The 72,089-nt window shown below is 42.2% G+C and overlaps 4 protein-coding genes across 6 annotated transcripts in view; all 4 read right to left on the reverse strand.

Annotated features, from left to right (window-relative positions):
* Nucleotides 1-2,445: 2,445 nt before the first annotated feature.
* LOC133552924 (gastrula zinc finger protein XlCGF57.1-like) lies at nt 2,446-33,075 on the reverse strand. 2 transcript variants are annotated; one of them, XM_061900648.1, is made up of 2 exons: nt 32,699-33,075; nt 2,446-4,714 (listed from the first exon to the last, which is right to left on the reverse strand). In XM_061900648.1, the coding sequence occupies exons 1-2, from the start codon at nt 32,787-32,789 to the stop codon at nt 3,438-3,440; spliced, it is 1,368 nt and encodes a 455-aa protein (XP_061756632.1). In that variant the 5' UTR covers nt 32,790-33,075; the 3' UTR covers nt 2,446-3,437. The 2 variants fall into 2 exon arrangements, with proteins under 2 accessions (XP_061756632.1, XP_061756552.1); XM_061900568.1 differs by lacking the exon at nt 32,699-33,075 and adding an exon at nt 9,582-9,857.
* LOC133555940 (oocyte zinc finger protein XlCOF6.1-like) lies at nt 12,616-48,689 on the reverse strand. 2 transcript variants are annotated; one of them, XR_009807433.1, is made up of 3 exons: nt 48,490-48,689; nt 37,847-39,441; nt 12,616-13,405 (listed from the first exon to the last, which is right to left on the reverse strand). XR_009807433.1 is itself a non-coding variant. In XM_061905470.1 (2 exons), exons 1-2 carry the CDS (start codon nt 48,596-48,598, stop codon nt 38,459-38,461), a joined length of 1,092 nt encoding a protein of 363 aa, XP_061761454.1. In that variant the 5' UTR covers nt 48,599-48,689; the 3' UTR covers nt 37,354-38,458. The 2 variants fall into 2 exon arrangements, 1 of the variants encoding a protein (XP_061761454.1); XM_061905470.1 differs by lacking the exon at nt 12,616-13,405 and having other exon boundaries at nt 37,354-39,441.
* LOC133554552 (zinc finger protein OZF-like) lies at nt 13,404-14,912 on the reverse strand. Its single transcript, XM_061903499.1, has one exon. It carries the CDS (start codon nt 14,893-14,895, stop codon nt 13,693-13,695), a length of 1,203 nt encoding a protein of 400 aa, XP_061759483.1. The 5' UTR covers nt 14,896-14,912; the 3' UTR covers nt 13,404-13,692.
* Nucleotides 48,690-70,393: 21,704 nt separating the features above from the next.
* LOC133552856 (zinc finger protein 501-like) overlaps nt 70,394-72,089 on the reverse strand; it is an 8,797-nt gene continuing 7,101 nt past the window's right edge. Inside the window, exon 2 of the mRNA XM_061900442.1 lies at nt 70,394-72,089. This exon is cut by the window's right edge and continues 67 nt beyond it. Within this exon, the coding sequence (XP_061756426.1) occupies nt 70,880-72,089 (1,210 nt within the window). The 3' untranslated portion in view covers nt 70,394-70,879.

Here is a 72,089-nt window from a genome sequence, read left to right on the forward strand (position 1 = left end):
GCCTTGCTTGTTGAATATTTAATGCAAAACTTGTTTGGGTCCCTATTAAAAGGTTCATTTGTTCAATCTTGGCCCGTGGCTTTGTTCAGTTTTAAATGTTGGCCCACTCTGTATTTGAGTTTGACACCCATGCTCTATATGAATGATTGGAAGACCCAAGAACAGGACAGCAATACGACATTTTCTGCTCAAATTCTACACTCATTGTCACTTGTTTTAATTCTACAGCCAAGCTGCTCACCGATGTGCCGTCACCTGCAACTCTCCCATACTTTGACTTACAGTACTGTCAGCACTGTACATTTATTGTGAAGGCTGGATGTGGACGTGTGTTGTTTGAGTTTGAACTCTCACTTGACCGCTGTAATGTGTGACGGTGAATTTATGGTTTTCTTCCTTATGGTTTTCTTGCCTTCATCCACAATCCTTAAGTGAGAGAAGCACACACCTCTTTCCATTTTCTGTGCAACCTAAATAGTGAAAAACTGCTATTTCAACTGTACAAAGTATTTCAATGCACTTTTGGATGATACACCAGTTACTATGGTCATCTAATTAGTTACCGTGGTAATCTACGTCACAGCAGCTCAGACGAGACACCAAGCAGCGTGGGTGGGAAGCGTTTCCACAGACGCGGAAGGAGATTTTCACAATAAATGCACAAAGCACAAAGGCACTACAGACAAACCAACGGAACTAGCATGTGAGCTGGAAAGAGCGAAAGACGCTAGCATGTGAGCTAGGGAAATAAACAAATGAATAGCATGGGAGGTAACAAGTATCAAAATAGTCTTTACCACAATGTGTCAGGCTTGGGCTGTGGATGTTTGTGCTTCCTCGATGCAAGGATGATGTGGGACGAGTCAGGCATGAATTCAGGTACATGATTTATTAAATAAACAAACTCTATAATCAAAAATAATCAAACTAAGGGCGCTCACAAGGAGGTATAAAACTTGGCTACAAAATATAAACAGGAAACAAAAACACTTGCTCGATTGGCATGAATGAACTATGAACATCCATCCATCCATTTTCTACCGCTTATTCCCTTTTGGGGTCGCGGGGGGCGCTGGCGCCTATCTCAGCTACAATCGGGCGGAAGGCGGGGTACACCCTGGACAAGTCGCCACCTCATCGCAGGGCCAACACAGATAGACAGACAACATTCACACACTAGGGACCATTTAGTGTTGCCAATCAACCTATCCCCAGGTGCATGTCTTTGGAGGTGGGAGGGGCCTATCCCCAGGTGCATGTCTTTGGAGGTGGGAGGGGCCTATCCCCAGGTGCATGTCTTTGGAGGTGGGAGGAAGCCGGAGTACCCGGAGGGAACCCACGCATTCACGGGGAGAACATGCAAACTCCACACAGAAAGATCCCGAGCCTGGATTTGAACCCAGGACTGCAGGACCTTCGTATTGTGAGGCAGACGCACTAACCCCTCTGCCACCGTGAAGCCCAACTATGAACATAGAGAACAAAAATAACACTGTGGCATAAGTACATAAACTTACTCGGCATGAAACTGTGGGCGAGGACGTGAAGGTTTGAACAGCATGGGTAGGGTGCGTGCGAGTGTGAAGATCCCAGAACGAAGACAAGAAAAAGAGTGACTTAAATAGCTGTGATGATTAGTGAAAACAGGTGAGGCTGCAGGTGAAAACTAATGAGGTTGGCATGGAAACAAACAAAACCAGGAAGTGCAAAACGTGACTTGATTGTCCAAAATCAAAAACATAAGATGACAAAACAAAACGTGATCCATAGGTGTGACACAATGAGGGATAGCGACGTCACCTGTTGCATCGAAAGCAAGTTGGGAATCCGAGACCGAATGAAAAACAAGGGCAGGTTCAAATAGCAGGGATAATCAAAAAGCGGGTGCGTGTGAAAAACCAAAGGCAGGTGACACAAATGGGTTACTATGACAATGGACTTTGCAGAGGGGTTAGTGCGTCTGCCTCACAATACGAAGGTCCTGCAGTCCTGGGTTCAAATCCAGGCTCGGGATCTTTCTGTGCGGAGTTTGCATGTTCTCCCCGTGAATGTTTGGGTTCCCTCCGGGTACTCAGGCTTCCTCCCACCTCCAAAGACATGCACCTGGGGATAGGCCCCTCCCACCTCCAAATACATGCACCTGGGGATAGGCCCCTCCCACCTCCAAAGACATGCACCTCGGGATAGGCCCCTCCCACCTCCAAAGACATGCACCTGGGGATAGGCCCCTCCCACCTCCAAAGACATGCACCTGGGGATAGGCCCCTCCCACCTCCAAAGACATGCACCTGGGGATAGGTTGATTGGCAACACTAAATGGTCCCTAGTGTGTGAATGTGAGTGTGAATGTTGTCTGTCTATCTGTGTTGGCCCTGCGATGAGGTGGCGACTTGTCCAGGGTGTACCCCGCCTTCCGCCCGATTGTGGCCGAGATGGGCGCCAGCGACCCCGAAAGGGAATAAGCGGTAGAAAATGGATGGATGGAGGTGACACAAATGGGTTACTGTGACAATGGAAACAAAACAGGAAGTGCCACCAGGATCTATGGAGTCAAATACTACAAGGATGTGATACAAAACAGAACAAAACCAGAATACGCCATGATCCAAGTAGCGGATCATGACAATATCAGATATATCAGATTGTAGTTGGGGGTATTTTGTACCCATCGTGTTCATATTTTACTTTGTTGCGTATTTGTTGCGTTTCACTTGTAAAATATGTCGATCGATGTTCATATTTTGTCAATATTCAGTGTTTTATCCTTCATAGAAAAATGTAAAATTCCATTACATTTTTTAAGGCGGTTTGTCATAACATTTATAGCATTCATTCAGACATTATTGTGAGGTTTCGTATTAGTGTTCCTAAAAACAGATGTACCGGCCCCAGTCACATTTTTTTCTCTAAATGTGAAGTGAATTATATTTATATAGCGCTTTTCTCTAGCGACTCAAGGCGCTTGACATAGTAAAACCCAATATCCAAGTTACATTTAAACCAGTGTGGGTGGCACTGGGAGCAGGTGGGTAAAGTGTCTTGCCAAAGGACTAAGATGGCGGAAGCGGGGATCGAACCTGGAACCCTCAAGTTGCTGGCACGGCCATTCTGTCAACCGAGCTAGTCAAAATAATTGCCCAGGCCTGTGCTAACTCCTGGGTGAATATATTACAACAAACTAAGCAACTAAACATTTTTTTGTACTGTGTGGTTTCATGTATCAGGTATGTCTTTGTCTGCCAATACAACGACTGAGAAAGTTTTCTGTAGGGTGTTTATGTGTTGAGTCAAATTTTGTCCACAGAAAAGCTTTTACTTTAAATTAGGTAACTGTTTTTTCCTCCCGTGTGTGTTCGCATGTGATTAGAAATGAGACTGTGTGGATGACGTTGACCGCAAACAGAACACTAAAATGTTTCTATCTTTTAAAATCTTTTCTACTTACGATGTGTTCTTAGGTGACCGGACAAACGGCTCCTTCGAGTATAGCGTTTGCCACAAAATGAACAGCTGAACGGTTTCGCTGCCGTGTGTTTCATTTGGTGTCGAGTCAAACCCTGTTTGTAAGAAAAACTTTGACTGCAAACTGAGCAACGAAATGGTCTTTCTCCGGTGTGAGTTCTCATATGGTAAGTCAAACTGCCCTTTTGAGAAAAGGTTTTACAACAAACTGAACAATTAAATAGTTTTACTCCGGTGTGTGTTCTCATGTGTTGAGTCAAATTGCCATTAGTAGAAAAGCTTTTACTGCAAACTGAACATTTAAATTGTCTTTCTCCTTTGTGCATTTTCATGTGTTCAGTCAAATCACCCTTTTCAGAAAAGCTTTTGCAACAAACTAAGCAATTGAAGATTTTTTCCACCGCATGTGTTCTCATGTGTTTGGTCAGATTCCACCTGTGAGAAAAGCTTTTGCAGCAAGCTGAACATTTAAATGGCCTCTCTCCTGTGTGTGTTCTCATGTGTAGAATCAGTTGTCTTCTTCGAGAAAAGCTTTTCCCACAAACTGAACAAAGAAAGGTTTTCTCTCCTGTGTGTGTTCTCAAGTGTTCAGTCAAACTGCTGTTGTGCGAGAAGTTTTTACCGCAAACGGAGCAATTGAATGGTCTTTCCCCTGTATGCGTTCTCATGTGTACAATCAACGGATTCTTTACAGAAAAGCTTTTGCCGCAAACGGTGCAATTACATGGTTTTTCTCCTGTGTGTGTTCTCATGTGTAGAGTCAAACCGCTATTTTGAGAAAAGCTTTTCCTGCAAACTGAACAATTGAATGGTTTTTCTCCTGTGTGTGTTCTCATGTGTAGAGTCAAACGGCTCTTTTTTGTACATCTTGTACCACAAACCGTGCAGCTCAACGTTTTTTTACGCGTCTTCTTTTTCGAGCAGTCGGCGTGTTTTTTGTCAGTGTGAGTCCTCGTGTCACCTTCACAGTCTGTATCGCTGCTCAAAGTTACTTCAACCTCGTCTTCAACCTCACTATCTGATAGTGGAGCTAAGAGGTCGTCTACGTGTGGTTTCTCTTCATCGTCCTCAGTCTTCACAGAGACAACAGTCAGTGGCAGCTTGGTAAGATCAGCTTCCTCCTGAGTGATCCAGAGTTCCTCCTCTTCCATTTTAATGTGAGGTGGCTGCGGAGCCTCCTGCTTCAAAGTGGAGCTGACCCCCTGCGGCTCAGACCGAAGTTCTTCAGGGTGACTAATCAGTTGCTGGATGTCTGAGGAACACAAACACGTTGAATGAGTTACGTTACGATGCATAATCTTTGTGTTGTCCATAGGTCCGGTCGATTGTATGATCGTGATCGACGATAGTGATTCATTTCCGGTCGATCAGCTGTTAGCATACACAAACTCGATCAAACAGCTGAAATATCTTTGACAAGTTATCTAGTCTTCAGTTAACTTAACATGAATATTTTGGGACTGCGGGAGAAAGCCGGAGTACTTGGAAAAAACCCATACGGGTGTCCAAACAGAGATTCGAAAACCCACGCGGCGTAAGGTTAGACGTTACTGTCAGGTTCAAACACTGATGACATCTATTAAACAGACAAAGAAGCAAGGAATCAAACAGAGGCAGAATTAAATTTGGCTCAATGAGGAGAGCGCGTACACCTATAGAATTAAACTGAGAGAGAATTAAATTTAGCTCAATTGAGGAGAAACATCTGGGCTGTACTCTTTGTACAGTCTTCCACCACAGATTCGAAGACCCACGCGGCGTAAAGTTAGACGTTACTGTCAGGTTCAAACACTGATGACATCTTTTAAACAGACAAAGAAGCAAGGAATCAAACAGAGGCAGAATAAATTTGGCTCAATGAGGAGAGCGCGTACACCTATAGAATTAAACTGAGAGAGAATTAAATTTAGCTCAATTGAGGAGAAACATCTGGGCTGTACTCTTTGTACAGTCTTCCACCACGCCTTGACGAAAGATTGTCCGCCTCCTCTTTTATTTGGACTTTCCCTGATTACATGGCAACAGCTGTTTTAAAAGGGATGGGGGTCGTAAACAGCCGCTACTTTTGGTTACAAAACAGTCCAAAGAAAAGGTCGGTTCAAAAAAAAGGTTGTAAAAAGCCGTTGCCCTCGGTCACAAAACAGTTCGTAGCAAAGGTCCCTGGAAGGGGGTCAGGCCCCGCCTCATCTCCGCTTTGTAGATCTCGGGTCAAGACAAAATCTTCCTGTGGTTTACAATACATCAAGGAAACCGACACTTTCATGTCACTCACTATCCTAAACAGTGGAGTTTTACCAGCCTTTTGTCTGCTCGCCGGGAACTCGTTGAAACACAAAGTTGTGTGATAACTTAGATACAATTATTCTGACGGATTCTTCATTCATCGCTCCAAGCAACGTTTGTACGTTTTACAATAGAACTAAAACAATTCATACTTACTAAAAAGTCCCATGTGTGATGTTTGTAGGAGTCTTTTCCTGCATGTGTACGTGCTATCGTATGAAATGAAACACATACGCATGTCTGTGTTAGTGTTATTAAAGAGGGCACCATTTTTTCTAATATTTTACACAATATATCCCGCCCCTTCACAGTTTCTCGTACGTAATGTCGTAATTACGTAGATATGTAACACATGCATGCGCGTTAGCTTTGGGTGCTGTTAGCTAATAATAGCAATTTGGATAGCTAGCATTAGTGATCGTTGAATGCGGATTCTATCATAACAACATGACTGAAAATGTGTTCTTTGCTTCTCTTGGGATTAATTTTGTATGTCTGCATGTACGTGTTGACGAAACCTTCTTTTGGTATTGTTTCAGTTTTGTAAATCCACCAAAACGTCACCGTAGAGTCATTGAATCTATTCAGCTGATTGGAGAGCGAGTTTCTGCAGCAAGTGGGTCCATGAAGTTGACTTATGTTTTGTTAGACCAGCCGTTTTACTGCCGTGTTACAGGCACCGTTTGGAAATAACTTGTTTGAAAATGTCCATAGTTTGTAGTCCTTGTTCAGCACTTAGCAAAATGCTACTTGCTGGATCTGCTTATCACCCAGCTTCTAAAACGTCCGTAGATTCAGGCTAAAAATACAAGGTTCTGGATCATAATTTGTCCCAAAGGAGTCGTTATTGGCAATCATGAAGTTTGTCATGATTGTTGTTGATGGAAATAGTAGGGCTGGGTGATATATGCAATACATCACGATATATCGCGGGTTTGTCTCTGTGCGATATCGAAAATGACTATATGGGGATATAGGAGTATACGTTCTCACGCAGTTGCTTTTAGCTGCGGGCATTAAACTACAGGCTCTTCCCACTCCTTCTTGTCTCTCTTTCTCACAGAGACATAAAACAAGCGCACCTTCTTACATACGTCACATACCGTCGCGCCTGCAACGTCTTACGCCCTCGCCGAGCAGGGAGGTAGCGGAATGGGTAACGTTAGCTGTGATGCTAGCGGTGCGAGTGGTGATACAAGAGAAAGGAGGTGCCAATCTGGTAACAAATGAAGGAAGAACTAATTCCCAAGAAAAACAGCATGTGGTCCATGGTCTGGCGGTGGTTTGACTTCAAGCGGGAAGATGTCGAACAGACAGCCGTAATATGTCAGGTATGCAGCGAAAGCGTTGCTACAAAAAGTAGCACCACTGCTAGTTTGTAGCATTATTTGAAAAGTCACCCGCTAGAGAATGAAGAGTGCTTGAAACTCCGCATGTCAACATCTCTGTTCGGTGCCACACCCACAAAATGCCCAAGCAACCATTTTTACATCAACACCGTATGAAAAAAATAGTTTATTTCGCTAACTGCTTCTTTGCCATAACTTTTAGCATCATATTTGTACATATCATATTTGCTGATGTTGCTCTATTGTTGTTGTTGTTGTCTCTCTGTCTTATCCCCCTCTTATGCCACAATTTCCCCATCAGTCTTCTTTTTTCCTCTCTTTCTATTCCCTCCTGCTCCGGCCCGGCTGCACCGAATGATAATGTAAATACATTTAATAAAGTCAAGTACCAATAAGGCAACAAGAGAAGTAGCCTACACTTCTCTTTTGTAAAGTAAATGTGAACAGCCGATACGGACATCTACATCAACTATATGATTTGCCTGAGAAGCTGGACAGGACAAAAAAAAAAAAAGCTCAACAACAGAAGGAGATAACGTCGGCAGGAACCTACCACAAAGCGGAGGACATACACTATTTGATTTCCTGTTACGCAGCTCATTTTTATTTGACCCTTATTGAAATATCTTGTGTGACATCATGCACAAAAGTGCACTTTGTTTGGTTATTAAACTATTGTAGTGGCGTTCTGTACAAAAAGTGCACTTTAATTTAGTGTTGTTTTGATATGTCCAAACTTTTTACACTGAGGGCCGCATATGGAAAAATTAAAGCATGCGGGGGCCATTTTTATGTTTTTCATTTTCAAACCATAGAAAAATATATGTCTTTTTAAAATGTATTTTACCTTCAGGGGTCCCGGGGACCATGAAGGGTCTCAGTTAATAAAATGTGGAAAATAAGTCAAATTTGTATTATTATTTTTTATTTAACGCTTACAGTAAATCTCTATATCATGGGTGTCAAACTCTGGCCCGCGGGCCTAATTTGTGTAATTTAATTTGGCCCTTGAGGTAATATCAAATTAACATTAGAGCTGGCCCGCCGCTGTAACACCGCATTCATCGCTAATACTCATACTCGTCAACCCTCCCAATTTTCCCGGGAGACTCCCGAAGTTCAGTGCCCCTCCCGAATTTCCCCCTATTTCCACCCGGACAATAATATTGGGGGTGGGCCGTAAAACACTGCCTTTGGCGTTCTCTACATGTCGCCTTGTCCGCCTTTCCTCCATACAAACAGCGTGCCGGCCCACTCACATAATATATGGGGCTCATACACACACACACAAGTGTATGCAAGGCATACTTGGTCAACAGCCATACAGGTCACACTGAGGGTGGCCGTATAAACAAGCTTAACACTGTTACAAATATGCGCCACACTGTGAACCCACAGCAAACAAGAATGACAAACACATTTTGGGAGAACATCCGCACCGTAACACAACTTAAACACAACATAAACACAACCGAACAAATACCCAGAACCCCTTGCATCACTAACTCTTCCGGGAAGCTACAATATACACCCCCGCTACCACCAAACCCCGCCCCAACTCAAACCCGCCGCCGAAAAGAGGCATTTTTATTTTATTTGATATGCGATTGATATTTTTTTTATTATTATTATTTGAAACTCATGTCACTATAAAGTTATATAAGCCTTGCTTGTTCAATATTCAATGCAAAACTTGTTTGGGTCCCTATTAAAAGGTTCATTTGTTCAACCTCGGCCCTCGGCTTTGTTCGGTTTTAAATGTTGGCCCACTCTGTATTTGAGTTTGACGTCCCTGCTCTATATCAACTTAAAAAACAACAATTTTGTTTTTCATAATAAAACGGAAATATGCAGTATTTAGTAATTAGAGCCCTAAAAGAGCAATAATGCAGGACACCATTGATTTTAATTATTTTATATTTTTGAGGAATCCCAGTGAAAAGATCAATAAAATACCACATTTGGGATCCAAAAGGTGCCCCACTCAGAAAGTGATGCATTTTTATTGGTTTTAAAAAAAAAAAACTTTCAACACTTAAGTTACGAGATCAACTTCAATATTACGTTCAAACTATTATCTTGTTTGTTTTATGCTCTTTTGTCAAAGAAAACTTAGTTTTTATATGTCAACTGCACAATATATGCTTTTTTTTTACCACATAAAACATTTTAAAGTGAAATATTTGAACTAATTGGAGCTTTGAAAATAATTCATAACATGGATTTTTTTGTCATTATTTTTGGTTTATTGTGATGAGTTAGCGACTTGTCCAGGGTGTACGCCGCCTTCCGCCCAAATACAGGCTCCAGCGACCTCCGCGATCCCAAACGGGACAAGCGGTAGGTATAAATGGATGGATGGATGCCTTCTTCAAGCTAACAATCATGGCGGCTCTTTGTTTACATTGTTGAAAAGTCGGCTATTTTCCCATGAATGCTTTCTTTAGGCCTTAAATTGACTTCGAAACAAAACGTCAAGTCACTCACCTTCATCTTCCGTCTTTATCTCCGTTGGTGATTTGCTGGAATGTTCTCTTTGACATGACGTCACCATCTTAGCATAGCAGTAGTCGTCCATCTTCTATCACGTCTTCAATCTTCACTTCAGATATCGCTCCAAACTCAATGCACGTTTCGTGGCTTTGGGAAACACGACTTGAGATAAGTGTTGCTATATTTGCTGTGAATCATAAGACTTTAAGATCGTCAATTCCAAAATTCTCCAAACAACCATAGCATGCGGTCTTCGTCTTTTTGCCTCGCTTCAAGTACATTTGCGCATGCGCTGAAACAAGCACTTTCCGTTTCCTACTCCACAAAAATTGTTTTTCAAAATAAAGACATTTTAATCCTGTTTCAAAACAATGATTAGCAAATGTATCTATTATCAAATAATACACAACTACTCTTTGAAAATAAAACATGTATATATATAAAAATACAAACACGTGCACAGACTATTTTTGTTGGCTGTTGTTTAAACCAGAAAAAATCACACATTTTAATTACTACAAGAAACACAGAACTATGTTTCAACCCACTTAATTGGTTTAGTTAAAATCCTTTAGAACATAGGTGTCAAACTCTGGCCCGCCATGTAATTTCATTTTTCCCTTGAGGCAATATCAAATTAACATTAGAGCTGGCCCGCCGCTGTAACACCGCATTCACCGATTTCCCGGGAGACTCATGAATTTCAGTGCCCGTCCCGAAAATCTCCCGTCGCAACCATTCTCCCGAATCCCACCCGGACAACAATAATAGGGGTGTGCCTTAAAGGCACTGCCTTTAGCGTCCCCTACAACCTGTCAAGTCTGTTTTTCCTCCTCACAAACAGCGTGCCTGCCAGGTCACATAATATATGTGTCTTCTACACACATGTAAGTAAATGCAAGGCATACTTGACCAACAGCCATACAGGTCACACTGAGGGTGGCCATATAAAGAACTTTAACACTGTTACAAATATGCGCCACACTGTGAACCCACACCAAACAAGAATGACCAACACATTTCGGTAGAACATCCGCACCGCAACACAACATAACAAATACCCAGAACCCCTTGCAGCACTAACTCTTCCGGACCGCTACAATATACATCCCCTCCTTGCTACCAACAAACCCCGCCCACCTGAGCCCCGACATTAAATGAGCAGTAAAAAGGCCTGAATGGTTGATTTATTCATTATTTTATTTTTAAATGTATTAGCCTCTGGAAAAAGTTAATGTTAATATTTACCTCAGAAGGCTGCAAACACAAAAGAGGCATTCAATTTTTATTTAAATTTGATTTGATATGCCATTGATATTTTTTAATTATTATCATTTTAATCTCAATTTTGCATGTCACCATAAAGTTATATAAGCCTTGCTTGTTCAATATTCAATGAAAAACTTTTTGGGGTCCCTATTAAAAGATGAATTTGTTCAACCTCGGCCCGCGGCTTTGTTCAGTTTTAAATGTTGGCCCACTCTGTGTTTGACTTTGACACCCCTGCTTTAGAAGGTCAAATCATTTCTCTGAATAAAGAAGAAAAGCACTAAGAGTGTAGATCTCCACCAGGACCAATCCTATAGTTCACCTGCTACTAAATTGTGTGCCATCTCATGTGTATCGTCAATAAACTTCCATGAATCCTGTAAAACAGCAGACAGTTAGTAATATGGTTTCACATCAAAATGTTGGTGAAACTGCTCATTTCTACCTGGCGATAGGTGGCTCTAACTGTAGTGCTAATCACTCAGCAGCAGAAAGCCCTCATCGCACTGCTAATCAATAACTACCATCTTAGGCACTTAACACCACTAATCACCAGTTAACAAATGTCAACTATCTTAAATGCAAACATGAAAACAAGACACATTAACGTCTTTCCCCATTACAAACATCATAACACAATCCAAACTTATATAAACACATTACTGTCTGAGCATATAAGATATTTAATTGTGTTACATCAAATTTTATTATATTGAAATTAGCCATGTGATTAAGATCGGCACGGTCTGACCAATCACAAGTCAGTAGGAGCTGCTTTGTTCTCGTGTTTGGAGGAAGCGGAAGAGCGATTGTCAGCCTGACATTGATGAACACATTTTTATAACTTATAACAAAATGTGTTTATACAGTAACCTGCTCACATGAGTCAGATTACAGCAGGGCTGTCAAACTCATTTCAGCTCAGGGGCCGCATGGAGGAAAATCTATTTCCACGTGGGCGGGGCGGGTAAAATCATGGCATGATAACTTAAAAATACGACAACTTTAATTTATTTTTTTTATTTTACTTTGGCCAAAAATAAAACAAGCACACTCTGAAAATGTGCAAATCACAAATAATCCTCTTGACAAAACACTTCAAGTTAGTTTAAAATTCTGAGGGGGAAAAATGGTGCATTTTCAAAAACACCTTAAAGGGGAACATTGTCACAATTTCAAAAGGGCTTAAAACAATAAAAATCAGTTCCCAGTGGCTTGTTATATTTTTTTTCAAAATTTTACTGGTCTCGGAATATCCCTAAAAAAAGCTTTAAAGTGCTTGATTTTTGCTATTTGCGATGCGATTGTCCATTTCCCTGTGACGTCACACAGTGCTGCCAATGTAAACAAACAACCACAGCAAGATATAGCGACATTAGCTCGGATTCAGACACGGATTTCAGCGGCTTAAGCGATTCAACAGATTACGCATGTATTGAAACAGATGGTTGGAGTATGAAAATATTGAAGGAGAAACTGAAGCTATTGAGTGAATAGCTATTGACGCTATTCATAGCCATAGCATGGCCGAATAGCTGCGTTAGCATCGCCGGTAAAATGTGCGGACCAAACGATCAGGACTTTCGCATCTTTTGACACTGGAGCAACTTAAATCCGTCGATTGGTAAGTGTTTTTTTCGCATTAAATGTGGGTGGAAGGAAACGTAATATAGTTGCAAATGCATCTGCAAGTTATCCATACATCTCTGTGTCATGTCTGCTTTAGCACCGCCGGTAAATAGCATGTTAGCATCGATTAGCGTAGCATGTTAGCATCGATTAGCTGGCAGTCAACATCAACAAAACTCACCTTTGTGATTTCGTTGACTATCGTTGCAAATGCATCTGCAGGTTATCCATACATCTCTGTGCCATGTCTGTCTTAGCATCGCCGGTCAAATGTGGAGACACTCTGGCACATTCAATGGGGGTCTGGCGGCAGACACTTTGGGATCTTCGGGCCAGTGGTGCAACTTGAATCCCTCCCTGTTAGTGTTGTTACACCCTCCGACAACACACCAACGAGGCATGATGTCTCCAAGGTTCCAAAAAATAGTCGAAAAAACGTAAAATAACAGAGAAGAGACCCAATGTTTACAATGTGTTGAAAATGAAAATGGCAGCTGTGTTACCTCGGCGACGTCACATTCTGACGTCATCGCTTCCAGAGTGATAAACAGAAAGGCGATTAATTCGCCAAAATTCACCCATTTAGAGTTCGGAAATCGGTAAAAAAAAAATATGGTCTTTTTTCTGCATCATCAAGGTATATATTGATGCCTGCATAGGTCTGCTGATAATGTTCCCCTTTAAAGAACGCAATGAACTTAGATAAACAATTTCAACAGAGCACAAACAAAAAGTTGAAAGACTGACAGTATTGCAGTAAATCACACACTGTTCACTTTCTTTACATTTGCACAGAAGACAATCATTTTCACAGAACTATATCAGGGTGCAGTGTCTCATGCTGCATTTGAAGTGGGGTTACTGATTGATTATTTTACTCCTCTTTTACGTTGGGTGGAGGGGGAGGAGTCACAGCCCCGCTTTACTGTGTACCTCTTGCTTGGTATCCTTGCTCACCCCGGAACAAACTACAAGCTTGCCTAAGAGAATTGCAATAGTGACATCCAGTGGACACAACTAAAACAGCAGTTTTACTTTTACTCTTTGCAAATTCATCTCACGGGCCGGATCAAATCTGTTTTGCCCGAATGTCAAGGGAGGTGGGGGTTAGATTGTTTGTGTTGGGGGTTAATTGTTCATATGTCTCTGATTTGCATTTCAATCAGTCTGAGGAGTAAAAGTTGGCACTTTTTTATGGGATTGATGTTTATTTTCCCTTGTGTGTTCTTACGTGTTTTACTGCGTCTGCATTATGTGTGAACCTTTTACAGCACACTGAACAACTAAATGGTTTTTCTCCACCGTGTGTTCTATTGTGTTGACACAAAGAGCTTTTCTGAGAAAAGCTTGCACAACAAACTGAACAGCTAAATGGTTTTTCACCTGTGTGCGTTCTCATGTGTTTAGTCAAAATGCTATTTCGAGAAAATCTTTTGCCACAAATGGAACACTTAAATGTTTTTTCTCCTGTGTGTGTTCTCATGTGTTTAGTCAAAATGCTACTTCGAGAAAATCTTTTGCCACAAACGGAACACTTAAATGATTTTTCTCCTGTGTGTGTTCTCATGTGTTCAGTCAAATGGCTTTTTTGAGAAAAGCGTTTGCCACAAATTGAACAATTACATGGTTTTTCTCTTGTGTGTGTTCGTGAGTGTTTAGTCAAAGAGCTGTTTCGAGAAAAGCTTTTGCCACAAACGGAACACGTAAATGTTTTTTCTCCTGTGTGTGTTCTCATGTGTTGAGTCAAAGAGCTATTTTGATAAAAGCTGTTGCCACAAACTGAACAATTAAAGTTTTTTTCACCTGTGTGTGTTCTCATGTGTTGACTCAAATTGCCATTTCGAGAAAAGCTTTTGCCACAAACGGAACACTTAAATGTTTTTTCCCCTGTGTGTGTTCTCATGTGTTGGGTCAAATTGCCATTTCGAGCAAAGCGTTTGCCACAAACTGAACAATTAAATGGTTTTGCACCTGTGTGTGTTCTCATGTGTCGAGTCAAATGGCTCTTTTTAGTAAAACTTTTAGCACAAATCGAGCAGCTCAAACATGTTTCACCTCTCTTCTTTGTAGAGCATTCAGAGTGTTTGTTGTCAGTGTGAGTCCTCATATCACCTTCACAGTCTGTATCGCTGCCCAAAGGTTCTTCAACCTCGTCTTCAGCCTCACTATCTGATAGTGGAGCTAAGAGGTTGTCTACTTGTGGTTTCTCTTCATCATCTTCAGTCTTCACAGAGACAATAGTCAGTGGAAACTTGGTGTAATCAGCTTCCTCTCGTCCTAGAAGACACTCTCCCTCCTGAGTGATGCAGAGTTCCTCCTCTTCCTTTTTAATGCAGGGTGGTTGTGGAGTCTCCTGCTTCAAAGTGGAGCTCCCCCCTGACTGAGGGGAAACTTCTTCTGGATTACCCATCAGCTGCTGGACGTCTGCAAGACACAAACAACAAAAACACACTTACTTCTATGTACTGTATGTGTGTGTAGTAGTGTTGTACAGTATACTGCTACTAATAAAGTATTGTGGTATTAACGAAATTAAACAATGGATGTCCGCCAACTTTTTGCAACTCAACGCCAAAAAAACGGAAATGCTGATTATCGGTCCTGCTAGACACCGACCTCTATTTAATAATACAACTCTAACATTTGACAACCAAACAATTAAACAAGGCGACTCGGTAAAGAATCTGGGTATTATCTTCGACCCAACTCTCTCCTTTGAGTCACACATTAAAAGCGTTACTAAAACGGCCTTCTTTCATCTCCGTAATATCGCTAAAATTCGCTGCATTTTGGCCACTAAAGACGCTGAAATCATTATCCATGCGTTTGTTACGCCTCGTCTCGATTACTGTAACGTATTATTTTCGGGTCTCCCCATGTCTAGCATTAAAAGATTACAGTTGGTACAAAATGCGGCTGCTAGACTTTTGACAAGAACAAGAAAGTTTGATCACATTACGCCTGTACTGTATATACCTTTATATACATATATACATACATATATACCTATACTGTATATACCTTTATATACATATATACATACATATATACCTATACTGTATATACCTTTATATACATATATACATACATATATACCTATACTGGCTCACCTGCACTGGCTTCCTGTGCACTTAAGATGTGACTTTAAGGTTTTACTACTTACGTATAAAATACTACACGGTCTAGCTCCATCCTATCTTGCCGATTGTATTGTACCATATGTCCCGGCAAGAAATCTGCGTTCAAAGGACTCCGGCTTATTAGTGATTCCCAAAGCCCAAAAAAAGCCTGCGGGCTATAGAGCGTTTTTCATTTCGGGCTCCAGTACTCTGGAATGCCCTCCCGGTAACAGTTCGAGATGCTACCTCAGTAGAAGCATTTAAGTATCATCTTAAAACTTATTAGTACACTCTAGCCTTTAAATAGACCCTCTTTCTAGACCAGTTGATCTGATGTTTCTTTTCTTTTTCTCCTATGTCCCCCCATCCCTTGTGGAGGGGGTCCGGTCCGGTGGCCATGGATGAAGTACTGGTTTTCCAAAATCGGGACCCAGGATGGACCGCTCGCCTGTGTATCGGTTGCGGACATCTCTGCGCTGCTGATCCGCCTCCGCTTGGGATGGTTTCCTGCTGGCTCCACTTTGGATGGGACTCTCGCTACTATATTGGATCCACTTTGGACTTGATTCTCACGGTTACGTTAGATCCACTATGGATTGGACTTTCATAATATCATGTTAGGTCCAAGGTTTCTCATAGTCATCATGGTCGACGTCCCACTGGGGTGAGTTTTTCCTTGCCCTTATGTGGGCCCTACCGAGGATACCGTTGTGGTTTGTGCAGCCCTTTGAGGCACTTGTTTAAACTGATAAACATTTTTTTGTGAGCAAATAATCATTAACTTTAGAATTTGATGCCAGCAACACGTGGCAAAGAAGTTGGGAAAAGTGTCAATACATACTGATAAAGTTGAGGAATGCTTATCAAACACTTATTTGGAACATCCCACAGGTGTGCAGGCAAATTGGGAACAGCTTCCCAAAAAATGCTGAGTCTTTCACAAGAAAGGATGGGGCGAGGTACACCCCTTTGTCCACAACTGCGTGAGCAAAAAGTCAATCAGTTTAAGAACAACGTTTCTCAAAGTGCAATTGCAAGAAATTTAGGGATTTCAACATCTACGGTCCATAATATCATCAAAAGGTTCAGAGAATCTGCAGAAATCACTCCACGTAAGCGGCATGGCCAGAAACCAACATTGAATGACCGTGACCTTCGATCCCTCAGATGAAACTGTATCAAAAACCAACATCGATCTCTAAAGGATATCACCACATGGGCTTAGGAACACTTCAGAAAACCACTGTAACTAAATACGGTTGGTCACTACATCTGTAAGTGCAAGTTAAAGCTCTACTATGCAAAGCGAAAGCCATTTACCAACAACATCCAGAAACGCCGCCGGCTTCTCTGGGCCCGAGATCATCTAAGATGGACTGATGCAAAGTGGAAAAGTGTTCTGTGGTCTGACGAGTCCACATTGCAAATTGTTTTTGTAAATATTCGAGATTGTGTCATCCGGACCAAAGGGGAAGCGAACCATCCAGACTGTTATCGATGCAAAGTTGAAAAGCTAGCATCTGTGATCGTATGGGGGTGCATTAGTGCCCAAGGCATGGGTAACTTACACATCTGTGAAGGCACCATTAATGCTGAAAGGTACATACAGGTTTTGGAACAACATATGCTGCCATCTAAGCGCCGTCTTTTTCATGGACGCCCCTGCTTATTTCAGCAAGACAATGCCAAGCCACATTCAGCACGTGTTTACAACAGCGTACCTTTTTAAAAAAAAGCGTGAGTACTTTCCTGGCCCGCCTGCAGTCCAGACCTGTTTCCCATCGAAAATGTGTGGTGCATTATGAAGCGTAAAATACAACAGCAGAGACCCCAGACTGTTGAACGACTGAAGCTCTAAATAAAACAAGAATGGGAAATAATTCCACTTTCAAAGCGTCAACAATTATTTTACTTAGTTTCCAAACGTTTATTGAGTGTTGTTAAAGGGGAACATTATCAGCAGACCTATGTAAGCGTCAATATATACCTTGATGTTGCAGAAAACAGGCCATCTATTTTTTTAACCGATTTCCGAACTCTAAATGGGTGAATTTTGGCGAATTAAACGCCTTTCTGTTTATCGGTCTTTTAGCGATGACGTCAGAACGTGACGTCGCCGAGGTAACACACCCACCATTTTCATTTTCAACACATTACAAACACCGGGTCTCAGCTCTGTTATTTTCCGTTTTTTTGACTATTTTTTGGAACCTTGGAGACATCATGCCTCGTCGGTGTGTTGTCGGAGGGTGTAACAACACTAACAGGGAGGGATTCAAGTTGCACCACTGGCCCCAAGATGCCAAAGTGTCTGCCGCCAGACCCCCATTGAATGTGCCAGAGTGTCTCCACATTTGACCGGCGATGCTAAGACAGACATGGCACAGAGATGTATGGATAACCTGCAGATGCATTTGCAACGATAGTCAACGAAATCACAAAGGTGAGTTTTGTTGATGTTGACTGCCAGCTAATCGATGCTAACATGCTACGCTAATCGATGCTAACATGCTATTTACCGGCGGTGCTAAAGCAGACATGGCACAGAGATGTATGGATAACCTGTAGATGCATTTGCAACTATATTACGTTTCCTTCCACCCACATTTAATGCGAAACAAACACTTACCAATCGACGGATTTAAGTTGCTCCAGTGTCAAAAGATGCGAAAGTCCTGATCGTTTGGTCCGCACATTTTACCGGCGATGCTAACGCAGCTATTCGGCCATGCTATGGCTATGAATAGCGTCAATAGCTATTCGCTCAATAGCTTCAGTTTCTTCTTCAATACTTTCATACTCCAACCATCTGTTTCAATACATGCGTAATCTGTTGAATCGCTTAAGTCGCTGAAATCCGAGTTTGAATCCGAGCTAATGTCACTATATCTTGCTGTGGTTGTTTGTTTACATTGGCAGCACTGTGTGACGTCACAGGGAAATGGATAGTAGTTTCGAAGATAGCGAAAATAAGGCACTTTAAAGCTTTATTTAGGGATATTCCGAGACCGGTAAAATTTTGAAGAAAACTTCAAAAAATATAACAAGCCACTGGGAACTGATTTTTATTGTTTTTAACCCTTTTGAAATTGTGATAATGTCCCCCTTTAAAGGTGCGGTGTCTTCAGTAATGTAGACGTGTTGAAGAAGGAGCTGAGCCGGAAGGCAAAGCTCTCCATTTACCGGCCGATCTACATTCCCATCCTCACCTATGGTCATGAGCTTTGGGTTGCGACCAAAGGGACAAGATCACGGGTAGAAGTGGTCAAAATGAGTTTCCTCCCCCAGGTGGCGGGTCTCTCCCTTAGAGATAGGCTGAGAAGCTCTGTCATCCGTGAGGAGCTCAAAGTAAAGCCACATGGAGAGGAGCCAGATGAGATGGTTCGGGCATCTGGTCAGGATGCCACCCAAATGCCTCTCTGGGGAGGTGTTTGGGGCACGTCTGACCGGTAGGAGGCCACGGGGAAGACCCAGGACACGTTGGGAAGACTATGTCTCCCGGCTGGCCTGGGAACGCCTCGGGATCCCCCGGGAAGAGCTGGACGAAGTGACTGGGGAATAGGGAAGTCTGGGCTTCTCTGCTTAGGCTGCTGTCCCCGCGACCCGACCATGGATAAGCAGAAGAAGATTGAAGGACGACGTGGCTCGGTTGGTAGGGAGGCAGAGCCAGCAACTTGAGGATTCCCGGTTCGATCCCCAGCTTCCGCCATCCGAGTCCCGTGGGTTGTGTCCCTGAGCAAGACCTTGGTCCTGATGGGTCATGGTTAGGGCCTAGCATGGCAGCTCCAGCCATCAGTGTGTGAATGTGTGTGTGAATGTGGAAATAGTGTCAAAGCACTTTGAGTACCTTGAAGGTAGAAAAGCACTATACAAGTAGAAGCCATTTAATATATATACACATATATTATATTTATATATAATGGCCGGCGACAGCCTGACGCCAGATGAAGTCAACAAAAATAGTACTTCATCAATTAGTTGGGGTTTAAAACTACAGGATGTATTAAGTGTTTACTTTCTACAATATTCTAACAAGGCGCATAACAAGAATGCAAATGATTTACATTTTCTTTAATAGCTTTGAACTTCCCAATCATGAAAAGTTGCCAGTAATGAAATGATTCTTGTTGTTTATGAGCTGCAGTCCTCTGCAGGTTGATGTAGACATGTGGTCCAGTCTTCTCTTCACACACTGCACATCTCTTACTCTTCCACAACATCTCTTCTTTCACTTAATTTTATATTTTGCCCTTCCACTTTCTTCATTTGACTTCTGCATTCTTTCATCTCCTCTGATGTGAACTCCACTGATGAGATGGCGACTTGTCCAGAGTTTGCCCCGCCTTCCGCCCAAATGCAGCTGAGATAGGCTCCAGCACCCCCTGCGACTCCGAAAGGGACAAGCGGTAGGAAATGGATGGATGCCGGCGTCAAGCTAACAATCATGGCGGCTCTTTGTTTACATTGTTGAAAAGTCGGCTCATTTCTATTTTAAGGGCTTGAAACTCAAATATCTTTCAAATGACAAAACGTCAAGTCACTCACCTTCATCTTCCGTCTTTATCTCCGTTGGTGATTTGCTGGAATGTTCTCTTTGACATGACGTCGCCATCTTAGCATAGCAGTAGTCGTCCATCTTCTATCACGTCTTCAATCTTCAATTCAGATATCGCTCCAAACTCAATGCACGTTTCGTGGCTTTGGGAAACGCGACTTGAGATAAGTGTTGCTATATTTGCTGTGAATCATAAGACTTTAAGATCGCAAATTCGAAGAATGTCCGACCAACCATAGCATGCGGTCCTCGTCTTTAGCTTGGCTTCAAGTACATTTGCGCATGCGCTAAAAACCAGCACTTTCCGTTTCCTACCCCAAATCAGCTGTTTTTCAAAATAAAGGCATTTTACTCATGTTTTAAAACAACCGTGAGCAAATGTATCTATCATCATCTACCAACCGGTATAGCTCGGTTGGTAGAGTGGCCGTGCCAGCAACTTGAGGGTTGCAGGTTCGATTCCCGCTTCCGCCATCCTAGTCACTGCCGTTGTGTCCTTGGGCAAGACACTTTACCCACCTGCTCCCAGTGCCACCCACACTGGTTTAAATGTAACTTATATATTGGGTTTCACTATGTAAAGCGCTTTGAGTCACTAGAGAAAAGCGCTATATAAATATAATTAACTTCACATCACATAATCGATAACAACTCTTTGGGAAACAAATAAAATAAAATGTATATATATATACTGGCTTCCTGTGCACTTAAGATGTGACTTTAAGGTTTTACTACTTACGTATAAAATACTACACGGTCTAGCTCCATCCTATCTTGCCGATTGTATTGTACCATATGTCCCGGCAAGAAATCTGCCTTCAAAGGACTCCGGCTTGTTAGTGATTCCCAAAGCCCAAAAAAAGTCTGCGGGCTATAGAGCGTTTTCCGTTCGGGCTCCAGTACTCTGGAATGCCCTCCCGGTAACAGTTCGAGATGCTACCTCAGTAGAAGCATTTAAGTCTCACCTTAAAACTCATTTGTATACTCTAGCCTTTAAATAGACTCCCTTTTTAGACCAGTTGATCTGCCGTTTCTTTTCTTTTTCTTCTATGTCCCACTCTCCCTTGTGGAGGGGGTCCGGTCCGATCCGGTGGCCATGTACTGCTTGCCTGTGTATCGGCTGGGGACATCTCTGCGCTGCTGATCCGCCTCCGCTTGGGATGGTTTCCTGATGGCTCCGCTGTCAACGGAACTCTCGCTGCTGTGTTGGATCCGCTTTGGACTGGACTCTCGCGACTGTGTTGGATCCATTATGGATTGAACTTTCACAGTATCATGTTAGACCCGCTCGACATCCATTGCTTTCCTCCTCTCCAAGGTTCTCATAGTCATCATTGTCACCGACGTCCCACTGGGTGTGAGTTTTCCTTGCCCTTATGTGGGCCTACCGAGGATGTCGTAGTGGTTTGTGCAGCCCTTTGAGACACTAGTGATTTAGGGCTATATAAGTAAACATTGATTGATTGATTGATTGATATATACACACACACGCGCGCACACGCACACACACACACACACACACTCACACACACGCGCGCGCGCACACACACACACACACTCACACACACACGCGCACACACACACACACAAGCACATGCTGTTGTTCAAACCAGAAAAAAGGCAAACATTGAAGAAAAAGAATCCTACATTTTAAACACTACAAGAAACACAGAAACATTTTTCAACCCATTTAATTGTTTTACTTAAACACCTTTAGAAAGTCAAATCAAGACTCTGAATAAAGAAGAAAAGCACGAAGAGTGTAGATCTCCACCAGGACCAATCCTATTGTTCACCTGCTACTACAATTGTGTGCCATCTCAGGGGCCGCATGGAGGAAAATCAATTTCCACGTGGGCGGGACGGGTGTAATCATGGCATGATAACCTAAAAATACAATAACGACAACTTCAGATTATTTTCTTGATATTACTTTGCCCAAAAAAAAAAACAAGCACATTCTGAAAATGAACACATCACAAATAATCATCTTGACAAAACACTTCAAGTTAGTTAAAAATTCTGAGGGAAAAAAAAATGGTGCATTTTCAAAAACACCTTAAAGAACGCAATGAACTTAGATGAACAATTTCAACAAAGCACAAATAAAAAGTTGAAAGAGTGACAGTATTGCAGTAAATCACACACTGTTCACTTTCTTTACATTTGCACAGAAGACAATCATTTTCACAGAACTATATCAGTGTGCAGTGTCTCATGCTGCATTTGAAGTGGGGTTACTGATTGATTATTTTACTCCTCTTTTACGTTGGGTGGAGGGGGAGGAGTCACAGCCCCCCTTTACCGTGTACCTCTTGCTCGGTATACTTGCTATGCTATTTGCTTGCCTAACAGAATTGCTATTGCGACATCCAGTGGACACAAGTAGAGCAGCAGTTTCTTTCACTGAAAAATGCAGCTGAATTTTACACTTTGCAAACTCTTCTCGCGGGCCGGATTTAGACTTGTTATGGGGAGGTGGGGGTTGGGGGTTAATTGTTCATATGTCTCTGATTTACAATTCAATCAGTCTGAGGAGTAAAAGTTGGCACTTGGTTATGCAAACTGTTACCTACCATCACTTATGCGTCAACGTCGGTTTTGATACATCTCAACTTTGCAGTGAAAAGGGTGTAGTGCAGGTTTTTAAGCGTGCACAAACTTGACACATGAGGCCCCAGGTCCCTGGACTGAAGAAGGAGTAACCAAGCACTTGAAGCATCATCTATCTTACTGTTCAGGAAGGTTTCAGATACAGAGAAGACATGGGGTCATGAGTGGATAAGATTATGCTCCAAATAATCCAAGTTTGTATGAATACCTCAGATATTTGTGAAAGAAGCAGTGAGGAGGTCCTGGGTAGGGTGGATGTCGCCACATATGAGCAACATACCACAAACTAAACAGCTAATTGCTTATTTTCCCTCGTGTGTTCTTGAGTGTCTTACCGCGGCTGCATTATTTGAGAACCTTTTACAGCACACTGAACAACTAAATGGTTGTTCACCTGTGTGCGTTTTCATGTGTTGAGTCAAAATGCTATTTTGAGAAAAACGTTTGCCGCAGACTGAACAACTAAATGGTTTTTCACCCGTGTGAGTTCTCATGTGTCGAGTCAAGAGAAAATTCCGAGAAAAGCTTTTGCCACAAACTGAACAATTGCATGTTATTTCTCCGGTGTGTGTTCTCATGTGTCGAGTCAATACGCACTTAACAGAAAAGCTTTTGCCACAAGCTGAACACTTGTATGGTTTTTCACCTGTGTGTGTTCTCATGTGTTCAATAAAACTTATCTCAAAGGAAAAGCTTTTGCCACAAATTGAACAACTAAATGGTTTTCCACCTGTGTGTGTTCTCATGTGCTGAGTCAAATTGCTATTTCGAGAGTATCTTTTGCCACAAACTGAACAATTGAATGTGTTTTCACCTGTGTGTGTTCGCATGTGTTCAATCCAATTTCTCTTAACAGAAAAGCTTTTGCCACAAACTGAACAATTAAATGATTTTTCACCTGTGTGTGTTCTCATGTGTTCAATCAAACCACAATTTCGAGAAAAGCTTTTGCCACAAACTGAACAATTAAATGGTTTTTCACCCGTGTGTGTTCGCATGTGTCGAGTCAAATGGCTCTTTTTAGTAAAACTTTTAGCACAAACTGAGCAGCTCAAACATTTTTCACCTCTCTTCTCTGTAGAGCATTCAGAGTGTTTATTGTCAGTGTGAGTCCTCATATCACCTTCACTGTCTGTATCGCTGCTCAAAGGTTCTTCAACCTCGTCTTCAGCCTCACTATCTGATAGTGGAGCTAAGAGGTTGTCTACTTGTGGTTTCTCTTCATCATCTTCAGTCTTCACAGAGACAACAGTCAGTGGAAACTTGGTGTAATCAGCTTCCTCTCGTCCTAGAAGACACTCTCCCTCCTGAGTGATGCAGAGTTCCTCCTCTTCCTTTTTAATGCAGGGTGGTTGTGGAGTCTCCTGCTTCAAAGTGGAGCTCCCCCCTGACTGAGGGGAAACTTCTTCTGGATTACCCATCAGCTGCTGGACGTCTGCAAGACACAAACAACAAGAACACACTTTCTTCTATGTACTGTATGTGTGTGTAGTAGTGTTGTACAGTATACTGCTACTAATAAAGTATAGCGGTAATAATCAATTAAAATCAGTATAATAGAACCTTTGAAAAATACTAGTACAGTTCTTTCATCTGAATGCCAATGTGCGGCGGTGACTACAGAGCCGAGGCGCATGATGTTGAGTGTGTCAAAACGCACACACAAAGTGCATACAAGCAATAACATCGTGGAGAGGAAGAAAGGCAACAAAGGACAATTCTACTGGTTAAAAAAGAGGGTGTGTGAAGTGTAAATAGTGACAGGTCTTAGAAAGTCATGATCCGGGGTCTGGATCATGTTATTGTTATGTTCTGTTAGTTTTAGACTATTTTAGTTCCTGTTTGACCCCTGGGTTTGTTTAAGTTACCATGGCGACTTATGATTTTCACCTGCCTCTGGTGTTCGGGACGCGCACCTGCGTCTAATCAGAGGACCATTTAAGCCTGCCTTTGCCAGTCAGTCGTCCTGGCGTCAATATGTGTTCCATGCCATAGTTATGCTAGTTGTGTGTCTCATGACTGGACTACGCAAATCTCGTTTATTTCATGCCACAGTTTGATAAGTTCTCTATGTCTATAATTAATGCTAAGTGTTAGCGTCCAAGTTTCCCGCGTTAAGTTTTTTTTTTGTTCATTAGCCTCTCGTGCGAACGGCACCCTTTCCTTTTGATTGGTTCCTGTCTTTTGTGTTGTGTAGGATTAATTGATTAATAAATATGTTCCTACCTGCAAGACCTGTCCGGAATAGTCCGTTTGCATCCTCGGAGAACAAACCTCGCAGTAAGCTGCGAAAACCATGTCTTGACAGTAGAACATTTAAAAAAAAAATCGGGGCGAGGGCCGAAAGCCGAGATACATGTATAGTAACGTATACATTTATATGAAAATACATACACACACACACACATACATACATATATATATATATACATACATACATATATATAAATGTGTGTATATATATATATATATGTATATATATATATATATATATATATATATATATATATATATATATATATATATATATATATATATATATACCATACATATGTGTGTATTCATGTATATATACACACATATATTGATAGACTATACATAATATTAATGGGACAGTGTGGCGTTTCCAGTGAGGGTTGGACTCCGCCAAGGCTGCCCTTTGTCACCCATTCTGTTCAGGACTTTTATGGACAGAATTTCGAGGCCCAGTCAGGGCGTTGAGGGGATCCGGTTTGGTGGCTGCAGGATTAGATCTCTGCTTTTTCCAGATGATGTGGTCTTGATGGCTTCTCTCGGCCAGGATCTTCAGCTCTCACGGGATCGGTTCGTAGCGACTGGGATGAGAATCAGCACCTCCAAGTCCGAGTCCAAGATCCAAGAGGGAGGCGCGCATGGACGCGACGTCCCAGGCTCTCCCCTTGGGTGCATTGTTTTTCAATAGTTTATTACTAGTCCAGTCAGCAACTTGCTGGGCGAAGGTTATGTACATCCAAAACGATTTGTTGGAGCTTGGATTGCGGTCTGAGCAGGCTATTTCGGTGGATTTTACGAGCCGACACAACATCCCTGAGCCCTGCAGCTCCATGGCTACCGTGCCCGGCCAGGCGGAGGCGGAGGCGAAGACGCCGTGGCCGAAGGGGCGGCGTGTTAGCCAGACTAAAAATGAACCCAAAAAGACCAGCGATATCAAGTCTATTCCTGGCTAATGTGAGATCGCTCGCTCCTCGTGGTGACGAGGACAAGATGGAGGAGGTGAGGCTCCGTGTAGCACAAAACACTGTGATGGACAACTGCGCCCTATTGTTTACGGAAACCTGGCTAACGTCCTCAATCCCAGACGCTAGCATGGAGCTAACCGGTCACACAGCACACAGACAGGACAGAAACGCAGAGTATACCGGCAACCGGCGTGGGGGTGGATTGCTAACCTACATAAACAACAACTGGACTTCAGATTCAAAGGTAGTAAACAGCCACTGTTCCCAAGATCTGGAATGTATTACAGTTAAATGCCGACTCTTCCATCTAGCCAGGGAGCACTCTGCTGTCCTGACAACAAACGTGTATATAGCTCCAGATGCTAACGCTAGCACGGCGCTAGCTCTGCTGCACGATACAATCAGTGCACAATAGAACAAATATCTCGACGCAGTCCACATCGTAGCGGGGGACTTTAATCATGTCGACCTGAAAAAAGGTGCTCCCCAAACTTCACCAGCATGTGAAGTGTGCTACGAGGGGAGCTAACACACTGGACAAAGTCTATTCCAACATAAAACATGGATATAGAGCCAACCAACTTCCCCAATTAGACGAGTCTGACAACATGTCCCGGCTCCTATTACCAGCTTACATACCAATAAGGAGAAGTGCTCCTATCACAACCAAAAGGGTCAAAACATGGCCAAGGGGAGCCATGGAACAGCTGCAAGACGGCTTTGAAACGACAAACTGGTCAGTTTTTGAAAACTCAGACTTGGAGCAGTACACAGACGCGGTCCTGGGGTACATCAAACACTGCATAGACACTGTAACAATCCGGGTCTACCCCAACTGGAAGCCCTGGATGACAAAAATAGTCCAGGGCTTCCTCAGAGAGAGAGACAGTGCCTTCAAAGCACAGGACCAGTGCCAGAACCTGAAGCGAGGTATCAGAGAGGCAAAAGCGAAGCACAGGAGGAACATGGAAGACCACCAGCAGAGCAACAACACCAAGGAGGTATGGATAGGAATACAACACACGACCAACTTCAGACCCAGTATCCCTTCGGTTGACGGCGACGCCTCTCGAGCGAAAAACCCCTACAGCCGTCACAACACCCCCACCTAACACCCACAGCAGCTGCACCCTCATACTGGAGGAGCATGAGGTGAGACGCACGCTGAAGGCAGTGAACCCGAGGAAGGCTACGGGCCCAGATGGGGTCCCGGGACAGGTACTGAGGGACTGTGCAGACCAGCTGGCCGGAGTATTTACTAAGATCTTCACCCAGTCCCTCTCTCAGGCCGTCACCCCATCATGCCTGAAAACCTCCACAATAATCCCGGTGCCGAAGAAGAACTCCGTCAGCTGCCTGAATGACTACTGTCCAGTTGTGCTTACACCTATAATAATAATATTAATAATAATAACGGATTAGATTTATATCGCGTGGACATCGGGGGCGGTACCTGCATGGGAGTTTGCCCAACCAGTCTACATGTGCTTTGTGGACTTGGAGAAGGCATTCGACCGTGTCCCTCGGGAAGTCCTGTGGGGAGTGCTCAGAGAGTATGGGGTATCGGACTGTCTTATTGTGGCGGTCCGTTCCCTGTATGATCAGTGCCAGAGCTTGGTCCGCATTGCCGGCAGTAAGTCGAACACATTTCCAGTGAGGGTTGGACTCCGCCAAGGCTGTCCTTTGTCACCCATTCTGTTCATAACTTTTATGGACAAAATGTCTAGGCGCAGTCAAGGCGTTGAGGGGTTCCGGTTTGGTAACCGCAGGATTAGGTCTCTGCTTTTTGCAGATGATGTGGTCCTGATGGCTTCATCTGACCGGGATCTTCAGCTCTCGCTGGATCGGTTCGCAGCCGAGTGTGAAGCGACCGGAATGAGAATCAGCACCTCCAAGTCCGAGTCCATGGTTCTCGCCCGGAAAAGGGTGGAGTGCCATCTCCGGGTTGGGGAGGAGACCCTGCCCCAAGTGGAGGAGTTCAAGTACCTAGGAGTCTTGTTCACGAGTGAGGGAAGAGTGGATCGTGAGATCGACAGGCGGATCGGTGCGGCGTCTTCAGTAATGCGGATGTTGTACCGATCCGTTGTGGTGAAGAAGGAGCTGAGCCGGAAGGCAAAGCTCTCAATTTACCGGTCGATCTACGTTCCCATTCTCACCTATGGTCATGAGCTTTGGGTCATGACCGAAAGGATAAGATCACGGGTACAAGCGTCCGAAATGAGTTTCCTCCGCCGGGTGGTGGGTCTCTCCCTTAGAGATAGGGTGAGAAGCTCTGCCATCCGGGAGGGACTCAAAGTAAAGCCGCTGCTCCTCCACATCGAGAGGAGCCAGATGAGGTGGTTCGGGCATCTGGTCAGGATGCCACCCGAACGCCTCCCTAGGGAGGTGTTTAGGGCACGTCCAACCGGTAGGAGGCCACGGGGAAGACCCAGGACACGTTGGGAAGACTATGTCTCCCGGCTGGCCTGGGAACGCCTCGGGATCCCCCGGGAAGAGCTAGACGAAGTGGCTGGGGAGAGGGAAGTCTGGGTTTCCCTGCTTAGGCTGTTGCCCCCGCGACCCGACCTCGGATAAGCGGAAGATGATGGATGGATGGATGGATAGATTTATATCGTGCGTTTCTATTGTTAGATACTCAAAACACTCACAGAGAAGTGGGAACCCATTATTCATTCACACCTGATGGTGGTAAGCTACATCTGTAGCCACAGCTGCCCTGGGGTAGACTGACTGTCAGTTTGCGCCTACGGCCCCTTTGACCACCACCAATCATTCAGTCATCATTCATTCACCGGTGTGAGGGGCAACGGGGGTAAGGGTGAAGTGTCCTGCCCAAGGACACAACGGCAGCGATTTGGATGTCAATAGGTGGGAAGCATAGCCGCTCTACCCACTACGCCATGCCGCCCAAATAGCCATGAAGTGCTTCGAGAAGCTGGTACGGACCCATATTACCTCAGTCCTCCCTCCCGAGCTCAACCCACACCAGTTTGCCTACAGAGCCAACAGGTCCAGAGAAGACGCCATCGCCACAGTCCTAAACTCCTCTCTGGGTCACCTGGAGACGGGGGGGGGAGCTACGTGCAGCTGCTTTTTGTGGATTATAGTTCGGCATTTAACACCATTATACCTGATAGACTGGTGTCCAAACTGTCAGACCTGGGTCTATCGAACTCCAGCTGCATGTGGATTAAGGTGTAACGGTCTCGGAATATCCCTAAATAAAGCTTTAAAGTGCCTTATTTTCGGCTCTCTGCGAAGACACTGGCCATTTCCCTGTGACGTCACACAGTGCTGCCAATGTAAACAAACAATGGGAATACCACAGCAAGATATAGCGACATTAGCTCGGATTCAAACTCGGATTTCTGCGACTTAAGCGATTCAACAGATTACGCATGTATTGAAACAGATGGTTGGAGTATGAAAATATTGAAGAAGAAACTGAAGCTATTGAGCGAATAGCTATTGACGCTATTCATAGCCATAGCATGGCCGAATAGCTGCGTTAGCATCGCCGGTAAAATGTGCGGACCAAACGATCAGGACTTTTGCATCTTTTGACACTGGAGCAACTTAAATCCGTCGATTGGTAAGTGTTTTTTTCGCATTAAATGTGGGTGGAAGGAAACGTAATATAGTTGCAAATGCATCTACAGGTTATCCATACATCTCTGTGCCATGTCTGTCTTAGCATCGCCGGTCAAATGTGGAGACACTCTGGCACATTCAATGGGGGTCTGGCGGCAGACACTTTGGCCTCTTGGGGCCAGTGGTGCAACTTGAATCCCTCCCTGTTAGTGTTGTTACACCCTCCGACAACACACCGACGAGGCATGATGTCTCCAAGGTTCCAAAAAATAGTCAAAAAAACGGAAAATAACAGAGCTGAGACCCGGTGTTTGTAATGTGTTGAAAATGAAAATGGTGGGTGTGTTACCTCGGCGACGTCACATTCTGACGTCATCGCCTCCAGCCCGATAAACAGAAAGGCGTTTAATTCGCCAAAATTCACCCATTTAGAGTTCTGAAATCGGTTAAAAAAATAGATGGCCTTTTTCCTGCACCATCAAGGTATATATTGACGCTTACATAGGTCTGCTGATAATGTTCCCCTTTAAACAGGCACCATCATGTCCTCATGGGTCATGTCTTTTTATTTTTTCTGACTATAATTAACAATAATGTTATATGTGTATACGTATATATATATTCAAATGTATGCATATATGCATGTGTGTAGATATATACACATATATATATATATAGATACATCTCTTATTTTCTATCTTTTTTTACTATTTATATAACCAGATAGTATATGCACCTTAGGAGATCTGCTCCAATTCCGTTGTTCTTTGAACCTGTTACCAACCTCGTCACGTCCGTTGTGTCCTCAGCAAGACACTTCACCCTTGCTCCTGATGGGTGCTGGTTAGCGCCTTGCATGGCAGCTCCCTCCATCAGTGTGTGAATGTGTGTGTAAATGTGGAAGTAGTGTCAAAGCGCTTTGAGTACCTTGAAGGTAGAAAAGCGCTATACAAGTACAACTCATTTATCATTTCACTGCAATACTAACAATAAAAAAACTCCACTCGAACTCTCTAACTCTATTCTCATCCGGAAGAGGGAGGAGTGCCATCTCCTGGTTGGGGAGGAGATTTTGCCTCAAGGAGAGTACTTCAAGTACTTTGGAGTCTTGATCAAGGTCTTCAGTAATGGGAACGTGTTGAAGAAGGAGCTGAGTCGGAAGACAAAGCTCTCCATTTACCGGTCGATCTACATTCCCATCCTCACCTATGGTCCTGAACTTCACGGGTCCAAGTGGTCAATATGAGTTTTTCTTCCCCCAGGTGGCGGGTCTCTCCCTTAGAGATAGGGTGAGAAGCTCTGTCATCCGGGAGGAACTCAAAGTAAAGCCACTTGGAGAGGAACCAGATGAGGTGGGTCGGGCATCTGGTCAGGGTGCCACCCAGGGGCGGCATAGCTCGGTTGGTAGAGCGGCCGTGCCAGCAACTTGAGGCTTGCAGGTTCGATTCCCGCTTCCGCCATCCTAGTCACTGCCGTTGTGTCCTTGGGCAAGACACTTTACCCACCTGCCCCCAGTGCCACCCACACTGGTTTGAATGCCATCCATCCATTTACTACCGCTTATTCCCTTTCAGGGTCGCGGGGGGCGCTGGCGCCTATCTCAGCTACAATCGAGCGGAAGGCAGAGTACGCCCTGGACAAGTCGCCACCTCATCGCAGGGCCAACACAGATAGACAGACAACATTCACACTCACATTCACACACTAGGGACCATTTAGTGTTGCCAATCAACCTATCCCCAGGTGCATGTCTTTGGAGGTGGGAGGGGCCTATCCCCAGGTGCATGTCTTTGGAGGTGGGAGGAAGCCGGAGTACCCGGAGGGAACCCACGCATTCACGGGGAGAACATGCAAACGCCACACAGAAAGATCCCGGGCCTGGATTTGAACCCAGGACTGCAGGAACTTCACGGTAGTTTGAATGTAACTTAGATATTGGGTTTCACTATGTAAAGTGCTTTGAGTCACAAGAGAAAAGCGCTATATAAATATAATTCACTTCAAACACCTCCCTGGGGAGGTGTTTCGGGCACGTCCGACCGGTAGGAGGCCACGGGGAAGACCCAGGACACGTTGGGAAGACTAAGTCTCCTGGCTGGCCCTGGGAACGCCTCGGGATCCCCAGGGAGGAGCTGACGAAGTCTGGGCTTAGGCTGCTGCCCCCGCGACCAGACCACCGATAAGCAGAAGAAGATGGATGGATGGGACGGCGTGGCTCGGTCGGTAGAGCGGCCGTGCCAGCAACTTGAGGGTTCCCGGTTCGATCCCCAGCTTCCGCCATCCGAGTCCCGTGCGTTGTGTCCCTGAGCTAGACCTTGGTCCTGATGGGTCATGGTTAGGGCCTAGCATGGCAGCTCCAGCCATCAGTGTGTGAATGTGTGTGTGAATGTGGAAATAGTGTCAAAGCACTTTGAGTACCTTGAAGGTAGAAAAGCGCTATACAAGTAGAAGCCATTTAATATATATACACATATTATATTTATATATAATGGCCGGCGACAGCCTGACGCCAGATGAAGTCAACAAAAATAGTACTTCATCAATTAGTTGGGGTTTAAAACTACAGGATGTATTAAGTGTTTACTTTCTACAATATTCTAACAAGGCGCATAACAAGAATGCAAATGATTTACATTTTCTTTGGTAACTTTGAACTTCCCAATGATGAAAAGTTGCCAGTAATGAAATGATTCTTGTTGTTTATGAGCTGCAGTCCTCTGCAGGTTGATGTAGACATGTGGTCCAGTCTTCTCTTCACACACTGCACATCTCTTACTCTTCCACAACATCTCTTCTTTCACATCATTATTTATTTTGCTCTTCCACTTTCTTCATTTGACTTTTGCATTCTTTCATCTCCTCTGATGTGAACTCCACTGATGAGATAGCAACTTGTCCAGAGTTTGCCCCGCCTTCCGCCCAAATGCAGCTGAGATAGGCTCCAACACCCCTTGCGACTCCGAAAGGGACAAGCGGTAGGAAATGGATGGATGGATGCCGTCTTCAAGCTAACAGTCATGGCGGCTCTTTGTTTACATTGTTGAAAAGTCGGCTCATTTCTATTTTAAAGACTTGAAACTCAAATAGCTTTTAAACTACGGATCTCAAGTCACTCACCTTCATCTTCCGTCTTTATCTCCGTCGGTGATTTGCTGGAATGTTCTCTTTGACATGACGTCGCCATCTTAGCATAGCAGTAGTCGTCCATCTTCTATCACGTCTTCAATCTTCACTTCAGATATCGCTCCAAACTCAATGCACGTTTCGTGGCTTTGGGAAACACGACTTGAGATAAGTGTTGCTATATTTGCTGTGAATCATAAGACTTTAAGATCGTGAAATCGAAAATTCTCCGAACCATAGCATGCGGTCCTCGCTTCAAGTACATCTGCGCATGCGCTAGAAGCCCGCAACTTACGTTTCCTACCACAGCAGATTTTCTTTTTTCAAAATAAACGCAATTTAAAGGCCTACTGAAATGAGATGTTCTTATTTAAACGGGGATAGCAGGTCCATTCTATGTGTCATACTTGATCATTTCGCCATATTGCCATATTTTTGCTGAAAGGATTTAGTAGAGAACATCCACAATAAAGTTTGCAACTTTTGCCAGCAAACAGAAAAGCCACGCCTCTACCGGAAGTCACAGACGATGACGTCACATGTTGATGGGTCTATCACGCCAAATTTCTTCCCACCCTACAAAATCCCCCCCATTTACTTCTGGGGTCATGATTAATACAGACGTTTTGTTAACGCTATATAATAAAAATATGACGCTATATTATAAAAATACAAACATTTTGTTAACGCTATAATCTCAATCAGTCAATCAATGTTTATTTATATAGCCCCAAATCACAAATGTCTCAAAGGACTGCACAAATCATTACGACTACAACATCCTCGGAAGAACCCACAAAAGGGCAAGGAAAACTCACACCCAGTGGGCAGGGAGAATTCACATCCAGTGGGACGCCAGTGACAATGCTGACTATGAGAAACCTTGGAGAGGACCTCAGATGTGGGCAACCCCCCCTCCCTCTAGGGGACCGAAAGCAATGGATGTCGAGCGGGTCTAACATGATACTGTGAAAGTTCAATCCATAGTGGCTCCAACACAGCCGAGAGAGTTCAGTTCAAAGCGGATCCAAGACAGCAGCGAGAGTCCCGTCAACAAGAAACCATCTCAAGCGGAGGCGGATCAGCAGCGTAGAGATGTCCCCAACCGATACACAGGCGAGCGGTCCATCTTGGGTCCCGACGAGCGGTCCATCCTGGGTCCCGACTCTGGACAGCCAGTACTTCATCCATGGTCATCGGACCGGACCCCCTCCACAAGGGAGGGGGGAAAAAGAAAAGGAGAAAAAAGAAAAGGAGAAAAAAGAAAAGAAGCGGCAGATCAACTGGTCTAAAAAGGAGGTATATTTAAAGGCTAGAGTATACAGATGAGTTTTAAGGTGAGACTTAAATGCTTCTACTATTCTAAAAAATATTAAAACATAATTTACAAACACAAGCTATGGGATGACACATTTACTTCCGGGGTTACGTTTCCTCTTATTGTCATCCCATAGCTTGTGTTTGTAAATTGTTTTTCAAATTTTTTTTTATAATATGGCGTTAACAAAACGTTTGTATTTTTATAATATAGCGTTATATTTTTATAATATAGCGTTAACAAAACGTCTGTATTAATCAAGACCCCAGAAGTAAATGGGGGGGGGGGGGGGGGGGGGGTTTATAGGGGGTAAGAAATTTGGCGTGACAGAGCCTCCAACAAAAAGTGCTATTCCGACCGAGAAAACGACAATTTACCTATTAATTTGAGTGAAGATGAAAGATTTGTGTTTGAGGATATTGATAGCAACGGATTAGAAGAAAAAAAACAAGTAAAAAAAAAAAACGCGATTGCATTGAGACGGATTCAGATGATTTTAGACACATTTACTAGGATAATTCTGGGAAATCCCTTATCTTTCTATTGTGTTGCTAGTGTTTTAGTGAGTTTAACAGTACCTGATAGTCGAAGGGGTGTGGCCACGGGTGTGTTGACGCCAGTGTCTCAGGGGAGTCGACGGCAGCTGTATGGGCGGCACAAGCTAAGAAGTGAAGTGAAGTGAATTATATTTATATAGCGCTTTTTCTCTAGTGACTGAAAGCGCTTTACATAGTGAAACCCAATATCTAAGTTACATTCAAACCAGTGTGGGTGACACTGGGAGCAGGTGGGTAAAGTGTCTTGCCCAAGGACACAACGGCAGTGAAAAGGATGGCGGAAGCGGGGATCGAACCTGCAACCCTCAAGTTGCTGGCACGGCCACTCTACCAACCGAGCTAAACCGCCCCAAAAAACAAGAAGCGACTTTTTACCACAATTTTCTCACCGAAACCTGCTGGTTGACATTCGGTTGGGATCCATGTTCGCTCTGATCCATAGTAAAGTGAATTTTAAACAAGGAATCACCGTGTGTTTGTGTGGCTAAAGGCTAAAGCTTCCCAACTCCATCTTTCTACTGTGACTTCTCCAATATTAATTGAACAAATTGCAAAAGATTCAGCAACACAGATGTCCAAAATACTGTGGAATTATGCCGTTAAAGCAGACGACTTTTAGCTGTGTGTGTGTGCAGCGCTCATATTTCCTAACAGCCCGTGATGTCAAGCGTACACGTCATCATTATGCAATATTTCCAAGAAGAAACTCCCGGGAAATTTAAAATGGCAATTTAGTAAACTAAAGCGGCCGTATTGGCATGTGTTGCAATGTTAATATTTCATCATTGATATATAAACTATCAGACTGCGTGCAAATATTAACATTGCAACACATGCCAATACGGCCTTTTTAGTTTACTAAATTGGGATTTTAAATTTCCCGCGAAGTGTCCTGTTGAAAACGTCGCGGTATGATGACTCGTATGATGACGCGTGCGTTTGACGTCTCGGGTTGTAGCGGACATGATTTTCCAGCCCGATCCAAGCTACAGTCTGCTTTAATCGCATAATTACACAGTATTCTGGACATCTGTGTTGCTGAATCTTTTGCAATTTGTTCACTTAATAATGGAGAAGTCAAAGTAGAAAGATGGAGGTGGGAAGCTTTTAGACTTTAGCCACAAAAACCCACAATGTTTCCTTGTTTAAAATTCCCAAAGGTGAAGCTTTGCTATGGATCAGAGAGGCCAAGCGAACATGGATCCCGACCACATGTAAACCGGCATTTTTCGGTGAGAAAATTGTGGTATTATTGGAGACACCAGAGGAGCTTCGTCCTGGTGCAGCGCGTGACTTAATTCCCTCAGAGACTCTGGCGTCTACACACCCGTGGCCACACCCCTCCGACTTCAGGTACTGTATAATCTCACTAAAACAATAAGCAGATAAGGGATTTACTAGAATTATCCTAGGAAATGTGTCTAATAACATCTGAATCGCTCTCACCACAATCACCTTTTTTTTTTTTAGTCCTTCACTCTAAATTTCCTCATCCAAAAATCTTTCATCCTCGCTCAAATTAATGGGGAAATTGTCGCTTTCTCGGTCCGAATAGCTCTTGCTGCTGGTGGCTAAGATTATAAACAATGTTCAGATGTGAGGAGCTCTACAACCCGTGACGTCACACGCACATCGTCTGCTACTTCCGGTAAAGGCAAAACTTTATTAGCGACCAAAATGTGAGGACTCTTCTTCGGCATGGTAATGCCGGTGTGGTTTTCCCGTGGATTCGTCGAAGCAGAACACAGCATAGGTAAGATAAAGGGTATTTATTTAATAACAAAAGGCTATGAACAAAACACTGATGTAAAGGGATAAGGCAAACAAAAGACTCAAGCGTGAAAGCTAGGATAAAACACAAGGAAAACTAAAACTTGGCGCGAGGACACAAAAGAGTAAACAAAAACATTCAGCATGAAAGCTGGAAAATAAAGTGGCTTAGCGTGAGAGCTAGCGAGAAAATACATACATAGAATGATGAGAGTCGTCACTGTTGCGCGTCGGCAAATTAGGATCCGAGAATGAGTGAACAGAAAAGGTGAGCTTAAATAGGAGGGTGATAATTATTAGCAGGTGTGCGGGGCGAGACTAGCAGGTGGACTGATGAGTGACCATGGTGACAAAGCAAACAGGAAATAAGGAGTCGGAGAAATATACAAAATAGAAAAATAAATAGTGTAGATCTGAGCAGCAGATCGCAACACAAAAGTTGCAAACTTTATCGTGGATGTTCTCTACTAAATCGTTTCAGCAAAAATATGGCAATATGGCGAAATGATCAAGTATGACACATAGAATGGACTTGCTATCCCCGTTTAAATAAGAAAAATCTCATTTCAGTAGGCCTTTAATCTTGTTTTTAAAACAATGGTTAACAAAAGTATCTAACATTAAATAATCTACAACTACTCTTTGAACATAAAAAATATATATAAACACAAGCATGTAAAGAGACTTTTTCGATGGCTGTTGTTCAAACCAGAAAAATGGCAAACATGGAAGAAAACAATCATACATTTTAAACACTACAAGAAACGCAAAAATAGTGTTCAACCTACTTAGTTTTTTTAATTAAAAACCTCTAAAAAGTCAAATTATTACTCTGAATAAAGAAGAAAAGCATGAAGAGTGTAGCTCTCCACCAGGACCAATCCTATTGTTCACCTGCTACTACAATTGTGTGCCATCTCAGGGGCCGCATGGAGGAAAATCAATTTCCACGTGGGCGGGACGGGTAAAATAATGGCATGATAACTTAAAAATATGACGACAACTTCAGATTGTTTTCTTTATTTTACTTTGGCCAAAAAATAGAACAAGAACATTCTGAAAATGTACACATCACAAATAATCACCTTGACTAAACAATTCTAGTTAAAAATTCTGAGGAAAAAATGGTGCATTTTCAACAACACCTTGAAGAACTCCATGTATTTGGACTTAATCTCAGTGTTTCTACAAACCAATTTAACTTTAAGTCTCAAAACATCTAGGATTGAACAAAAAAAACTAAATAAAGCATGAATAAAAACTATTCTATGTATCAACTACCTCATTAGTCATTTCTAAATATTAATCCTGTGCTAACTCAACAAACCATACAAACAGAGGGAGAAACTATTTAAGAGTTTTGAGTTACTTCCTGTCTTCTAGACATAATGTGTATTGATAGAAAAATTAAAGCTGTGCAATGTGTGAACAATTTCAACAAAGCACAAATAAAAATTTCAAAGACTGACATTATTGCAGTAAAGCTTTACCGTGTACCTCTTGCTTGGTATACTTGCTATGCTATTTGCTTGCCTAACAGAATTGCTATTGCGACATCCAGTGGACACAATTAGAGCAGCAGTTTCTTTCACTAAAAAATGCAGCTGAATTTTACACTTCACAAACTCATCTCGCTGGCCGGATTGAACCTGTTATGCCCGAATGTCGGATAGGTGGGACTTGGGTTGTGGGTGTTGGGGGTTGATTGTTAATATCTCTCTGATTTGCACATCCATCAGTCTGAGGTGTAAAAGTTGGCAGTTTGTTATGCAAACAGTTACCCAGCATCAATTATGCATCAACATCAGTTTTGATACATCTCAACTTTGCAGTGAAAAAGGGTGTAGTGCAGGTTTTTGAGCGTGCACAAACTTGACAAATGAGGCCCCAGGTCCCTGGACTGAAGAAGGAGTAACCAAGCACTTGAAGCATCATCTATCTTACTGTTCAGGAAGGTTTCAGATACAGAGAAGACATGGGGTCATGAGTGGATAAGATTATGCTCCAAATAATCCAAGTTTGTATGAATACCTCAGATATTAGTGAAAGAAGCAGTGAGGAGGTCCTGGGTAGGGTGGATGTCGCCACATATGAGCAACATACCACAAACTAAACAGCTAATTGCTTATTTTCCCTTGTGTGTGTTCTTGTGTGTTTTACTGCATCTGCTTTATGTGAGAACCTTTTACAGCACACTGAACAACTAAATGGTTTTTCACCTGTATGTGTTCTCATGTGTTTAGTCAAATGTTGATTTTGAGAAAAGCTTTTGCCACAAACTGAACAACTAAATGGTGTTTCACCTGTGTGTGTTCTCATGTGTGCAGTCAAAGAGCCACTTTGACAAAAGCTTTTGTCACAAACTGAACAATTAAATGGTTTTTCACCTGTGTGTGTTCTCATGTGTTCAGTCAAATGGTCCATTTTAGAAAAGTTTTTGCCACAAACTGAACAATTAAATGGTTTTTCACCTGTGTGTGTTCTCATGTGTTGAGTCAAATGGTCCATTTTAGAAAAGTTTTTGCCACAAACTGAACAATTAAATGGTTTTTCACCTGTGTGTGTTCTCATGTGTAGAGTTAAACGTCTTTTTTTAGAAAAGCTTTTGCCACAAACAGAACAACTAAATGGTTTTTCACCTGTGTGTGTTTTCATGTGTCGATTCAAATGGCTCTTTGTAGTAAAACTTTCAGCACAAACTAAGCAGCTCAAACATTTTTCACCTCTCTTCTTTGTAGAGCATTCAGAGCGTTTGTTGTCAGTGTGAGTCCTCATATCACCTTCACAGTCTGTATCGATGCTCAAAGGTTCTTCAACCTCGTCTTCAGCCTCACTGTCTGATAGTGGAGCTAAGAGGTTGTCTACTTGTGGTTTCTCTTCATCATCTTCAGTCTTCACAGAGACAACAGTCAGTGGAAACTTGGTGTAATCAGCTTCCTCTCGTCCTAGAAGACACTCTCCCTCCTGAGTGATGCAGAGTTCCTCCTCTTCCTTTTTAATGCAGGGTGGTTGTGGAGTCTCCTGCTTCAAAGTGGAGCTCCCCCCTGACTGAGGGGAAACTTCTTCTGGATTACCCATCAGCTGCTGGACGTCTGCAAGACACAAACAACAAAAACACACTTTCTTCTATGTACTGTATGTGTGTGTAGTAGTGTTGTACAGTATACTGCTACTAATACATTGTAAAGTATAAAGTAGCTGCGGCTACATCTCATGAGGTGGCAGTCAGCCAGCCAATGATGTGTCATGTGCAGCTCACGTGACCACGCTGTCTCCTTTAAAGTTAAAGTAGCAAAGATAGTCACACACACACACACACTAAGTGTGGCGAAACTATTCTCTGCATTTGACCCATCCCCCTTGACCACCCCCTGCAGTGAGCAGCAGCGGTGGCCGCGCCCGGGAATCATTTTTGGTGATTTTAACTCCTAATTCCAATCCTTGATGCTGAGTGCCAAGCAGGGAGATAATGGCTCCTATTTTTATTGTCTTTGTGCCTGGAAACATTCAAAAAATGGCGGAGGAAAACAGCGCCGATAGTTCAGCGGAGAAAACATATTGAGGTTATTGCTTCAGTGGAGAAAAAAGTAAGGCCTAAATCATCAAAAGTGGGGGAACTAAGGGTCTAACAGGACGTGTATTTGTATTTAAAGGGGAACATTATCAGCAGACCTATGTAAGCGTCAATATATACCTTGATGGTGCAGAAAAAAGACCATATATTTTTTTAACCGATTTCCGAACTCTAAATTGGTGAATTTTGGCGAATTAAACGCCTTTCTGGAGGCGATGACGTCAGAATGTGATGTCGCCGATGTAATACAGCCACCATTTTCATTTTCAACCCATTGTAAACATTGGGTCTCAGCTCTGGTATTTTCCATTTTTTTGACTATTTTTTGGAACCTTGGAGACATCATGCCTCGTCGGTGTGTTGTCGGAGGGTGTAACAACACTAACAGGGAGGGATTCAAGTTGCACCACTGGCCCGTAGATGCGAAAGTGTCTGCCGCCAGACCCCCATTGAATGTGCCGAAGTGTCTCCACATTTTACGGGCAATGACAGACATGGCACAGAGATGTATGGATAACCTGCAGATGCATTTGCAACGATAAAGTCAACGAAATCACAAAGGTGAGTTTTGTTGATGTTGACTTATGTGCTAATCAGATATATTTGGTCGCGGCGTGACTGCCAGCTAATCGATGCTAACATGCTACGCTAATCTACGCTAACATGCTATATACCGGCGGTGCTAAAGCAGACATGGCACAGAGATGTATGGATAACCTGCAGATGCATTTGCAACTCTATCACGTATTCTTCCACTCACATTTAATGCGAAAAATACACTTACCAATCGACAGATTTAAGTTGCTCCAGTGTCAAAAGATGCGAAAGTCCTGATCGTTTGGTCCGCACATTTTACCGGCGATGCTAACGCAGCTATTCGGCCATGCTATGGCTATGAATAGCGTCAATAGCTATTCGCTAAATAGCTTCAGTTTCTTCTTCAATACTTTCATACTCCAACCATCCGTTTCAATACATGCGTAATCTGTTGAATCGCTTTAGCCGCTGAAATCCGAGTCTGAATCCGAGCTAATGTCACTATATCTTGCTGTGCTATTCGCCATTGTTTGTTTACATTGGCAGCACTGTGTGACGTCACAGGGAAATGGATAGTGGCATCGCAAACAGCGAAAATCAAGCACTTTAAAGCTATTTTTAGGGATATTCGGAGACCGGTAAAATTTTGAAAAAAACTTCAAAAAATACAACAAGCCACTGGGAACTGATTTGTATTGTTTTTAACCCTTTTGAAATTGTGATAATGTTCCCCTTTAACCGTTCGGAACAGTGGTGCACCGAATACGTTTCCACACGGACATATTAAGTAGCGTGCCGCACGTACTGTAAACAATGCACACCAAGGCACAACACACGACATGCTAGCAACGACCAGGCTACGACAACATGCAAAAGCCAGAGCTGGAAGACCCTCCTGCCTCGTTAAGATCTCCCATTCCGGAATATCCCGGTTCCGCGGTACGATACAACAATGAAGGACGATGGCCAAAGCGAAAGTGGTTTGCCGACAATGTTCAGCAGTGGTAGGGTATGCTTCTGCCAACACGTCAAACATGTTAACATATTTAAAGTGACACCACCCCCAAGTGAACATCGCTCCAACGAAGAGAAAGACGAGGAAACATCTCCCCACTCCGTTCAAGCAGCCTCTCCTCTGCGAGTCAGGCAGGGCTAAGGCAATAACAAATGTTTTTATAGCAGCAGATTCAAGACCATATTGTGTTAAAAATAGATTTTGACCCACTTCTATGGTGGAAGAACAATAAGCCCATATATCCTCTCACTGCCAAGTTAGCCAGGCACTACCTCGCCTTTCCTGCTACCTCCCTGCCTAGCCAAACGGTATTTTCACAGCTGGAGACATTGTTACTGCAAGCAGGTCTGCTCTTTCTACAGACAATGTGGATAAACTGATTTTTCTGGGAAAAAACATGAAAATGGAGTGAAAGTCACCAGGGTTAAAGTCATTAAACATTATTAATAGAACAAACATACCCCAATTATCCTAATGAATGACTGTATATGGTTCAGTCCCAACAGTATTTAGTCACTAATATTTACATCTGGCGTTCATTTCACATCCACAGGTGTCACATTGATCCGTGTTATTATCCACAGTTTATTTCCAGTATTACCACATTACTTCAGTTCACTTCACACATTTACTTGCTCGGAGAGCCCTAACATGAGCTTTCCTTGCACATTTCTGAGCAGCCTGCATTTTCCTTTTGGTCTGTGCTTTTGTAGCTTCTTTTTTGGATTTCACTGCCAACTTCTGCCTTTAGTCCATCCATCCATCCATTTTTCTACCGCTTATTCCCTTTCGGGGTCGCGGGGGGCGCTGGCGCCTATCTCAGCTACAATCGGGCGGAAGCGATGAGGTGGCGACTTGTCCAGGGTGTACCCTGCCTTCTGCCTTAAGTATTATATGCAAATTTATTTCAAATAGATTGTTAACTGGAATCAATAATGTGACTCTTTGAATTTCTGTAATTTCATAACATTTTCAATCAATCAATCAATCAATGTTTACTTATATAGCCCTAAATCACTAGTGTCTCAAAGGGCTGCACAAACCACTACGACATCCTCGGGCAAGGAAAACTCACACCCAGTGGGACATCGGTGACAATGATGACTATGAGAACATGATACTGTGATACTGATGATACTGATGACTATGAGAACATATGAGAACATGATACTGTGAAAGATCAATCCATAATGGATCCAACACAGTCGCGAGAGTCCAGTCCAAAGCGGATCCAACACAGCAGCGAGAGTCCCGTTCACAGCGGAGCCAGTAGGAAACCATCCCAAGAGGAGGCTGATCAGCAGAGCAGAGATGTCCACAGCCGATACACAGGCGAGCAGTACATGGCCACCGGATCGGACCGGACTCCCTCCACAAAGGAGAGTGGGACATAGAAGAAAAAGAAGAGAAACGGCAGATCAACTGGTCTAAAAAGGGAGTCTATTTAAAGGCTAGAGTATACAAATGAGTTTTAAGGTGAGACTTAAATGCTTCTACTGAGGTGGCATCTCGAACTGTTACCGGGAGGGCATTCCAGAGTACTGGAGCCCGAAATGAAAAAGCTCTACAGCCCGCAGACTTTTTTTGGGCTTTGGGGATCACTAATAAGCCGGAGTCCTTTGAAGGCAGATTTCTTGCCGGGACATATGGTACAATACAATCGGCAAGATAGGATGGAGCTAGACCGTGTAGTATTTTATACGTAAGTAGTAAAACCTTAAAGTCACATCTTAAGTGCACAGGAAGCCAGTGCAGGTGAGCCAGTATAGGTATATATGTATGTATATATGTATATAAAGGTATATACAGTATAGGTATATATGTATGTATATATGTATATAAAGGTATATACAGTATAGGTATATATGTATGTATATATGTATATAAAGGTATATACAGTATAGGTATATATGTATGTATATATGTATATAAAGGTATATACAGTATAAGTATATATGTATGTATATATGTATATAAAGGTATATACAGTATAGGTATATATGTATGTATATATGTATATAAAAGTATATACAGTACAGGCGTAATGTGATCAAACTTTCTTGTTCTTGTCAAAAGTCTAGCAGCCGCATTTTGTACCAACTGTAATCTTTTAATGCTAGACATGGGGAGACCCGAAAATAATACGTTACAGTAATCGAGACGAGACGTAACAAACGCATGGATAATGATCTCAGCGTCTTTAGTGGACAGAATGGAGCGAATTTTAGCGATATTATGGAGATGAAAGAAGGCCGTTTTAGTAACGCTTTTAATGTAGAAATGTTGCACTTTACATGTACAAAGGTTTTGTTAAGAAACCAATTCTGAGCCTTATCTTATTTAGTTTTCATGTGATATTGACTGCATGAGCCCAGAGCCATGTTTAGAGTAGCTAGTACTTTTCCTTAATGTATTCTAACAGTCTCTCTTTGTCTTCAGATCCCATGTTAGTGTCGTAAACCATCGGAATGTGAAGACAACCCCCACGTCTCTCTCACTTTATGGTGTTGAGAGAAGGGCTTTCTTTTGTGTGAAAAGAGTGTTTTTTTTTCCCTTGCTAGAGTAGCTGATATCAATGTATTGGTTAAGTTGACCTCCTAAAGCTTTAGTTAAACTTGAAAATATTCCAATTCTGTCTTGATGGTCCTTCTTACTCAGCATCTATGTCATCAAAAGAACTTGGGATTGACCAGTAACTTGGATTCCCTGGGAGGAAGAGCTGGTACGAGGCAACACCTTCTGTCAAATTAAAAGATTACAGTTGGTACAAAATGCGGCTGCTAGACTTTTGACAAGAACAAGAAAGTTTGATCACATTACGCCTGTACTGTATATACCTTTATATACATATATACATACATATATACCTATACTGTATATACCTTTATATACATATATACATACATATATACCTATACTGTATATACCTTTATATATATATATACATACATATATACCTATACTGTATTTACCTTTATATACATATATACATACATATATACCTATACTGTATTTACCTTTACATACATATATACATACATATATACCTATACTGTATATACCTTTATATACATATATACATACATATATACCTATACTGTATACACCTTTATATACATATATACATACATATATACATACATACATATATACATATATACATACATATATACCTATACTGTATATACCGTTATATACATATATACATACATATATACCTATACTGTATATACCTTTATATACATATATACATACATATATACCTATACTGTATATACCTTTATATACATATATACATACATATATACCTATACTGGCTCACCTGCACTGGCTTCCTGTGCACTTAAGATGTGACTTTAAGGTTTTACTACTTACGTATAAAATACTACACGGTCTAGCTCCATCCTATCTTGCCGATTGTATTGTACCATATGTCCCGGCAAGAAATCTGCCTTCAAAGGACTCCGGCTTATTAGTGATTCCCAAAGCCCCAAAAAAGTCTGCGGGCTATAGAGCGTTTTCATTTCGGGCTCCAGTACTCTGGAATGCCCTCCCGGTAACAGTTCGAGATGCTACCTCAGTAGAAGCATTTAAGTCTCACCTTAAAACTCATTTGTATACTCTAACCTTTAAATAGACTCCCTTTTTAGACCAGTTGATCTGCTGTTTCTTTTCTTTTTCTCCTATGTCCCACTCTCCCTTGTGGAGGGGGTCCGGTCCGATCCGGTGGCCATGTACTGCTCGCCTGTGTATCGGCTGGGGACATCTCTGCGCTGCTGATCCGCCTCCGCTTGGGATGGTTTCCTGCTGGCTCCGCTGTGAACGGGTCTCTCGCTGCTGTGTTGGATCCGCTTTGGACTGGACTCTCGCGACTGTGTTGGATTCATTATGGATTGAACTTTCACAGTATCATGTTAGACCCGCTCGACATCCATTGCTTTCCTCCTCTCCAAGGTTCTCATAGTCATCATTGTCACCGACGTCCCACTGGGTGTGAGTTTTCCTTGCCCTTATGTGGGCCTACCGAGGATGTCGTAGTGGTTTGTGCAGCCCTTTGAGACACTAGTGATTTAGGGCTATGTAAGTAAACCTTGATTGATTGATTGATGGATGAGGGGTTGATGAATATTAATGAGTATGACATCATCGTGGCGGGAAGATGCTGATGAATATTAATGCATATGACATTGTGAGAAAATGTGGATGGGGTTGTGGGTTAGAAACGGCCTAGTTCGGGGGTCAGCAACCCGCGGCTCCTGAGCGTCATGCGGCTCTTTAGTGTCACCCTTGCGGCTCCCTGGAGCATTTTAAAAAAAGGATTGAAAATGGAAAAAGTTTTGTTTTAGTATTTTTTATTTGTTTTTAGGACAAACGTGACACAAACCTTCTCATTTGTTAAAAAGCCCACGGCTTAAAACATTTGTGTGTACGCTTCACTGAGGAGCGTATTTGGCGAACATCGTTTTGACCAACCGATTTCGGCGGTTCTTGAACTCACCGTCGTGTGGACTGTGACACGACAGTTTGATTACAGTTTTTTAAAATATTCCACGTTGTCCACCAAACGTTTTATGCTGTGCGTGAATGCACAAAGGTGAGCTTTGTTGATGTTATTGACTTGTCGGAGTGCTAATCAGGCCTATTTGGTCAGAGCAGGACTGCAAGCTAATTATTGCTAACATGCTATTTAGGATAGCTGTATGTATTTAGTGCATCATTTTCCCTCATTTGTAGTTATATTTGAGCTCATTTAATATCTTTTAGTGTCATCCTCTTTGTACATAATTTAGTTTTGCATGTCTCGTGACCAGAGGTGGGTAGTAACGCGCTACATTTACTCCGTTACATCTACTTGAGTAACTTTTGGGATAAATTGTACTTCTAAGAGTAGTTTTTATGCAAAATACTTTTACTTTTACTTGAGTATATTTATAGAGAAGAAACGCTACTTTTACTCCGCTCCATTTATCCGCAATCAGATCGCTACTCGCTACTTTTTTTTTTTTATCTATCTGTTGATTTGTTTGTTTTGATTTTGTCAGACACGCATTCAAAGTAGGAACTACGCATGCTTGCATTTCACCAATCAAATGCAGTCACTGGTGACGTTGGACCAATCAAACAGAGCCAGGTGGTCACGTGACCGTCATACGTAGAACCCAACATGTTGAAAAACCTATTGGGGTGTTACCATTTAGTGGTCAACTGTACGGAATATGTACTGTACTGTGCAATCTACTAATAAAAGTTTCAATCAATCAATCAAAAGTGTAAAGGAAAAAAGACACTTTTTATTTCAACCGTACTTCCCGTCAAAAGCCTAAAGACTGATCGCACAGTTCCTGTCTTCACAATAAAAGCGCCGCCCCATCGCGCCTGCGCTAACAAAATAAGAGTCTCCGAAAGCCAGCGCAAACAAGCTAGCAAGCTACGGACTTTGCCGCCAATGTATTTCTTGTAAAGTGTATAAAAACCAATATGGAAGCTGGACAAATAAGATGCCAAAAAACAACGACTTTCATGTGGTATTAGACAGAAAAGAGGAACCTTTTTTCTCCTCCATTTGAAAACCGGGACGTTATCAGCACTATACTGTCTGATTCCAATCAATACAAGTCATCAGAATCAGGTAATACACCAACTTATATTCTTGTCTTCATTAAAGATAGGAATCTATATGTTAAACATGCATGTATATTCATTAAAACACCTTTAACATGTCAACAAAAACGGCAAAATAAATAACTATAAATTATATACTGTATATATAAAGGTATGTGTATATATATATATATATATATATATATATATATATATATATATATGTATATGATATGTGTGTGTATGTATATATGAGGTAGATCACCTCGACTTGGTCATTTATTAAGTAATTGATTAACGTTGAAAAACTTATTGGGGTGTTACCATTTAGTGGTCAATTGTACGGAATATGTACTGTACTGTGCAATCTACTAATACAAGTTTCAATCAATCAATCAATCAATAAATGCCTACTGAGGCTATGGTGCTGTTAAGTTATTGTGGCTCAATTTGCCTTATTTTTTTTTTATTTTAATGTATTATTATTTAATATATAATATTGTTTTAGTTGCTTAAGAGATATTCCTGGCTCTGAATTTGCTCACTGATATTTTTTTGTTTTTGTGCATTATTTGTTGCCGTAATCATTTAACGAACAGGTTACTCATCAGTTACTCAGTACTTGAGTAGTTTTTTCCCAACATACTTTTTACTTTTAGTGAAGTAAATATTTGGATGACTACTCCTTACTTTTACTTGAGTAATAAATCTCTAAAGTAACAGTACTCTTACTTGAGTACAATTTCTGGCTACTCTACCCACCTCTGATCGTGACACATTGTCCGTATGTAACATTGGCTGAATTTCAGATTGGTGTTTGTCTGCCATGTTGTTCCAGACTACAGCAAACATTCCCTACCATACCAAAGATTGTAATAAATCCATTAGAAGAAGACAGTCTGCCATTTTATTTAACTTGGACACACACATCTATACCTTTGGCCATTAAAAGCCAGTCATTTCCAGGAGTTGTCTCACCTTCTTAGTAGCCTCAGACTTACTATTGGTTTATAATGTTGTAAAAATGTGTGGAATAAATATTACATTTCAACATTTCTGTCAACGAAGATTTGCTTCAGCCTGCGACACATAGTCATTTTGATAGTAGGCTACTATAGCTAATATGTATTGCCTTCATTATAAGACTCATATACGGCTTTTAATTTTTTTGCGGCTCCAGACAAATATATTCTTTTGGTCCAATATGGCTCTTTCAACGTTTTGGGATGCCGACCCCTGGCCTTGTTGGTATTTGGAACTTTATACGTTTCCATATTTACTGAGGAGTAAAGTCATCTTTAGTACGAGCGCTAAGAGGAAATGGAAAAGATGGAGAAAGCCTTCAATTCAGCCATGATTAGTGAAACTCCTGTCTCCATCTATAAAAATAGTGCGTCAAATTTGAAAACTTACCTCGACTCCCCTCAGAAAAGTAGAGTGTTTCTGAGTCGTACTCCGATGCCTCCGTCCGAGTCATTGGGTGGGAAATGGGCCCTGGAAGATTACGGAATGGATGGAACATTTGGATACGTTTTCAGACACGAGACGGGAGATATCTGCTTATTCCAGCTGAAAGAGAGAGAAAGGAAGATTGTCCCACCGGCGGATGATGAAAGGACATCGCCCTGCTTCAGTTTCGACCAATCCCCTTCGAGGAAACCCCCCCCCCCCCCCCCACCCCTCCCACCTCGGGGGTTGGAATGTCTAGAAATGTGAAATCCTTCGGCACAATGGGCTGAGAACGACCGGAAGAGAATTCCTGAGTCCGATCCTGCTGAGAAAGGACCAAAAGTCATTCCCCCACAAACCTAAAGGTCTTTCAGATTCGGCGCGCGCACACACACACACACACACACACACACACACACACACACACTCTTTTGTATGAAAACAAAAGTTCTTGAATTTATTTTTGAAGCGTAACCTCAAAGGGGAACATTATCACAATTTCAAAAGGGTTAAAAACAATAAAAATCAGTTCCCAGTGGCTTGTTGTATTTTTGAAAGTTTTTTTCTAAATTTTACCGGTCTCGGAATATCCCTAAATAAAGCTTTAAAGTGCCTTATTTTCGCTATCTTCAAAACCACTATCCATTTCCCTGTGACGTCACACAGTGCTGCCAATGTAAACAAACAATGGGAATACCATAGCAAGATATAGTGACATTAGCCCGGATTCAAACTCGGATTTCAGCGGCTTGAGCGATTCAACAGATTACGCATGTATTGAAACAGATGGTTGGAGTATGAAAGTATTGAAGAAGAAACTGAAGCTATTGAGCGAATAGCTATTGACGCTATTCATAGCCATAGCATGGCCGAATAGCTGCGTTAGCATCGCCGGTAAAATGTGCGGACCAAACGATCAGGACTTTCGCATCTTTTGACACCGGAGCAACTTAAATCAGTCGATTGGTAAGTGTTTGTTTCGCATTAAATGTGGGTGGAAGGAAACGTAATATAGTTGCAAATGCATCTGCAGGTTATCCATACATCTCTGTGCCATGTCTGCTTTAGCACCGCCGGTAAATAGCATGTTAGCATCGATTAGCATAGCATGTTAGCATCAATTAGCGTAGCATATTAGCATCGATTAGCTGGCAGTCACGCCGCAACCAAATATGCCTGATTAGCACATAAGTCAACAACAAAACTCACCTTTGTGATTTTGTTGACTTTATCGTTGCAAATGCATCTGCAGGTTATCCATACATCTCTGTGCCATGTCTGCCCTAGCATCGCCGGTAAATAGCATGTTAGCATCGATTAGCATTGCATGTTAGCATCGATTAGCTGGCAGTCAACATCAACAAAACTCACCTTTGTGATTTCGTTGACTATCGTTGCAAATGCATCTGCAGGTTATCCATACATCTCTGTGCCATGTCTACCTTAGCATCGCCGGTCAAATGTGGAGACACTCTGGCACATTCAATGGGGGTCTGGCGGCAGACACTTTGGCATCTTGGGGCCAGTGGTGCAACTTGAATCCCTCCCTGTTAGTGTTGTTACACCCTCCGACAACACACCGACGAGGCATGATGTCTCCAAGGTTCCAAAAAATAGTCAAAAAAACGGAAAATAACAGAGCTGAGACCCGGTGTTTGTAATGTGTTGAAAATGAAAATGGCGGGTGTGTTACCTCGGCGACGTCACATTCTGACGTCATCGCCTCCAGCGCGATAAACAGAAAGGCGTTTAATTCGCCAAAATTCACCCATTTAGAGTTCGGAAATCGGTTAAAAAAATAGATGGTCTTTTTTCTGCACCATCAAGGTATATATTGACGCTTACATAGGTCTGCTGATAATGTTCCCCTTTAAAAAAACATCAAAAGCTTGGGAAAATAGCGTCTTTTGTTTAACGTCTAACCCCCTGAAGTCCTCACACAATAACCAAAAATAAAAAAACTTTCCATTCAGAAAACATAAGAGATTAATGGGACAGACACCTTATGTCAAAAAGTTTGATGGATGGGTTAGGGCAGTGGTTCTCAAATGGGGGTACGCGTACACCTGGGGGTACTTGAAAGTATGTCAAGGGGTACGTCAGAATTTTTTTTAAAATATTCTAAAAATAGCAACAATTCAAAAATCCTTTATAGTAAATGGGTTGTACTTGTATAGCGCTTTTCTACCCCTTTTTAAAGGAGCCCAAAAGCGCTTTGACAGTATTTCCACATTCGCCCATTCACACACTTAATGAATAAAACTTCCTCAAAATATGAATGTAAAATGTGGACATAAAATGCAACAATGAGATTTTTTGTGGACATGTTCCATAAATATTGATGTTAAACATTTATTTTTTTGTGAAAAAATGTTGAAAAATAAGTTGATGAATCCAGATGGATCTCTATTACAATCCCCAAAGAGGGCACTTTAAGTTGATGATTACTTCTATGTGTAGAAATCTTTATTTATAATTGAATCATATGTTTATTTTTCTATAAGCTAGCTGTATGTACATTTGAAACTACACACCCACATTTAATGCGAAACAAACACTTACCAATCAACGGATTTAAGTTTGTCCAGTGTCACAAGATGCGAAAGTCCTGATCGTTTGGTCCGCACATTTTACCGGCGATGCTAATAAGGCAGCCATGCTATGGGCCACTTCATTAGGTACACCCACGTTATAGTGAAGTGAATTATATTTATATAGCGCTTTTCTCTAGTGACTCAAAGTGCTTTACATAATGAAACCCAATATCTAAGTTACATTTAAACCAGTGTGGGTGGCACTGGGAGCAGGTGGGTAAAGTGCCTTGCCCAAGGACACAACGGCAGCGACTAGGATGGCGGAAGCGGGAATCGAACCTGGATCCCTCAAGTTGCTAGCACGGCCACTCTACCAACCGAGCTATGCCGCCGAATAGCGTCAATAGCTATTCGCTCAAAAGCTTCAATTTCTTCTTCAATTTCGTTTTCGCTATCTGCCTCCATACTCCTGCCATCTGTTTCAATACATGCGTAATCTGTTGAATCGCTTAAGCCGCTGAAATCCGAGTTTGAATCTGAGCTAATGTCACTATATCTTGCAGTGGTATTCCCATTATTTGTTTACATTGGCAGCACTGTGTGACGTCACAGGGAAATGGATAGTGGTTTCGAAGATAGCGAAAATAAGGCACTTTAAAGCTTTATTTAGGGATATTCCGGGACCGGTAAAATTTTGAAAAAAACTTCAAAAAATACAACAAGCCACTGGGAATTGATTTTTATTGTTTTTAACCCTTTTGAAATTGTGATAATGTTCCCCTTTAATCACATTATGTGTACAATATGAACTTATTGTTAATGCATTGTACTTATTTATTCTCACCAACTATGACATCATATATCAAATATACATGTTGCTTCTGTCAGCAGCTACACTGACATTGATGTGTCTCTGAGAACTGAACACATTTTTATAAAAGAAAACAAAATGTGTTCATACAGTAACCTGCTCACATGAGTCAGATTACAGCAGGGCTGTCAAACTCGTTTTAGCTCAGGGGCCGCATGGAGGAAAATCTATTTCCACGTGGGCGGGACGGGTAAAATCACAGCATGATAACTTAGAAATATGACTTTGACAACTTCAGATTGTTTTCTTTGTTTTACTTTGGCCCAAAATAGAACAAGCATATTCTGAAAAAGTACATATCACAAATAATCCTCTTTAAAAAACACTTCAAGTTAGTTGAACATTTAAAGAAAAAGAATGGTGCATTTTCAAAAACACCTTGAAGAACACAATGAACTTGGACTAAATCTCGGTGTTTCTACAAAACAATTAAACTTTAAGTCACAACCCATCTAGGATTGCACAAAAAAACAAAATAAAGCATGAAAAAAAACTAATCTATGTAACAACTACCTCATTTGTCATTTCCACATATTAATCCTGTGCTAACTCAACAAACCATACACACTGAGGTAGAAACTATTCAAGAGTGTTGAGTTACTTCCTGTCTTCTAAAAGCAGTGCAATGTGTGAACAATTTCAACAAAGCACAAATAAAACGTTGAAAGACTGACAGTATTGCAGTAAATCACACACTGTTCACTTTCTTTACATTTGCACAGAAGACAATCATTTTCACAGAACTATATCAGTGTGCAGTGTCTCATGCTGCTTTTTAATTACGTCAGTTTTGATACATCTCAACTTTGCAGTGAAAAAGGGTGTAGTGCAGGTTTTTGAGCGTGCACAAACTTGACACATGAGGTCCCTGGACTGAAGAAGGAGTAACCAAGCACTTGAAGCATCATCTATCTTACTGTTCAGGAAGGTTTCAGACACAGAGAAGACATGGGGTCATGAGTGGATAAGATTATGCTTCAAATAATCCAAGTTTGTATGAATACCTCAGATATTAGTGAAAGAAGCAGTGAGGAGGTCCTGGGTAGGGTGGATGTCGCCACATATGAGCAACATACCACAAACTAAAACAGCTAATTGCTTATTTTACCTCGTGTGTTCTCATGTGTTTTACTGCGTCTGCTTTATGTAGGAAATATTTACCGCACACTGAGCAACTAAATGGTTTTTCACAAGTGTGTGTTCTCATTCAAAAATCAAATTGCTCTTAACAGAAATGTTTTTGCCACAAACTGAACACTTAAATGGTTTTTCACAAGTGTGTGTTCTCATGTGGGGAGTCAAAGAGTTATTGTGAAGTGAATTATATTTATATAGCGCTTTATCTTTAGTGACTCAAAGCGCTTTACATAGTGAAACCCAATGTTTAAGTTACATTCAAACCAGTGTGGGTGGCACTGGGAGCAGGTGGGTAAAGTGTTTTGCCCAAGGACACAACGGAAATGACTGGGATGGTGGAAGCGGGAATCGAACCTGCAACCCTCAAGTTGCTGGCACAGCCGCTCTACCAACCGAGCTTTCCCCACAAACCGAACAATTAAATGTTTTTTTTTTACCTGTGTGTCTTCTCATGTGGGGCTTCATGGTGGAAGAGGGGTTAGTGCATCTGGCTCACAATATGAAGGTCTTGAGTAGTCCTGGGTTCAATCCCGGGCTCGGGATCTTTTTGTGTGGCGTTTGCATGTTCTCCCCGTGAATGCGTCCGTTCCCTCCGGGTACTCCGGCTTCCTCCAACTTCCAAAGACATGCACCTGGGGATAAGCCCCTCCCACCTCCAAAGACATGCACCTGGGGATAGGTTGATTGGCGACACTAAATAGTCCGTAGTGTGTGAATGTGAATGCGACTGTTTGTCTATCTGTGTTGGCCCTGCGATGAGGTAGCGACATGTCCAGGGTGTACACCGCCTTCCGCCTAATTGTAGCTGAGATAGGCACCAGCGCCCCCGTGACCCCAAAGGGAATAAGCAATAGAAAATGGATGGATGAATGTTCTCATGTGTTGAGTCAACAAACTATTTAGAGAAAAGTTTTTGCAGCAACTTAATGTGTTTTTAACCAGTGTGTTTTCTTAAGTGTTTAGTTAAATATGTCTTAAAAGGAAAGCTTTTGCCACAAACTGAACAATTAAATGGTTTTTCACCTGTGTGTGTTCTAATGTGGTGACTCAAAGAGTATTTGTGAGAAAAGCTTTCGCCACAAACTGAACATTTATACGGTTTTTCACCTGTGTGTGTTCGCATGTGTTGAGTCAAAGTGCTCTGTAAAGAATAGTTTTGACCACAAATCGAGCAGTTAAATGGTTTTTCACCTGTGTGTGTTCTCATGTGGTGATTCAAAGCGGTACTTTGAGAAAAGCTATCGCCACAAACTGAACAACTAAATGGTTTTTCTCCTGTGTGTGTTCTCATGTGTCGAGTCAAATGGCTATTTTGAGAAAAGTTTTTGCCACAAACTGAACAATTAAATGGTTTTTCACCCGTGTGTGTTGTCATGTGTTGAATCAACAAGCCATTTCGACAAAAGCTTTTGCCACAAACTGAACAAGTAAATGTTTTTTCTCCTGTGTGTGTTCTCATGTGTTTAGTCAAATCATTCTTAACAGAAAAGCTTTGGCCACAAACTGAACAATTAAATGTTTTTTCACCTGTGTGTGTTCTCATGTGTTTAGTCAAACGGCTATTTTGAGAAAAGCTTACGGCACAAACTGAACATTTAAATGGTTTTTCACCGGTGTGTGTTCTCATGTGTTTCGTCAAATTGCTGTTTTGAGAAAAATGTTTGCCACAAACCGAACACTTAAATGATTTTTCACCTGTGTGTGTTGTCATGTGTCGAGTCAAAATGCTTTTTTGAGAAAAATATTTGCTACAAACTGAACACTTAAATGGTTTTTCACCTGTGTGTGTTCTCATGTGTCGAGACAAATGGCTCTTTTTAGTAAAACTTTGACCACAAACTGAGCAGCTCAAACATGTTTCACCTCTCTTCTTTGTAGAGCATTCAGAGTGTTTGTTTTCAGTGTGAGTCCTCATATCACCTTCACAGTCTGTATCGCTGCTCAAAGTTACTTCAACCTCGTCTTCAGCCTCATTATCTGGTAACGGAGCTAAGAGGTTGTCTACTTGTGGTTTCTCTTCATCATCTTCAGTCTTCACAGAGACAATAGTCAGTGGAAACTTGGTGTAATCAGCTTCCTCTCGTCCTAGAAGACACTCTCCCTCCTGAGTGATGCAGAGTTCCTCCTCTTCCTTTTTAATGCAGGGTGGTTGTGGAGTCTCCTGCTTCAAAGTGGAGCTCCCCCCTGACTGAGGGGAAACTTCTTCTGGATTACCCATCAGCTGCTGGACGTCTGCAAGACACAAACAACAAAAACACACTTTCTTCTATGTACTGTATGTGTGTGTAGTAGTGTTGTACAGTATACTGCTACTAATAAAGTATTGTGGTACTAATCAATTGAAGTCGGTACTACACCACCTTTGAAAAGTATGGGTACCGTTCTTTCATCTGAATGCTGCTGTGCGGCGGTGACTTCAGAGCCGAGGCGCATGATGTTGAGTGTGTCAAAACGCACACACAAAGTGCATACAAGCAATAACATCGTGGAGAGGAAGAAAGGCAACAAAGGACAATTCTACTGGTTAATAAAGAGGGTGTGTGAAGTGCAATATGGAGGTATTTGGGCTTCTAAACTAACAATAAAGGTGACACTTTAAACAGGGAGCCGCCGCTCTGCAAGGGTTGCTTTACACCTTTCCTGTTTGTGGGCTCCCAGACCGTGGTCGAGGAGCGCAGGGGAGACCTTCGCTCCAGGGCCCATGTTTTGTCGGGGGTAACACTGGGTCCATAAAGCTCCGCTCTTTGGTCGGAAGGACGAGGTTGTCAATTAGTTACAACTTGCTCACTAGGGCTGCAACAACAAATCGATTATAAAATAAGTTGCCGATTAATTTAGTGTGCATGCGCTGCGGCTACGTCTCATGAGGTGGAAGTAAGCCCGCCAATGATGTGTCATGTGCAGCTCACGTGACCACGCCCTCTCCTCTAAAGTTAAAGTAGCAATGATAGTATAGTATATATATATATATAAGTGTACAAATGTATATGTTTGATTTAAATGTTAAACTGTGTATATGAGACGTGTGCTACATATATGTTGCTTATATATTGTTTGAAAAAAAAAATAATAATAAATAAAAATAAATAAAATAAAAAGTAATATTAGTGAAGCATGTTTTGGATTTTATATATTTTGAACCTTGTTCTTGTTGTGATGGGGTAGGTTTATATAAGCCTTGCTTCAACCTACACCCTTTTGGCTCAATCATTGCTCAAATTAGTGAAAACTCGGACATGGGAAGAGTTCGGGGAAGCCATGGAAAACGACTTCCGGACGGCTTCGAAGCGATTCTGGACCACCATACGACGCCTCAGGAAGGGGAAGCAGTGCACTATCAACACCGTGTATGGTGCGGATGGTGTTCTGCTGACTTCGACTGCGGATGTTGTGGATCGGTGGAGGGAATACTTCGAAGACCTCCTCAATCCCACCAACACCTCTTTCTTTGAGGAAGCGGTGCCTGGGGAATCTGTAGTGGACTCTCCTATTTCTGGGGCTGAGGTCGCTGAAGTAGTTAAAAAGCTCCTCGGCGGCAAGGCCCCAGGGGTGGATGAGATCCGCCCGGAGTTCCTTAAGGCTCTGGATGCTGTAGGGCTGTCTTGGTTGACAAGACTCTGCAGCATCGCGTGGACATCGGGGGCGGTACCTCTGGATTGGCAGACCGGGGTGGTGGTCCCTCTCTTTAAGAAGGGGGACCGGAGGGTGTGTTCCAACTATCGTGGGATCACACTCCTCAGCCTTCCCGGAAAGGTCTATTCAGGTGTACTGGAGAGGAGGCTACGCCGGATAGTCGAACCTCGGATTCAGGAGGAACAGTGTGGTTTTCGTCCTGGTCGTGGAACTGTGGACCAGCTCTATACTCTCGGCAGGGTTCTTGAGGGTGCATGGGAGTTTGCCCAACCAGTCTACATGTGCTTTGTGGACTTGGAGAAGACATTCGACCGTGTCCCTCGGGAAGTCCTGTGGGGAGTGCTCAGAGAGTATGGGGTATCGGACTGTCTTATTGTGGCGGTCCGTTCCCTGTATGATCAGTGCCAGAGCTTGGTCCGCATTGCTGGCAGTAAGTCGGACACATTTCCAGTGAGGGTTGGACTCCGCCAAGGCTGTCCTTTGTCACCCATTCTGTTCATAACTTTTATGGACAGAATTTCTAGGCGCAGCCAAGGCGTTGAGGGGTTCCGGTTTGGTGACCACGGGATTAGGTCTCTGCTTTTTGCAGATGATGTGGTCCTGATGGCTTCATCTGGCCAGGATCTTCAGCTCTCACTGGATCGGTTCGCAGCCGAGTGTGAAGCGACCGGAATGAGAATCAGCACCTCCAAGTCCGAGTCCATGGTTCTCGCCCGGAAAAGGGTGGAGTGCCATCTCCGGGTTGGGGAGGAGACCCTGCCCCAAGTGGAGGAGTTCAAGTACCTAGGAGTCTTGTTCACGAGTGGGGTAAGAGTGGATCGTGAGATCGACAGGCGGATCGGTGCGGCGTCTTCAGTAATGCGGACGTTGTATCGATCCGTTGTGGTGAAGAAGGAGCTGAGCCGGAAGGCAAAGCTCTCAATTTACCGGTCGATCTACGTTCCCATCCTCACCTATGGTCATGAGCTTTGGGTCGTGACCGAAAGGATAAGATCACGGGTACAAGCGGCCGAAATGAGTTTTCTCCGCCGGGTGGCGGGTCTCTCCCTTAGAGATAGGGTGAGAAGCTCTGCCATCCGGGAGGAGCTCAACGTAAAGCCGCTGCTCCTTCACATGGAGAGGAGCCAGATGAAGTGGTTCGGGCATCTGGTCAGGATGCCACCCGAACGCCTCCCTAGGGAGGTGTTTAGGGCACGTCCAGCTGGTAGGAGGCCACGGGGAAGACCCAGGACACGTTGGGAAGACTATGTCTCCCGGCTGGCCTGGGAACGCCTCGGGATCCCCCGGGAAGAGCTAGACGAAGTGGCTGGAGATAGGGAAGTCTGGGCTTCCCTGCTTAGGCTGCTGCCCCCGCGACCCGACCTCGGATAAGCGGAAGATGATGGATGGATGGATAAATAGTCACACACACACACTCGGTGTGGCAAAATTAATCTTTGCATTTGACCCTTCACCCTTAATCACCCCCTTGGAGGTGAGGGGAGCAGTGAGCAGCAGCACTTGATGCCAAATATTAGCACAGTTAAAACCGCCCATAGCTCGGTTGGTAGAGTGGCCGTGCCAGCAACTTGAGGGTTGCAGGTATCGATTCCCGCCTCCGCCATCCTAGTCACTGCCGTTGTGTCCTTGGGCAAGACACTTTACCCACCTGCTTCCAGTGCCACCCACACTGGCTTAAATGTAACTTAGATATTGGGTTTCACTATGTAAAGCGCTTTGAGTCACTTGAGAAAATCGCTATATAAATATAATTCACTTCACTTAAATGGGTTGTACTTGTATAGCGCTTTTCTACCTTCAAGGTACTCAAAGCGCTTTGACACTACTTCCACATTCACACACTGATGGAGGGAGCTGCCATGCAAGGCGCTAAGCAGCACCCATCAGGAGCAAGGGTGAAGTGTCTTGCTCAGGACACAACGGATGTGACGAGGTTGGTACTAGGTGGGGATTGAATATAATGTCAGTAACACTTTGCTCTATTCTAATCTACTCCTTGTTTATAGCAGACTATATGTAATATGGAAAATTGTAAATTGTTCTTTGAGTGCAACAAGAAAAGTTTAATGCCTGTGATTGTTTAAAGGCCTACTGAAAAGAGATGTTCTTATTTAAACGGGGATAGCAGGTCCATTCTATGTGTCATACTTGATCATTTCGCCATATTGCCATATTTTTGCTGAAAGGATTTAGTAGAGAACATCCACGATAAAAGTTCGCAACTTTTGGTCGCTAATAAAAAAGCCTTGCATGTACCGGAAGTAGCAGACAATGTGCACGTGACGTCACGGGTTGTGGAGCACCTCACATCCTCACTTTGTTTACAATCATAGCCACCAGCAGCTAAAGCGATTCGGACTGAGAAAGCGACAATTTCCCCATTAATTTGAGCGAGGATGAAAGATTCGTGGATGAGGATATTGACAGTGAACGACTAAAAAAAAAAAAAAGGCTAGGGCAGTGAGAGCGATTCAGTTATTAGACACATTTACTAGGATAAGACTGGAAAATCGCTCATCTGCTTATTGTGTTACTAGTGTTTTAGTGAGAGTAGATAGTACCTGAAAGTCGGAGGGGTGTGGCCACGTGTGTGGTGACCGCCAGTGTCTCCGGTGGGAGGAGGTAATAGTCTGCAGCTGCTGCAGGAGGATGCAAGCTCCGCTCATAACTACGGTAAGAGCCAACGTATTACCACGATTTTTTCACTGAAACCTGCCGGTTGACATGTGGTCGGGATCCATGTTCGCTTGGCCGCTCTGATCCATAGCAAAGCTTCACCTTCGGGAATTTCAAACAAGGAAACACCGGCTGTGTTTGTGTGGCTAAAGGCTAAAAGCTTCCCACCTCCATCTTTCTACTTTGACTTCTCCATTATTAATTAAACAAATTGCAAAATATTCAGCAACACAGATGTCCAAAATACTGTGGAATTATGCGATTAAAGCAGACTGTAGTTTGGATCGGGCTGGAAAATAATGTCCGCGACAACCCGAGACGACAAACGCACACGTCATCATACGAGTCATCATACCGTGACGTTTTCAACAGGACACTTCACGGGAAATTTAAAATTGCAATTTAGTAAACTAAAGCGGCCGTATTGGCATGTGTTGCAATGTTAATATTTCATCATTGATATATAAACTATCAGACTGCGTGGTCGCTAGTAGTGGCTTTAAAGGGGAACATTATCAGCAGACCTATGTAAGCGTCAATATATACCTTGATGGTTCAGAAAAAAACCCATCTATTTTTTTAACATATTCCCGAACTCTAAATGGGTGAATTTTGGCGAATTAAACGCCTTTCTGTTTATCGCGCTGGAGGCGATGACGTCAGAATGTGACGTCGCCGAGGTAACACACCCACCATTTTCATTTTCAACACATTACAAACACCGGGTCTCAGCTCTGTTATTTTCCGTTTTTTGGACTATTTTTTGGAACCTTGGAGACATCATGCCTCGTCGGTGTGTTGTCGGAGGGTGTAACAACACTAACAGGGGGGGATTCAAGTTGCACCACTGGCAAGAAGATGCCAAAGTGTCTGCCGCCAGACCCCCATTGAATGTACCAGAGTGTCTCCACATTTGACCGGCGGTGCTAAGACAGACATGGCACAGAGATGTATGGATAACTTGCAGATGCATTTGCAACGATAGTCAACGAAATCACAAAGGTGAGTTTTGTTGATGTTGACTGCCAGCTAATCGATGCTAACATGCTATGCTAATCGATGCTAACATGCTCTTTACCGGCGGTGCTAAAGCAGACATGGTACAGAGATGTATAGATAACCTGTAGATGCATTTGCAACTATATTACGTTTCCTTCCACCCACATTTAATGCGAAACAAACACTTACCAATCGACGGATTTAAGTTGCTCCAGTGTCAAAAGATGCGAAAGTCCTGATCGTTTGGTCCGCATATTTTACCGGCGATGCTAACGCAGCTATCCGGCCATGCTATGGCTATGAATAGCGTCAATAGCTATTCGCTCAATAGCTTCAGTTTCTTCTTCAATATTTTCATACTCCGACCATCTGTTTCAATACATGCGTAATCTGTTGAATCGCTTAAGTCGCTGAAATCCGAGTTTGAACCCGAGCTAATGTCACTACATCTTGCTGTGGTATTCCCATTGTTTGTTTACATTGGGAAATGGCCAGTGTCTTCGCAGAGAGCCGAAAATAAGGCACTTTAAAGCTTTATTTAGGGATATTCCGAGACCGGTAAAATTTTGAAAAAAACTTCAAAAAATACAACAAGCTACTGGGAACTGATTTTTATTGTTTTTAACCCTTTCTAAATTGTGATAATGTTCCCCTTTAAAGGGTTCGCTCCGAATGACTAACTCTTAACTCTTAACTGCATGTATGAATGCTACACAACAACAACATTGTTATGTACACAATGGAACAATGACGGTGAATAATGATGACAAAGTCAAGTAAACATTTGTGGTGAATTATGTCCTTCAAGCAACCGCTACAATGTAAGATTTTCTGTTTGAAATAAAGCCAATATTGACCATTTTCTGAGTACTCTCTATTTGGAAATGTATTTATACATTTAGTACCGGTACTAAATGATTGGTATGGGGACCACCCTAGTGTGTAGTGTTTCATGGCCATTCATTTAGTGCCTTGCCAGAAGGATGGATCAATGTTGACATGACTTGTCATAGACTCAGAAAAGTGCAGCTAGAATCACAGAAAGTAGAAAACATCTCCTTCCATGGACATTAGGATACTACAAACTCTGTTTCCATATGAGTTGGGAAATTGTGTTAGATGTAAATATAAACAGAATACAATGATTTGCAAATCCTTTTTAATCCATATTCGGTTGAATATGCTACAAAGACAACATATTTGATGTTCAAACTTTTTTCAGCAAATAATCATTAACTTTAGAATTTGATGCCAGCAATATGTGACAAAAAAGTTGGGAAAGGTGGCAATAAATACTGATAAAGTTGAGGAATGCTCATCAAACCCTTATTTGGAACATCCCACAGGTGTGCAGGCTAATTGGGAACAGGTGGGTGCCATGATTGGGTATAAAAGCAGCTTCCAAAAAAATGCTGAGTCTTTCACAAGAAAGGATGGGGCGAGGTACACCCCTTTGTCCACAACTGTGTGAGCAAATAGTCAAACAGTTTAAGAACAACCTTTCCCAAAGTGCAATTGCAAGAAATTGAGGGATTTCAACATCTACGCTCCATAATATTATCAAAATGTTCAGAGAATCTGGAGAAATCCCTCCACGTAAGCGGCATGGCCGGAAACCAACATTGAATGACCGTGACCTTCCATCCCTCAGACAGCACTGTATCAATCTCTAAAGGATATCACCACATGGGCTCAGGAACACTTCAGAAAAACACTGTCACTAAATCACTTGGTTGCTACATCTGTAAGTGCAAGTTAAAGATCTACTATGCAAAGCAAAAGCCATTTATCAACAACATCCAGATGTGCCGCCGGCTTCTCTGGGCCAGAGATCATTTAAGATGGACTGATGCAGAGTGGAAAAGTGTTCTGTGGTCTGATGAGTCCACATTTAAATTGTTTTTGGAAATATTCGACATCGTGTCATACAGGACCAAAGGGGAAGCAAACCATCCAGACTGTTATTGACACAAAGTTGAAAAACCAGCATCTGTGATGGTATGGGGGTGCATTAGTGCCCAAGGCATGGGTAACTTACACATCTGTGAAGGTACCAATAATGCTGAAAGGTACATACGGCTTTTAGAACAACATATGATGCCATCCAAGCGCCGTATTTATCATGGACGCCCCTGCTTATTTCAGCAAGACAATGCCGGCGTGACGCAGTGGAAGAGTGGCCATACGCAACCCGAGGGTCCCTGGTTCAATCCCCACCGAGTACCAACCTCGTCACGTCCGTTGTGTCCTGAACAAGACACTTCACCCTTGCTACTGATGGGTGCTGGTTAGCGCCTTGCATGGCAGCTCCCTCCATCAGTGTGTGAATGTGTGTGTGAATGTGGAAGTAGTGTCAAAGCACTTTGAGTACCTTGAAGGTAGAAAAGCGCTATACAAGTACAACCCATTTATCATTTATTCAGCACATGTTACAACAGTGTGGTTTAATAAAAAAAGAGTGCGGGTACTTTCCTGGCCCGCTTGCAGTCCAGACCTGTCCCCCATGGAAAATGTGTGGAGCCTTATAAAGCGTAAAATACGACAGCGGAGACCCCGGACTGTTGAACGACTGAAGCTCTACATAAAACAAGAATGGGAAAGAATTCCACTTTCAAAGCTTCAACAATTAGTTTCCTCAGTTCCCAAACGTTTATTGAGTGTTGTTAAAAGAAAAGGTGATGTAACACAGTGGTGAACATGCCCTTTCCCAACTACTTTGGCACATGTTGCAGCCATGAAATTCTAAGTTGATTATTATTTGCAAAAAAAAAATAAAGTTTATGAGATTGAACATCAAATATGTTGTCTTTGTAGCATATTCAACTGAATATGGGTTGAAAAGGATTTGCAAATCATTGTATTCTGTTTATATTTACATCTAACACAATTTCCCAACTCATATGGAAACAGGGTTTGTAAAAGATAATATATATTTCTGTAGATAAGAAGTAGAGGACATTTGTTTTATATTAAATGCAATGAATTGGATCCACTTTCTGTACAACTGCAATGATCATTAGAATTACTTTGTTTTACACACAATTTGTGCAATAAATTATAACTTGCATCTAGTGAACAACATTTATTTTAAGCTGTTTTGTTTGTACATTTTTCAGTGACTCTGTAAAAATGGCAGTAAAACTCCATGTCAGAATATCGCAATAGACTATTGTATCGTGCCTCAAGTGCTGTGATACATAGTTTATCATGAAGTCCTTTCCAATACCTCGTTTAGGGCTGGACAATTATGGCAAAACATAATAAAAACAATTATTTTGAGGGATATTGGAATCACGATAAATAACACCATTATTTAATATTTTGAAAATGTAAAAAGAGTACCACCAAAACTAAATTTAAAACATAATCTCTAAGATCAACCAGATATACATTAGAAACAAATAAATCTGATTTTATTCACCCATTCGTTCTTTCATTCTCAAAATAATCGTACTTATCTCATTGTAGGGAATACAACTTACTTAAGCAATTATTTATTTTTATTGTGATTACTTCTGGAGTATATTGTGAATACATTGAGCACAGGAAGTGAACAAAAGTTTTAGCAACTGTTATGTATTTTCTACTCCTTTTCGAACATGTTGAAAAGAGAAACTGCAAATTGTGATGTATCATGTTGTATGCTTGCATGTTCCAAATAAACTCAAACTCAACGCAGGATTACATCAAGTATCGTTGCTTGCCTACTGTTTACTACTGCGGTAACTTCTAACAGACATTTCCGCCATTTTGGATCGAGCTTCGTTGTTTACATTGTTCCACAAAGTCGGCTAATTTCTATTTGTAGGGCTTGGAATCCAAATAGCTTTCAAATGAGGGAACGCAACACACTCACCTTCATCTTCGCTTTTCAGATTGTTCTCCGATGATTCTCTTTCACTTTCTCTTTGACATGACGTCACCATCTTAGCATAGCAGTAGTCGTCCATCTTCTATCACGTCTTCAATCTTCACTTCAGCTAACACGCCGTCGCTCCACACTCAAAGTCCACGTGGTGGGCTTAAGAAAAGGTGAATAGTTGAGGTATTTGATGCTCTTTTTGAATCTTTAAGATCGTAAATGTGAAACTTCTCCAGAAAGCCACGCCGCTTAGTCCGCCATCTTGGACTTTCCGCTTTACCGATGTGTTTGCGCATGCGCCAGAAGTGTGTAACTTCCGGTCGACAACTGCACTTTAAAAAATAAAATACCTTTTAAATAACAAGCGGCCTTTTCATCTTTTCTTACATTTCTGGCTCATAATTGAAAACATTTTTGATATCAAAATACTTTGGAGATAGAAATTCAACAAAAATGGACAATGTTGTATTCTGTCTTTTAGTGGGTTCAAGCAAACGGCAAGTTGTTTGACAAAGTAAGTCTTGTGAAAGTGTGAAAGTCACACTACCCCAGTATACATTTTCAACATTATAGCATTTCAACCTTTTGACATTTTTCTCCTCTTGACTTTTATCAGTAATATCCTCATTGAAGGATGACTTGCAGAGGTGGGTAGTAACGCGCTACATTTACTCCGTTACATCTACTTGAGTAACTTTTGGGATAAATTGTACTTCTAAGAGTAGTTTTAATGCAACATACTTTCACTTGAGTATATTTATAGAGAAGAAACGCTACTTTTACTCCGCTCCATTTATCTACAATCAGCTCGCTACTCGCTACTGATTTTTATCGATCTGTTAATGCACGCTTTGTTTGTTTTTGTTTGTCAGACAGACCTTCAAAGTACGATCCATCACATGCCGGCGTTTCACCAATCAAATGCAGTCACTAGTGACGTTTGACTCCGTTTCACCAATCAAATGCAGTCACTGGTGACGTTTGACTCCGTTTCACCAATCAAACAGAGCCAGGCAGTCACATGATTAACTGACCTCTTTTTTTATTTATTTTTTATAAACCTTTATTTATAAATTTCAACCTTTACAAACAGTTGAAAGTAATGATCAAAGTAAGTACAAAAACAGTATAAAACAGTATAAAAACCGTACAAAACAGCACCAGAGGGTTGTAAATTCAAAGCAAGTAAAATAAAATGCAATATATATATATATATATATAAAATTAACAAAGTGCAAAGCCATAGGCTCACTCAATCTCAGTAAATAACTTAAAGGGGAACATTATCAGCAGACCTATGTAAGCGTCAATATATACCTTGATGGTGCAGAAAAAAGACCATCTATTTTTTTAACCGATTTCCGAACTCTAAATGGATGAATTTTGGTGAATTAAACGCCTTTCTGTTTATCGCGCTGGTGGCGATGATGTCAGAACGTGACGTCACCGAGGTAACACACCCACCATTTTCATTTTCAACACATTACAAACACCGGGTCTCAGCCCTGTTATTTTCGTTTTTTTTTTACTATTTTTTGGAACCTTGGAGACATCATGCCTCGTCGGTGTGTTGTCGGAGGGTGTAACAACACTAACAGGGAGGGATTCAAGTTGCACCACTGGCCCCAAGATGCCAAAGTGTCTGCCGCCAGACCCCCATTGAATGTGCCAGAGTGTCTCCACATTTGACCGGCGATGCTAAGACAGACATGGCACAGAGATGTATGGATAACCTGCAGATGCATTTGCAACGATAAATTCAACGAAATCACAAAGGTGAGTTTTGTTGTTGACTTATGTGCTAAGCATGTTTTGATTCCGGCTTCCGGATCACACATCTAGTCTGAGTCCTTTTTGTATTGTCTCTCTACGCACACACCTGTTTTGAATTATTTGTGTTGTATTCAAGACCACCTGCTACCTAAGTTCCGCCTGGTTGGTTCGTTCGCTCAATGCGACAGTTACGTGAGTTACTTTTCCTCCTAGTAGGTACTCTGTTAAGTTTTAGCTTAGCTTTGCGCGCTCGGCTCGCGTCATTATTTGGACTTTGAACTCTACCCTTGCTAATGATTAGCATTTAGCTTTCCGTGCGGTGGCCCACCTTTAGTTTTCTCTTTGTCAAGCGTTTTGTTGTATTTTATCATTAAAACCAGCTCCTACCTTCACTTCATCTAGAGGTCGACACCTCCACGCATCGCTATGCATTCCACAAAACGTAACAACAATAGAAAGATAAGGGATTTCCCAGAATTATCCTAGTAAATGTGTTTAAAAACATCGGAATCCGTCCCAATGCAATCAAGTTATATTTCTGTTTCATCTGACCACATGACATTCTCCCAATCCTCTGCTGTATCATCCATGTATCCATTTTGGTATAAACTCAACTCGTCGTGTTTGGAGGAAGAAGAATACTGAGTTGCATCCCAAGAACACCATACCTACTGTGAAGCATGGGGGTGGAAACATCATGCTTTGGGGCTGTTTTTCTGCTAAGGGGACAGGACGATTGATCCGAAAGGGGAACATTATCACCAGACGTATGTAAACGTCAATATATACCTTGATGGTGCAGAAAAAAGACCATCTATTTTTTTAACCGATTTCCGAACGCTAAATGGGTGAATTTTGGCGAATTAAACGCCTTTCTGTTTATCGCGCTGGAGGCGATGACGTCAGAATGTGACGTCGCCGAGGTAACACACCCACCATTTTCATTTTCAACACATTACAAACACCGGGTCTCAGCCCTGTTATTTTTGGTTTTTTTTTACTATTTTTTGGAACCTTGGAGACATCATGCCTCGTCGGTGTGTTGTCGGAGGGTGTAACAACACTAACAGGGAGGGATTCAAGTTGCACCACTGGCCCCAAGATGCCAAAGTGTCTGCCGCCAGACCCCCATTGAATGTGCCAGAGTGTCTCCACATTTGACCGGCGATGCTAAGACAGACATGGCACAGAGATGTATGGATAACATGTAGATGCATTTGCAACTATATTACGTTTCCTTCCACCCACATTTAATGCGAAAAAAACACTTACCAATCGACGGATTTAAGTTGCTCCAGTGTCAAAAGATGCGAAAGTCCTGATCGTTTGGTCCGCACATTTTACCGGCGGTGCTAAAGCAGACATGGCACAGAGATGTATGGATAACCTGCAGATGCATTTGCAACGATAGTCAACGAAATCACAAAGGTGAGTTTTGTTGATGTTGACTGCCAGCTAATCGATGCTAACATGCTACGCTAATCGATGCTAACATGCTATTTACCGGCGGTGCTAAAGCAGACATGGAACAGAGATGTATGGATAACCTGCAGATGCATTTGCAACTATATTATGTTTCCTTCCACCCACATTTAATGCGAAAAAAAGTGTCAAAAGATGTGAAAGTCCTGATCGTTTGGTCCGCACATTTTACCGGCGATGCTAACGCAGCTATTCGGCCATGCTATGGCTATGAATAGCGTCAATAGCTATTCGCTCAATAGCTTCAGTTTCTTCTTCAATATTTTCATACTCCAACCATCTGTTTCAATACATGCGTAATCTGTTGAATCGCTTAAGCCGCTGAAATCCGAGTTTGAATCCGAGCTAATGTCACTATATCTTGCTGTGGTATTCCCATTGTTTGTTTGCATTGGCAGCACTGTGTGACGTCACAGGGAAATGGATAGTGGTTTCGAATATAGCGAAAATAAGGCACTTTAAAGCTTTATTTAGGGATATTCCTGGATTTTTTTTGTCACATTCTGTCTCTCACAGTTGAAGTGTACCTATGATGAAAATTACAGACCTCTGTCATCATTTTAAGTGGGAGAACTTGCACAATCGCTGGCTGACTAAATACTTTTTTGCCCCACTGTATATCCTTTGATAAAGACTGTGTACCTCTTGCCTGGTATACTTACTCACCCCGGAACAAACTATTTGCTTGCCTAACAGAATTGATATTGCGACATCCAGTGGACACATTTAGAACAGCAGTTTTACTTTTACTCTTTGCAAACTCATCTCACGGCCGGATTGAAACCGTTAACCCCGAATGTCGAGGGAGGTGGGGGTCGGGGGTTAATTGTTCATATGTCTCTGATTTGCACGTCAATCAGTCTTTGGAGTAAAAGATGGCACTTTTTTTTATGGGATTGATTGAGAAGTTTATTGACATCTTAAAGAATTGAATCCATGTCTTGCTTTAAAAAGGCAAATGGATGGCACAAAAAGCCAAAAGGCTTGTTTCCATTGTGGTCCATTAAATATTAATTCAATAATAAAACATACATAACCTGTAACATGTATATAAAAATTACGTTAAAAAATGGATAAATGATGTACATATACACAGTATACAGTTTGCATTGTGATTGTCATGGCTGGGTTTACGCCACCTGCTGCGCGGTTCGTTCTCCCATACAGGGAGAACGGACGATTCCGGACAGGACTTGAAGGTAGAAACATATATTGATTTTTACAAAAAAACTCAAAGAGGTACAAAACAGAAAACATCCAACGGAACAAGGTACCGATAGCACTTGAAGCTAGACTTAAACTTAGAAAATCTTTATTGTCCCCGAGGAGCAATTTGGTTTTCAGCAGTAGTCATTAAAAACTAGGTACAACAGTAAAAACGAGGTACAAATACATAAAATACATACAACATACAAACCATCATAAAGCTAAAAACTTAAAACATTTGTAATACAATAAAAACTAATCACACGTCGCGTCCCACTAAAGTGACCACATAGCAGCTAAGCTTGTTTAAAGGGGAACATTATCACCATATCAAAAGGGTTGAAAACAATAACAATCAGTTCCCAGTGGCTTGTTGTATTTTTTGAAGTTTTTTTTTCCAAATTTTACCGGTGTTGGAATATCCCTAAAAAAAGCTTTAAAGTGCTAGATTTTCGCTATTTGCGATGCCACTGTCCATTTCCCTGTGACGTCACACAGTGCTGCCAATGTAAACAAACAATGGGAATACCACAGCAAGATATAGTGACATTAGCTCGGATTCAAACTCGGATTTCAGCGACTTAAGCGATTCAACAGATTACACATGTATTGAAACAGATGGTTGGAGTATGAAAGTATTGAAGAAGAAACTGAAGCTATTGAGCGAATAGCTATTGACGCTATTCATAGCCATAGCATGGCCGAATAGCTGCGTTAGCATCGCCGGTAAAATGTGCGGACCAAACGATCAGGACTTTCGCATCTTTTGACACTGGAGCAACTTAAATCCGTCGATTGGTAAGTGTTTGTTTCGCATTAAATGTGGGTGGAAGGAAACGTAATATAGTTGCAAATGCATCTGCAGGTTATCCATACATCTCTGTGCCATGTCTGCTTTAGCACCGCCGGTAAATAGCATGTTAGCATCGATTAGCGTAGCATGTTAGCATCGATTAGCTGGCAGTCAACATCAACAAAACTCACCTTTGTGATTTCGTTGACTTTATCGTTGCAAATGCATCTGCAGGTTATCCATACATCTCTGTGCCATGTCTGCCTTAGCATCGCCGGTCAAATGTGGAGACACTCTGGCACATTCAATGGGGGTCTGGCGGCAGACACTTTGGCATCTTGGGGCCAGTGGTGCAACTTGAATCCCTCCCTGTTAGTGTTGTTACACCCTCCGACAACACACCGACGAGGCATGATGTCTCCAAGGTTCCAAAAAATAGTCGAAAAAACGGAAAATAACAGAGCTGAGACCCAATGTTTACAATGTGTTGAAAATGAAAATGGTGGGTGTATTACCTCAGCGACATCATATTCTGACGTCATCGCCTCCAGAGCGACAAACAGAAAGGCGTTTGATTCACCAAATTTCACCCATTTAGAGTTCGGAAATCGGTTAAAAAAATAGATGGTCTTTTTTCTGCACCATCAAGGTATATATTGACGCTTACATAGGTCTGGTGATAATGTTCCCCTTTAAGGAGGAATACTTAGCGGGGCTAGGAGGCAAACAAATCTTACGCGACATTAGCGTGAAGCAAACAAAGAAACCAGGGCGAGTGATCAACAAAGGTAGGCTTAAATAGTGTCTCTTGATTACCAACAGGTGAGTGACCCGAACAACAGAGGCAGGTGAAAATCATAAGTAACCATGGTGACTAAACAATCTCAAGGGTGCACAACAACAGGTAGGTAGATATTTATTGTCATTGCAACAAGTACAACAACACTTTTGTTTACAGCACAAACCCGTTCAAGATTAGACAAACAAAGAGTGTTCAGGGTGACAGAAACAAACAGAAAATACAAAACATCATTCGACCACGGCTCATGACAGTGATCCATTGTGGGAACAGTTACCCAGCATCACTTATGCGTCAACGTCAGTTTTGATGCATCTCAACTTTGCCGTGAAGAAGGGCGTAGTGAGGCCCCAGGTCCCTGGACTGAAGAAGGAGTAACCAAGCACTTGAAGCTTAGTCTATCTTAATGTTCAGGAAGGTTTCAGATACAGAGAAGACATGGGGTCATGAGTGGATAAGATTATGCTCCAAATAATCCAAAATATTAGTGAAAGAAGCAGTGAGGAGGTCCTGGGTAGGGTGGATGTCGCCACATATGAGCAACATACCACAAACTAAACAGCTAATTGCTTATTTTCCTTTGTGTAATTTACTGTGTCTGTATTATGTGGGAACCTTTTACTGCACACTGAACAAGTAAATGGTTTTCCTCCGCCATGTGTTCTGTTCTCATGTGTCGACACAAAGAGGTATTTCGAGAAAAGCTTTTGCCACAAACTGAACACTTAAATGTTTTTTGTCCTGTGTGTGTTCTCGTGTGTTTGGTCAAATGGCTATTTTGAGAAAAGCTTTTGCCACAAATTGAACATTTAAATGGCTTTTCTTTTGTGTGTGTTCTCATGTGTCGAGTCAAAATGCTATTTTGGGAAAAGCTTTTGCCACAAACTGAACAAATACGTGTTTTTTCTCCTGTGTGTGTTCTCATGTGTTGAGTCAAAGAGCACTGTTGAGAAAAGCTTTTGCCACAAACCGAACAGTTAAATGGTTTTTCTCCAGTGTGTGTTCTCATGTGTTCAGTCAAATAGCTATTTCGAGAAAAGCTTTTGCCACAAACAGAACACTTAAATGTTTTTTCTCCTGTGTGTGTTCTCATGTGTTGAGTCCAAGAGCACCGTTGAGAAAAGCTTTTGCCACAAACTGAACAATTAAACGGTTTTTCTCCTGTGTGTGTTCTCATGTGTTGAGTCAAAGAGCACTGTTGAGAAAAGCTTTTGCCACAAACTGAACAATTAAATGGTTTTTCTCCCGTGTGTGTTCTCATGTGTTGAGTCAAATTGCTATTTCGAGAAAAGCTTTCGCCACACACTGAACAGTTAAACGGTTTTTCTCCTGTGTGTGTTCTCATGTGTTCAGTCCAATGGCTATTGTGAGAAAATATTTTGCCACAAACTGAACACTTAAATGGCTTTTCTCCTGTGTGTGTTCTCTTGTGTTTATACAAATTGCTCTTTTTAGTAAAACTTTCAGCACAAACTGAGCAGCTCAAATATTTTTTACCTCTCCTCTTTGTAGAGCATTCAGAGTGTTTGTTGTCAGTGTGAGTCCTCATATCACCTTCACAGTCTGTATCGCTGCTCAAAGTTACTTCAACCCTGTCTTCAGCCTCACTATCTGATAGTGGAGCTAAGAGGTTGTCTACTTGTGGTTTCTCTTCATCATCTTCAGTCTTCACAGAGAGAATACTCAGTGGAAACTTGGTGTAATCAGCTTCCTCTCGTCCTAGAAGACACTCTCCCTCCTGAGTGATGCAGAGTTCCTCCTCTTCCTTTTTAATGCAGGGTGGTTGTGGAGTCTCCTGC

This window comes from Nerophis ophidion, linkage group LG01 (genome assembly GCF_033978795.1).
Source record: "Nerophis ophidion isolate RoL-2023_Sa linkage group LG01, RoL_Noph_v1.0, whole genome shotgun sequence".
Classification (NCBI taxonomy): domain Eukaryota; kingdom Metazoa; phylum Chordata; class Actinopteri; order Syngnathiformes; family Syngnathidae; genus Nerophis; species Nerophis ophidion.

Coding starts and splice junctions, on each gene's coding strand:
- LOC133552924 (XM_061900648.1), bottom strand. CDS start 32,789: ATGGACGACTACTGCTATGCTAAGATGGCGACGTCATGTCAAAGAGAA. Junction 4,715..32,698: donor GATAAAGACGGAAGATGAAG/GTGAGTGACTTG, acceptor TGTGTTCCTCAG/ACATCCAGCAACTGATTAGT.
- LOC133555940 (XM_061905470.1), bottom strand. CDS start 48,598: ATGTTCCATCCATTCCGTAATCTTCCAGGGCCCATTTCCCACCCAATG. Junction 39,442..48,489: donor CTTTTCTGAGGGGAGTCGAG/GTAAGTTTTCAA, acceptor TGTGTCTTGCAG/ACGTCCAGCAGCTGATGGGT.
- LOC133554552 (XM_061903499.1), bottom strand. CDS start 14,895: ATGGGTAATCCAGAAGAAGTTTCCCCTCAGTCAGGGGGGAGCTCCACT.